Source organism: Vitis riparia, chromosome 6 (assembly GCF_004353265.1).
Source record: "Vitis riparia cultivar Riparia Gloire de Montpellier isolate 1030 chromosome 6, EGFV_Vit.rip_1.0, whole genome shotgun sequence".
NCBI lineage: Eukaryota > Viridiplantae > Streptophyta > Magnoliopsida > Vitales > Vitaceae > Vitis > Vitis riparia.
Window position 1 is genome coordinate 19,048,044 of NC_048436.1, and position 64,126 is coordinate 19,112,169.

At 35.5% G+C, this 64,126-nt stretch overlaps 5 protein-coding genes and 1 long non-coding RNA gene across 13 annotated transcripts; 3 read left to right on the forward strand and 3 right to left on the reverse strand.

Moving 5' to 3' along the window:
• Nucleotides 1-5,422: 5,422 nt before the first annotated feature.
• LOC117915697 (elongation factor 1-alpha) lies at nucleotides 5,423-8,822 on the forward strand. Its single transcript, XM_034831328.1, has 3 exons — nucleotides 5,423-5,527; nucleotides 7,011-7,492; nucleotides 7,596-8,822. The coding sequence occupies exons 2-3, from the start codon at nucleotides 7,031-7,033 to the stop codon at nucleotides 8,475-8,477; spliced, it is 1,344 nt and encodes a 447-aa protein (XP_034687219.1). The 5' UTR covers nucleotides 5,423-5,527; nucleotides 7,011-7,030; the 3' UTR covers nucleotides 8,478-8,822.
• A 1,568-nt stretch (nucleotides 8,823-10,390) lies between these two features.
• Nucleotides 10,391-11,139, reverse strand: LOC117915698. Its single transcript, XM_034831330.1, has 2 exons — nucleotides 10,817-11,139; nucleotides 10,391-10,728 (listed from the first exon to the last, which is right to left on the reverse strand). Exons 1-2 carry the CDS (start codon nucleotides 10,897-10,899, stop codon nucleotides 10,533-10,535), a joined length of 279 nt encoding a protein of 92 aa, XP_034687221.1. The 5' UTR covers nucleotides 10,900-11,139; the 3' UTR covers nucleotides 10,391-10,532.
• A 5,050-nt stretch (nucleotides 11,140-16,189) lies between these two features.
• LOC117916550 lies at nucleotides 16,190-17,366 on the forward strand. The gene is made up of 2 exons (XR_004651576.1): nucleotides 16,190-16,504; nucleotides 16,581-17,366. It is a non-coding gene; the product is annotated as an uncharacterized LOC117916550 (long non-coding RNA).
• Nucleotides 17,367-18,148: 782 nt separating this feature from the next.
• LOC117916549 (proteasome subunit beta type-4) lies at nucleotides 18,149-22,991 on the reverse strand. The gene is made up of 7 exons (XM_034832635.1): nucleotides 22,887-22,991; nucleotides 22,743-22,801; nucleotides 22,512-22,594; nucleotides 20,242-20,371; nucleotides 19,945-20,104; nucleotides 19,658-19,843; nucleotides 18,149-18,524 (listed from the first exon to the last, which is right to left on the reverse strand). The coding sequence occupies exons 1-7, from the start codon at nucleotides 22,890-22,892 to the stop codon at nucleotides 18,411-18,413; spliced, it is 738 nt and encodes a 245-aa protein (XP_034688526.1). The 5' UTR covers nucleotides 22,893-22,991; the 3' UTR covers nucleotides 18,149-18,410.
• A 7,853-nt stretch (nucleotides 22,992-30,844) lies between these two features.
• Nucleotides 30,845-56,769, forward strand: LOC117915927 (E3 SUMO-protein ligase SIZ1). Of its 5 annotated transcripts, XR_004651478.1 has the most exons (18): nucleotides 30,847-31,007; nucleotides 31,252-31,317; nucleotides 33,892-33,972; nucleotides 35,390-35,432; nucleotides 37,842-37,914; nucleotides 38,230-38,389; nucleotides 38,925-39,055; nucleotides 40,137-40,205; nucleotides 42,836-42,923; nucleotides 43,018-43,093; nucleotides 43,503-43,576; nucleotides 43,788-43,895; nucleotides 50,486-50,647; nucleotides 53,988-54,092; nucleotides 54,178-54,258; nucleotides 54,378-55,572; nucleotides 56,001-56,418; nucleotides 56,506-56,769. XR_004651478.1 is itself a non-coding variant. In XM_034831680.1 (17 exons), exons 2-17 carry the CDS (start codon nucleotides 31,294-31,296, stop codon nucleotides 56,100-56,102), a joined length of 2,541 nt encoding a protein of 846 aa, XP_034687571.1. In that variant the 5' UTR covers nucleotides 30,845-31,007; nucleotides 31,252-31,293; the 3' UTR covers nucleotides 56,103-56,769. The 5 variants fall into 5 exon arrangements, 4 of the variants coding, with proteins under 4 accessions (XP_034687571.1, XP_034687573.1, XP_034687570.1 ...); XM_034831680.1 differs by having other exon boundaries at nucleotides 30,845-31,007; nucleotides 56,032-56,769; XM_034831679.1 differs by having other exon boundaries at nucleotides 56,001-56,769.
• Nucleotides 56,770-57,058: 289 nt separating this feature from the next.
• Nucleotides 57,059-63,882, reverse strand: LOC117915928 (general transcription factor IIH subunit 2). Of its 4 annotated transcripts, none has more exons than XR_004651479.1 (6): nucleotides 63,777-63,882; nucleotides 62,547-62,862; nucleotides 61,287-61,748; nucleotides 60,391-60,766; nucleotides 57,881-58,175; nucleotides 57,059-57,417 (listed from the first exon to the last, which is right to left on the reverse strand). XR_004651479.1 is itself a non-coding variant. In XM_034831685.1 (6 exons), the coding sequence occupies exons 3-6, from the start codon at nucleotides 62,859-62,861 to the stop codon at nucleotides 58,027-58,029; spliced, it is 1,302 nt and encodes a 433-aa protein (XP_034687576.1). In that variant the 5' UTR covers nucleotide 62,862; nucleotides 63,532-63,597; nucleotides 63,777-63,861; the 3' UTR covers nucleotides 57,753-58,026. The 4 variants fall into 4 exon arrangements, 3 of the variants coding, with proteins under 3 accessions (XP_034687576.1, XP_034687575.1, XP_034687577.1); XM_034831685.1 differs by lacking the exon at nucleotides 57,059-57,417 and adding an exon at nucleotides 63,532-63,597 and having other exon boundaries at nucleotides 57,753-58,175; nucleotides 63,777-63,861; XM_034831684.1 differs by lacking the exon at nucleotides 57,059-57,417 and having other exon boundaries at nucleotides 57,753-58,175.
• Nucleotides 63,883-64,126: the final 244 nt, after the last annotated feature.

Consider the following 64,126-nt stretch of genomic DNA (forward strand, 5'->3'; position numbering starts at 1 on the left):
TCAATTCCATATCGTGTATCAAAACCTTTTTATTTAGTTCATAGTGATGTTTGGGGTCCGTAAAAAATTACCACTTTATCTAGAAAAAAAATGGTTTGTGACTTTCATGGATGATCATATTTAATTATCTTGGGTATATTTGATGAGGGAAAAATCTGAAGTAAAAATATTATTCAATTTCAAACAAAAATTAGTATATTTCGCATTGATAATGGAACATAATATTTTAATCAATATTTGGATTTTTTATTTTTTTTTAAAGAAGAAGGTATTCAATTATCAATCCACATGTTGTGGTACTCCTTAGCAAAATGGTATTACTAAAAAAAAAAAACTAACACTTACTTGAAGTTGGACAACTATGATGTTTTCTATAAATGTTCCAAAATACTTATGTGGGGATGCCATTTTAGTAGCCTCTTATTTAATTAATAGAACGCCTACCTAAGTTTCAAAGTATACTATACCATTAAAGTGTCTAAAAAATACTTTTCCTAAATCAAGAATAACTTTGGATTTACCATTAAAAGTGTTTGGTAGCACAGTGTTTGTCCACATTCCTAGTCATTTTTATTTTTATTTTATCCAAACTAGATCTCAAAAAAAAAAAAAAAAGTGTGTTTACACTCCAAATTTTTTTTTTTTTTTAAAAAAAGTACAAGTGTTCTAACCCTAAAACTATAAAGGTTCATATTAGTATGGATGTTTCTTTTTTGGAAAATCAACTATATTTGAATCAAAACTATTTATAGGGGGAGAATGAGAGAAAAGAATATCAATTTTGGGAAACATCTATACCTTTGGAAGAAATATCTGTACCTTTGCCTAGTCATTTTTTTTTTTCGAGACAACCAATACTCCAAAAATAATTGTTCTAAATATCAATCTTCCTTTGTTGAGTATAAATGTACCACAAACAAAGGGAGAAATGCTACAAAGTGATTACAATAATCCTACATCTGATATCCTAGTTTATACTAGAAGAAATACTCATCATAAGAGTAAAGATCAATCTACAATCCTAGTTCGGGCTCAATCATAATCCTTAAGATTTGGTTCCTTAAATAATCCAGGTAATCCCTTAGTTTCAGTTTTTTCTAATGTTGTGCTTCCTAATACTGAATCATTAGATCTTAACATTCCGATAGCACTTGGGAAAGGCATCCGAACCCATATTAAGCATCCTACTGTTATATATGTGTCATAGCATATACTTTCCATTAACCATAAGGCATTTACCTTTAAAATATCTCATATGTTTGTTATGAGAACCATTCAAGAAGTTCTAGATCATCTTGATTGGAAGTTAGTAATTCTAGAAGAAATAAATGCTCTTAGAAAAAATAGCACTTGGGAAGCTGTTGATTTATCGAGAAAGAAGAAAATTGTAGGTTGCAAATGAGTGTCTATAGTTAAATGCAATGGTGATGGTAGTATAAAAGTTACAAGGTAAGACTCATGGCAAAAGGGTTTACACAACTTTACTACTCTAATACGACGACCTTCACCATTACTTGATCTCATTTACCGTAGTTATAATTTATGAAGATAAATATATCAATTTGATGATTTAGAATAAGTTTTAAGTTAATTTTATTGAACAACTTTAATACTTAAAGTTATAATTAAGTAATAAGTTTTAAGTCAATAAATTAAGTATAATTTAGCTTAAAGTTAATCTAAGTTACTAAGTAACAAGTATTAAGTTTTACCAAACACCCCCTAAATGACATCTTGACCAAATGTAATCACTCATAATTATATTTGTTTGTTTAAATTGGACTTTAAGTTTTAACAAAACAAAGTTTAAAAAAAGCCAATAGATGCGATAGTGCTTTTGATTAAGGTTCATATAGTGAAAGTTTGACATATGCTATCAAAGTAAAAAGAAACCACCATAGCATTTATTTCATACTGCATATGTTTGAATGTGATAAAATAAGGAAAGTGAGTAATTAATCCCCGCATCCTCAGTGTGAGAAATCTTTTGGACATATTACAATTACAATAGCCCATTAAAGTACTTTTTGTATTTTTGGCCATATTTTAAGGTGATAAATTAATATTGCTACTTAAATTTTTTTTTTTTTTTTTATGGAAATGAAATACTTTATCCTTATGAGGTATATTGGGTAAATTGTTAATTTGAATATAAAAAACATGAGCTCAAAATGAAGATTTTTTTAGGTCATATTGACAAAAATATGCTCACGTTTGATTGATTATATTGCTTTTGTATTTCATATATTTGTTAATACACTTATAATATTGTAAAGTATACAAATTTGAGGGATGGAGTATATGCAATAAAATATAATTAAATAAGTTTGAGGTACAATGAGACATTATTATTGTTATTCACTCTTTTTGTTTTTTAGTTGGACTACTATGTATCCCTAATAGATACTATGAAACCAAGGTTTGGTTAATCTTGATTTTGATGATAGCAAAACAAAGTTTATAACTAATGATCATATTTCAAGTGTGATTAGGTAAGACGACTTCCAAAGTGGCAATCCAAAGACAAATCAAGTCAAGGAGAAATCATGAAGAAGAAGACCACCTCAAAGAGAATAGTTTTTCAAGACCAAAGCTTCTTAAGATCTCTTTGTAAGGTTGTTGGTGCACTAGGACTTTCATGCATTTCATTCTTTATTTGTGCACTAAAATCATCCAAGAGTAATATTGTTTTAAATATCTTAAGAATTGGATGATTTCATGTTTTCAACTAAAACCTTGTGTTAAATGATTTTCAAATTTGTGTTAAAAGGTTTTAAGTTGAAAAAGGTTGAGTGTTGAGCCAAAAAAATGGCTCAACCGGTTCAACCGGTCAACCGGTTGAGGGAGGCCAAAAAATTTCTCTCTCTCCCAATGGCCTTCTCTTTCCGGTCAAGGTTGAACCTCAATCGGTCAAGGTCCGGTTGAGGTCCAATGGTCACTTTTCCTAACGGCTAGTCAACCGATCGACTCTTAGCTTGACCGGTCGAACCCCTAACGACTAGTTTGGATTTTTTCTTCTATAAAAAGGCTCCAAACTTCATTTTTTCATGAGCTTAACCTTCCCAAATCATTCTTGAATATATTTGAGCCTTGGAAGAGTGTTTTTGAGTGCACCATTGTTTCATAACTTGCATATTTTTAGTGCACCATTCAATCCTAGTTTTTCTTGTATCTTTGAGCCTAAAGTTCTATTACTAGGATTTTTGTGAGATCAATCTTTGTATATCTTTGAAAGAAATTTTCTCAAGTGAGGGGTATCACTTGAGAGGTTGTTCAAGAATGGGATAACTCTTGCGAAGTGTGAAGGGTGCTTGAAGCCAAAAGTTCAAGAGGGTGAATTGGAATCATAATCCAATTGTAAAGAGATTGGAAGCTTGGTTGAAACTTCAAGATAGTGGAATCCTTACTCGGTTAGGAGGTTGAGGAGAGTGGACATAGGCAAGGAAGTGTCGAACCACTATAAACTCTCGTGTTTTCACTCTCTCTTCCCTAACTCTTTTAAATTATATGCAATTGTGTTTATTTTGTTTATTATATATTTGCAAATAATTATCTCTTATTTTTGCATAGTTTAAATTTGTGAAAAAGAGACCATCACCCTATTTACCCCCCCCTCTAGGGTGATTACCATAGTTTGGATTCACCTCAAATTCCTAACAGATACATAAGTTTCTAGCTCTTAAATTGTAGGTGTGCTCGCATGGTCATATAACCCATTTGTCTGTATGAATGACCTTCAAATGAGGAACAAGAAGGACTTGAATGTTATTGATCGGGCTATTTCAACTCATCTTATGCTAGTAGGAGATGTTGCAAATGGGTTTGGGTGCCCAATAGATTAACTCAACCTAATCCAATATTTAAAAAAAGAAAAAGAAAAATGGAAAGAGCAATTTATGGGAGTTTTTTTTAACTACATAGAAACCCCTACTAAAATTAAGAAAAATAAAAGATAGCATATATATATATATATATTTAACAAAAAAGAGAAAGAAAAAATAGCATAATTTTATTTTTTTTAAGTTTTCTCCTAAAGGTCTTTTCTTGAAGTTCTTCTATTTTTTCGATCAAAACAATGGTCAAGGTTTTTATAATGTGAAAATCTTGAGTGGTTTTTGTATTTATAGTTTCATTCATGACTATGAGAATAAAACTTGTCAATGAAACAATCAAATTGGGATTTTTATGCGTCTCTGAAAGTAATAAAAAATGTTTTGTTATTAACAAATAATAATCAAATTATAAACACTAAACCAAAATATATCATATCTCTAATCCAAACTAATTGAAAATGGATCATTAATAACTTAATATTAAAATCAACAATTATCCAAAAAAAAATAATAGTAATTCCAAAAATCCTAATCAAGTAAAGAAATCAAAAGCATATTGCCTATTTTAAGCACTTATCCCAAATATCATTTGTACCTAAAATATGAGATAATAGAAAATGGTGAGCTCAAAGACCCATAGAGAAATAATATAATAAAAATATTTTTAAATAATCACTTAATGATTAAGCTTAATAACCAAATTTATTTATTTTTTCATGTAACTCCTTATTAGTAAATAACATAAATTTACTTTTAATTCAAAATAATAATAGTAATAATAATAATAATAATAATAATAATATAATGTCATTTGTATAATTAGTTTACATTATAAAAAAATACATAATACATAAATAAAAATCTTTTACTTTAATATATCGATGATTCCTAAACCATTCGAAGAACACTATTGCATGATTGTTCCATCCGTTTAATTATTTATTTAATCATATCAAAATAATCCAATAATTTATTTATCATCTATTTCACTCGTATAAATTAATTTAATAATCAAAGTGATATTTCATTATAAACATTAAAAATATTTTATAATTAAAACATTGAATAAAATAATAAATAAGCACAAAATTAAAATTTTAATTTAATTTCTATGTTAATAAATATATAATAATTAAAATTAAATAATTAAGATTTAAAATTTAAAAATTAAAAGTTAAAGCACTATTTTAAAAATAATATTTTGTAAATTTAAAATTTAAAATAGGAAAATTAATATACTACCTTTTTTATCATTTATTTAATAAACATTATTATTATTATTTGAAAATTCATTTTCCATATATATTTGAAATCCCATTTTAAATATGAGTTCATACCAATTTTTTTTTAAATAATAATTAAAAGATAAAATGCGATGGAGAAAGAGATAATTTTAAATTGTTCAAAATGGATATTTGTTTGGGTAAAGGGCTTATTTTTAACCTACGCTCTAGAAGTGTGAAACCAAATCGGTACTTTCGGTAGGATGCTTTCTATAACGCCGCCATTGACTCTAGTCAATATAAAGAAAATGAAGGGTATTTGTGTAATCACACGTCTTGCAAAGCCCTAGCCGTCGCCTATAAATACACCCAAAGCCTATCCTGCACCTCTCGTCTCTCCCACATACCCTCTTCTGTTTGCTGTGTTCTCTCGCTGCGGCTAGGGTTTTAGCACGATATCTCCTTCTGAAGGTTCGATTTTTTCTTCTGCTTCTTTTTGCTTTTGATTTGGATTTGATGATTTTGTAGTTCGATTTGTTATTTCTGTGGTGTTTTGATCGGTTTTTCTTTTGTTTTGGTTTCTGTGAGCTGCCTATTGTTGGTTATTGATCTGTTGTTTGTGATTCAGATCTGTTCTGGATACAATTGTTGTGTTTATGTTTTTGTTCTTTTGATTAAAAGATGCAGAAAGAATGGTTTAAGTTTTTGTCTTTTCGAAAACAAAGTTTTTTAATTAAAAAGATCGAATCGATTGAGATCGGGTGTTTGAAAGGCTTTGTTTGTTGAGCTATTCGTTCTTAGTATGTGTATGAACAGTGTTAAGTCTAGATTTGTTGTTAGCAATTGGATTTTGCTGTTGATCTTGTTCGGATCTGTCCTTTGAGTGGTCTGAGTGTTGAGAAAATTTTGTAAAATACGAAATAAAATTTTTTGACTGCAAAAATAGAAGATAAATAAAATATCCTTTGATATTTTGATGGTCCTTTTCGTTTGCTATTTTACACCACCAATATTATATTGCATTTCTTTCCTCATCTTTCTCTGTCCATTAAGGATTGAAATTGTGCACTGAGAATGTTTAGTTTTGAAGGGATGGAAACCTCTGAATTATATTTACGGAACGATGCCTCGGAGATAAGAGTAACACCATCTCAAGGTGTTACCAATGGATTGCAATATAGTAGAGGATTTTTCTTTTTTTTTACCAAAAATTGAAAAATAGCCCTTTAACTCACTGGTAGAGTTAAACCATTTCAAGGTGTATTGCATCGGTTCAAATCTGACAAGGGGCTATAAGTTTCATAATAGAATTGTAATGGCTCTTTTAAGTCTGTGAAAGCGTAGCACCTTTTATAATGAGCTATATCTTTTATTGTGGAACTGCATTGAATCTTTTAAAGGTATCGTGGTTTATGTGGAATTTCTTGTTTTTTGGTTTTTATTCCTTATTAATGGAAGTTTATGCCTTTTAATTAATTTGTTTCCCTTTTTGGTTAAAAAATGGTACTGATGTCCCTGTCCTGGTTTAAGCTTGAGCCATGTTATTGATTTTTCTAGTCTCTGTTTTACAAACATGAAGTCCCTGGTTCAAAAAAAATCTTTTTGCCAATTTCCAAGTTGAGTTGAACATATTTCTTTGTGATTCAAAATTTCAATTGCAATTTATCCTATCAAAATTCTATTTTTTTAGATCTTATATAAAAATTCTTTTTGTTACGTCACATTCTCATTTCATTGTTAAGTAGCTAATTGTCATGTGTTTTGTTTAATAAATTTCTAGTTGTAACATGTGCCTCTTTTTGGACAAAATATATATTGACTGCTGCCCAACATAATCCCCTTCCCATGTCTCACACTGCATGCACATACAAAGGACTTCCTTTCTTTTTGAGAGGGTGTGGTTTCCAGAAATATTTATCTGAAAAAAATAACTCAAGTTTATTTTTCACCACAGCATCTTTTTAGGAATCCACAATGGGTAAAGAGAAGGTTCACATCAACATTGTCGTCATTGGCCATGTCGACTCTGGCAAGTCGACCACCACTGGTCACTTGATCTACAAGCTTGGAGGTATTGACAAGCGTGTTATCGAGAGGTTTGAAAAGGAGGCAGCTGAAATGAACAAGCGGTCCTTCAAGTATGCCTGGGTGTTGGACAAACTGAAGGCTGAGCGTGAACGTGGTATCACCATTGATATTGCCTTGTGGAAGTTTGAAACCACCAGGTACTACTGCACTGTTATTGATGCTCCTGGCCATCGGGACTTCATCAAGAACATGATTACTGGTACCTCACAGGCAGATTGTGCTGTCCTCATTATTGACTCCACCACTGGTGGTTTTGAAGCTGGTATCTCCAAGGATGGACAAACCCGTGAGCATGCGCTACTTGCTTTCACCCTTGGTGTGAAGCAGATGATTTGCTGCTGTAACAAGGTGAAACTTAGTTCTTTTACATTTCTGATATCCCTTTTCCAATTGCACTATTCTATGAATGATCTTCAACTAATATTTTGCATTGTTGTTTTGTAACTAATAGATGGATGCCACAACACCCAAGTACTCCAAGGCAAGGTACGATGAAATCGTGAAGGAAGTTTCTTCCTACCTGAAGAAGGTTGGATACAACCCTGATAAGATTCCATTTGTCCCCATCTCTGGCTTTGAGGGTGACAATATGATAGAGAGGTCTACCAACCTTGACTGGTACAAGGGCCCAACTCTTCTTGAGGCCCTGGACATGATCAATGAGCCCAAGAGGCCCACAGACAAGCCACTGCGACTCCCTCTTCAGGATGTGTACAAGATTGGTGGGATTGGAACTGTCCCAGTGGGACGTGTGGAGACTGGTGTCCTGAAGCCCGGTATGGTGGTGACCTTTGGCCCCTCTGGACTGACAACTGAAGTGAAGTCTGTTGAGATGCACCATGAGTCTCTCCCAGAGGCTTTGCCTGGTGACAATGTTGGCTTCAACGTGAAGAACGTTGCTGTGAAGGATCTCAAGCGTGGGTTTGTTGCCTCCAACTCCAAGGATGACCCTGCCAAGGAGGCAGCCAACTTCACCTCCCAGGTCATCATCATGAACCACCCGGGTCAGATCGGAAATGGCTATGCCCCTGTTCTGGACTGCCACACCTCCCACATTGCTGTTAAGTTTGCTGAGATACTGACCAAGATTGACAGGCGATCTGGCAAGGAGCTTGAGAAGGAGCCCAAGTTCTTGAAGAATGGTGATGCAGGGTTTGTTAAGATGATTCCAACCAAGCCCATGGTGGTGGAGACTTTCTCCGAGTATCCCCCACTTGGTCGTTTTGCTGTTCGTGACATGCGTCAGACTGTTGCTGTTGGAGTCATCAAGAGCGTGGAGAAGAAGGATCCATCTGGAGCCAAGGTCACCAAGTCTGCAGCCAAGAAGAAGTGAAGCGTGCGCAATGGGAGCTCAACAGAGGAAGCCTCCTATCATCAAAATAAAATGATTTGTCGTGAAAACATTTTATCTATTACTACTGTCATAGGTCCTCCGCTTTATTTTGTGCGTCATAGTTTTCTGCCTTCTTCCTTGGGTAGCCTGTCCCAGAACTGGGTTCTTGATAGGCGGTGGCAGATAACTGGTTGAGTCCTTTGCTTTTCCTTTGTCATTGTCATGTTGTGTCGTGTCCTCTTTTGATCGAGGTGCTTTCGGTTTTTCCTTAAGCGGCTCAAGAGTTTTGTTGTGTCTTTTACTCCGGATATTTTGGTTTTTAATCAACTGTTCTTAGTTTATTTATTGGTTTCTGCCTCGTGGAAGATTTAAATCTCTCGTTAGGACATTTAAGTTATTCGGGTTTGGATCCGGTTTCGAAATGAGGCTTTTGATTTGGTTGTCTCGTCCCAACAACCCAACCCCAAGTCAATACTGTCAATGACCATCAACATAAATACATAACACGTCTCCAACTTCCAACCGTTACGGTATGGTGCCTATGTCCGTTTAATTTCTAATTTATTATCATGGTCTTGAATACCTCGTATTTCGAGGTGAAATAAATATAATTAAAAAAGAAGAAAAAATAATAATAAGTGGACGCATTTTGATTCTATATCATAGGATAGGAATCGGCCTTTTTATGATTATTGTTGCTTTGGTAGGTACTAAGATAAAAAAAAGGCCCTTTTCTCTTTCAGTTATTTTTTGTATCTGACTCTTTGTTGGTACAGAAATTTGATATGATTTAAAAAACTTATAAATTAGGATAAGACTTAAAAGAGCAATGAATTTCTTCATGCTTGTCATCTAGGCGTAAAACCTCTCCCCATCATCGCCCTTGTTCCAATTTTTCCACTTTCTGTCATGCCTTGGCAAACATACTGCTCAAGAGGTAGTCTCTGACTCCCTAGTGTCCTTCCACAGGGACAGTACTTGGATAATTCAGATATATTCTATTTTCTTTTGTTGAGCCGCAACCCCATTCATAAATCCAGAAGATTCACACAGTTGGTCTTCTCTTGTTTTGCCAATACCTTTCTTTCACCCCTTCTTCTCCAGCCTGTGGTTAAATGGGTAAGGATTAAAATAAGGTATTTGCATCTGGTTTGGATCCAATTTAGGATTTTAATATATAAGTTGTCAGATTAACGTGGTGGAATATCCTCATCTTGAAACCTTTCTTTAATATTTTCCTCTCAACAGCCCTCATATTTATTGTCACGGCATTAGAATTATCCTTCAAGTTGGTATCCTTTTGGAATTGGAATCTGTACCTGTTCCTCATTTTTCATCAGTGAAGATAAACTAATATAAATATGGGATTTATTTACTGTGCCTTCCTTAAACCAAATCAAATGTCCATAGAATGGCTTGATGGGGAAGACCCGGTGGATATGTTTTGTCTTGTTCTGGTGGCATACCTGTCGACTTCTTTTCAATTGTTGCCATCCCAATTATTTAATGTCACTCTCTTCTCCATTAACTTATTTCATTTTTTGTCTGGTGGGGCAGTTGGATGTTATCTATCCTCATTTTATTTCACTCCACTGTTAACCTTAACCTTACACAGTTACACCTAAAGTTGATCTCTCATCTACCCCTGGAGGTTTCTGAGGGAAGAAGTGCCTTGTAGACTAATACTGCAATTGTCAGCAAAGGAAACCAGTTTCATTGTTTTGGATCTATACATATTTAGCAAGTAGGGTTTTTATGTTTATGATTCTCATGAGTTAAAATTTTAGGGTCTATGACTATGCCATATCCTATGTTTGGAAAGAAAGAAATTATCTCCTCTTGACAATAATGTGCCCTTTGAGGCCCTCAAATCAACTCCCTATGTCTAGAATTTTGGGTTCCGTAAGGAAAACTAGAAGAAGAACACACCAAAACCAAGATCATAGAAATGAAGAGCCCAACAGGGGATGAATCCATACATAAATTGATAAAGAGATGTAACTCAAGGAATCCCAGAAGGGAAGGTCTTGCAACAATTTTGATTCAGGAAGAAAACTATGCAGCTTTAGCTGTGCAAGCCAAACAAGGGCGGTAATGATCATGATCTTCATCAACCTCACCTTCTTTGATCTGTTCAACCTCTCTTCCATAGTTTCTCCCAATACCCATTTCTTGATTTGTGTGCACGCTCTCTCTAGCTTGAGATATTTTCCTTTTCATGGCCTCCCTTCTTCTGTCATGATCTGCCATCCTGCAAAGACAACCCAAAGAAAGACAGGGGAAAAAAAATGAAAAAATGCATTGCATATATAGAGAGAGAGTTGAGGAGAGAAACATACTCATCAGAGACGGTGTGACGATGAGTGATCCCTGAAACACAGAGGGGAAGACCATAGCTTCCATGGAGGTTTAAGGATTGCATTTTCTTTGGCGGAGAAGAGGGAAGAAAGAGCAGAGAAGTATCTTTCTTTCCTTTTTTCTTTTTAACCTTTTTTTTTTCCCTCTTTTTAGGTTTTATGTGGTTTTGGCTTTGGAATTTATGTTAGGAAATGTATTGATATGCTCTAGATAAGCATTTAAATCAAGCAATTTATGTGACTTGGAAGGGGATACCACCTCACTTTTTCTGAGGCATAGAGTGAAGGGCGTGGACTGTGAAAAAGAGAGTATACTGATTCAACTTTGTGGGAAGGAAGGCGCCTCCTCATGGTTAGGCGTGTGGGCTCTCCTTCCTTGCCTGTCTTATTTCACTTTATGCTCATATAAAAGAATCCACTTTTCCTCTTCACATTGGGTTAATTCCCCTCCCGTGGACCATGAATCAAAATCACCACATTTATTGTAGGTGCCTTGTTGTTTAAGTATGATGAAGAGGATTCATGAACCACATGTGGTCCCTCTGTATTATTACAGTGCCCATAAATGTATATGCTAAAGTGTCGGGATCAAGATAGTGGATCTTTACTTTTTTACAGAAGAAGATACCTTGTATTTTTTGAAAAGCTAATTAAGTCATTTTTGTCTAAAATATACCACACAAAAGTAGCTAGATTAGTACATTGGGTATTGTTAGGTTTTGTGGAGTCTAGTTTTGTTTGATCTAGTTTGACGACTTGACCCGAATAGTATTGCATGGCTTTTTAATGGGAGATTTACCAAGACTTGTTGGGCCCGTTTAGCCCATTGTAGAACCACCTTTTGTAATTAGGGTTTTTTAATGTGGTATAGTTGCTGTGTTATATATAGAGATAAAATATTGTAGCCGCTGTAGTTGTACTCTATATTCTTCCCTAATAATAGTGATATCCCTACAACTCCGTGGACGTAGGCAAATTGCCGAACCATGTAAATATTGTCTTATACGTGTGATTGTTTTTTCTTTAACGTGTGTTTTCTCTATTTTTTGTTTCTCACATATTAGGAATTCGGTTTAATTCTCTATAGGGTATTTCATAAGAAATTTTTGTCCAAGGGGATGAAGTAATCTAGGATTTTCGGTTCTTGTAGCATTTTTTTTTTTTTTTTGTTATTCATTCCTAAATCTCCGTGAGAGAGTAGGAGCACTTGGAGGCCGTGGGCCGGGGGGGCTGTTGGTGGCGGTGAAGAAGATTCCACAAATTAAAGTCATGGACCCTAGAAGTAGCAGCAGTGATTGGGAAGACTAATTTAAGCTTATGTGTATATCAGTATCAGTATTAAACCATGAAACAAACTATGTTATACCAAGGACTTCTATATATATTGAATCCATTAAGCTAGTGGAGGATTTACCCTAGATCCCTCCTACAAGGTATGCAGAGTAAAAACAAGGGGGAAAAAGAAAACAAACAAGAAGGGACGTGAAAAGTTTGTCCCTTGGAAAATTTGGCATGTTCCCCAATGGGCTACAGGAGTTAAATTCTGAAAGCTAGGAAGCATGAGAGATAGGCATGGCATCTTCCTTTGATTTTCCTTTTTGTTTGGTTATACAAAAAGATGGTTTCATTAGAGGAAAAAAATGAAGATGGTGTTCAGCCATATGGTAACCCATTATCTATGAACATGAGCTAAAAAATATACAGAGAGATACACCAGATACAACAGGCTGTCTCCCTTAAGCAGCAGCCTTCAGCAAATCATAAAGCCGGTACATTAAATTCATGTACTGAAAATAGGTGGAATGCAGCAAGGTTCAGTCAGCATTTTCTTAGTGGAGTTCATCACCAGAGGGGAACATAGTACATACTTGAAGCCTGCATATTCAACTGTGGGTGACTTATATTATGTAGCTATGTATTAATGCACCACATAAAAAGTATTAATTTTAGTGGCTTGACAAATAGGGCCAGAAATAAGACGGAGGACGGAAGATAAGTTTTGCCGTAGACTATCTTACTAATCAGCTTCAATAATTAGGCATTTGAATTAAAGGTGTCTTGACTGTAAATTTGAATTCAAGGCACCTAACTTCATTTGATTGCAATGGGTTTACTTTTCAAGCCTTGTAATGTTGAGTGTGAGGCCATTACTTTCACCTACATTTCTGATAATCCCTTTAGATCTCTTATGCACCACAAATGTGTCTCAGAAAATAAGGCAGTAATGGTGGGGATGGTGACAAGGCACTGGCGTTATTGCAGTGGCCCGTGGCCTATTTTGATGTTCTTCCTTAGCAAATCTTACAGTCCATACATTATGATTATGTATAAATTTTATAACTAGCCAAATTTCTGTCCACAAAATCCTCATTATGTCCCATGGGAAGAGATTGATATCATTTATAACGTCTCACTTTCAACCATGTAGATATTGTTTATTTTGGGCTAATAGGCCCTCACAGTTTTAAAACGCATCTACAAAGTCAAGAGTTCATGTATATGTAGTGTCAAAAAACTTTTTCCTCATCCAATATCACACCAATGGTCTTATTGTTCCCAAATTCCAAAAGTCTCTGCATTCTGCCTTCTGCAATTCGAAACAATCATGTGTTATCAACGTCAATGTCATCAATAATTTGGCTAAGTAAGCTAATTATTCGTTGTAAGTTTGTAACCTCATCAGCCTCTTTGAATAACAGAAACTTGTAGTATCTACAGAGGCATCGCATTTTTGTACTCTCTCAAGCCTCAACCATTATTCAGAGGTCACTCATCTTGGCTCCACATGAATGGACAGAAGGCCAATTATAAGGGTTGACACTTCTAAATCATAGTATAGTGGATTGGTGAATATAAAGTAAAGCTTTTTGGGTAGTGTTCAAAGAACCTACTAGGAAGCTGTCTCCATCACTACGTTTATTAACATGAAATGGATAGGTTCACAACTTATAGATATCCTGTTGCTTTCCATACCACTTGAAAATCTATATTCCCTGCAGTGAGTATTGATATGAGCCCAGGTTCAATCAATGGATTATCATGGAGAAAGTGAAAATCTGAATCACAAAAATGCTACTGGATTGGTCAGCACTCAACTATTCTAATGCTAATTCGAACCAGCCCCCAACTTGGGATTTAGTTGCATTTCCATAATCTTACCCAGATTTTCTGCATAACTTTTACATAGCCTATTGAAGAAGGAAAAAAGAAGTACAATTTGGACTTCATTCAAGGAAAGTGATGGGCCATGGCATTGAGTAATTGGAGAGTAAGAATTTGAACTTCGGTACAAGAATCTTGGGTGATCAAGCATAATTTAAGCCAGATGTATATGTTATCTACTATCCACATCAAATCTCTTCAAAAAGGTTAGTATCATATACATGCATAAGCAACAGTTTTCATTGAGATGACAACTGAGGTCTACCCATAAGCTGCTAGCAGGGAACCATTTGTCATGGAAAATATGGCCCCAAGTGCCTTCAGCAGCAACTTTGTCTCTGTTGGAAAAAGGTCCTATCCCTTGGAAGCTCTGGTCTGATGGGCTGAGCCTAGACCAGGCAAAAAGCCCCCACATGCCACCCAAGAAATAGGACTAATTCCAAACCATATGAACACAAGAACATATTTCAAAATACCAGTGAAGAACACAATGCGCATGGCTGCCAGTTTCTGGTAGAGAAGGTTGGTGTAAGCAGCAAATATTAGACACCAAAAAGGCTAAAAAAGACTCAAAATTTATAGCAAGATCATTTGATTTAGGAGATTTGAATTCAAGTCATTATAAGAACTCGATCCTAACTATGTTGATATTGTTTACTCTAAACCCAAAAGGTACTCACAACTTTAAAATGCATATACAAGGTTAAAAGTAATTCATACATGTAGTAGGAAAATTTTCCCCTATTTAATGTAGGATATCACAATCACCTTCCATGAAAACACAATTCATTGTGTCTCAAAAGATTGTGAAGCCAAATAGATAGATACACCTTACAAAGTCGAACAAACAAAGGTCTACATCTAGGTCTAGGTAGAGGATTGACTTTAATATCATTTATAACAACTCGCTCATAATTTAATAGATATTATCTGCTTTGAGCTTAAGAGGTCTCACAGCCTTAAAACGCATCTACAATGTTAAAAAAAATTTATTAATAAAGTTAAAACTTTTTTTCCTATCCTATTTGATGTGGGATATCACATAATTAGTATCTAAGCTAAGGCCTAGGAGCATTTATAAAATGATATTTGGAGCACTTTAGATGCGTGTTCAAGCTCACGAGGACTAAGCTCTTTAAGTCAAGAAGAAGGTACACAATATGAGAAAATGTGAACAAATTGGCGAGAACAGGACAAAAGGATCATGTCTTCATCATTATTGGAAAAATAATTGAGAAACATTAGACCATGTGAGCAAAATTCAGTTGAAAGAATGTGGAGAAATTCAATGTTCATTTGGTTATTGATGAATAAATATGGCCTAACAAATTATGATGAAAGATAAGTTCATATGATCCAAGAGGAAAAAAGAGTGGATACTACCCTTTAAGCCATAGCATATGGAAGCAGCTGTTCATGTCAATGGCAATAAAATGAATCATAATTCGAACAGGAAAGAACAGTATGGAAGTGACTGTTGAATACAAGAAGAGAACTTTCTCATCAGTCTCACTTGTTTTATGCATTTTCCCTTCTTTGTTTTACGACAAAACTGTTTGAGAGAATACCCATTTCATTCCATCTGATTTCCACAGTATTTCTAGGCAAACAGTATAAAGTCTGCAATAATTCAGCTGTCTGTCCCTATGCTTACAAGTGGAAACTCAAGACTGCTGAGATAATGGATGATGAAGACCAGCCTCCTAACAAAAGCATCACAACCTATTCCTTTTTTTCTCACCTTAAATGATGATTTGATGATTTGGAGCAAATGCCTTAAGTCAATAATAGCGGCCGAATTTTCCATCCTTGGAAGAAAAAGAGAAGTGGTAAGCACAAAGTGAAGCAGTTTTTTGCTTTCCAATCCATGTGCCACATTCAAAAGATGGTGCTCAAAGTAGAGGAAAAATGCATGTGCTTAACTGTTTAGGAGTGGGCTAACAATGATATTGTCTGTTTTGTTATGAGAACATAGAGACTGCAGCATGATAAGCAATTGTAATGATGAAGGGAACGAAGGCACCCCTTTTGCTTTTGTCTGTCTCGTATGACCCTTCTTTTGTAGAAAAGTAAGACTGCAAATATGTGGAGCAGCCACTGACGTACGGAGGGTGACATCACCTAAAATATGGGAGATAAGTGATCCATCTCTTGGGAGGTTCAAAATCGTAGCCACATAAAAGAACATAAATAGCAGGGAACCCGTCTGTTCAATAATGTGTGCTCGAGGATCAATGATAATTGAGGGCCTTGTAGGCCTGTTTGGTTGGAAATAGTCTGGATAGAAGCAGCATATGTGATCTATAAATAAATGGCCTCTGCAAGATAAAGATTCCAGTGATCCTACCAAAAGATGCAGAGAAAGGTTCTCTTCGCAGGAGAGATGACGCCGTCGCCCATGTCCATTCGAGGGCTAGGCGCCAGCATCATTTCTCCTGCATAGGAAACCTTTCATGTGTAAATAAGTCAACTGGGGAGCTGGGCAGAGGATATATGTAGAGTTTCAAGGTAGGTGTCGTGTTTCTTTTTAAGTTCTTTGTTCTCAGTTTTCTTGGCAAGCTAAGAGAGTATACTCCTCTTGCAGGTAAAGATGGGACTATGGATAGGCTGATCATGTGTTCAGCTTTTGAAGATATGGAATATGCAAAACTTTTGGGGCTGAGGAACATCTTCTCCTACTATTTTAGCATCTCTTGCAGACCAATAAGCCATAAGCCATGGTTTCTTATTTTCTCGGATAGATCTCTCAAGCCCCTACCACTGCAACCTACTCAAATCCAAAATGAGTCTTCACACGCTTCGAGCTTATTGAAGCCTCATTGACTAATGCTGGTAAATTCGGATGAGGAGTAAGGCATTGAACTTCTTAGCGGAACTCATTCAAGGTAAGATCTGTATGTATTTTTGTTTGTTGTGAATGGGCTGAATCTCAAGCAGAACAAGCTAGAAATGATCAAGACTCTGAGCGTTTTATAAGATCTGGATAGCATACAATCATATGATTTTTTTTTCCCCATTTGATGGAATTGGAGCCATCAAATATACCCAATAGTAAAAATGGCGAACTTGCTACTTTCACATTCAAGCAATAATGAATATCTTTTTCATAACAAGGTGCCCACTTGAAGAAGAAAATCTGGCAAAAGGTAGCCAGCTGGAGCTAGGAGTACAGCAGGCTGTCAGCAATGGTTGCGCTCGTAAATGCCTAAAGTTATTCAGTGCACGTCCTCCAAAAAACTGGGCTAGCCCACTGCCCACTAGAATAGCAGGATGGGAAAAGCTTTATTAAACATTGTACTGTAATATATATAAGATACCATTGGAAGATGTTCAAGAATTTTCTTAATGATATTAAGCATGTTTATGAGGAGATGGGTTCACAATAGAATTGCAATATGTAGAAGAGCTGTAATGATTTTCCTTCTCAGTCAACGAGTTTGGAAGTTAAAAGAGTTCAGAAGGGTTGCCTATGATATGCTAGTGTTCGCAATAAGCCCATGCCAGATTTGCTTCTGCCCTCCATTCCCAGCACCTAGATAAGAGCCCTGGTGAGCTCCCTCAGGTGGTCCAAGAGATTTTATCGGGGCATCTCTCTGCTCCAACTCCTACCCATCCAGTCTGCTGTAGTGTCCCTCTCCCAGTTGATGCTGGGTCTCCTAAATCCTTTACGATACCTTGGCTTAGGAAAGGGGCCAGAGTCTCATGTCGCTTAGCATTTTTGGCAAAATATCCTCACCTTCAATCATCAAATACAGCATCTACAGCATGGCTTAGAAAGAGATGGCGATTCAAATGCACACACATCACTCTTTTCAGGCCAAATATTTGTTGTACTTGCAGCTGGCTGGCTACCAAGATCCTTCAGCACCCACAGTTTGATTCTCTGCTTTACAATACAGAATCCAACATTATGTACACAATATTTCTTGACATTGGAGAGAATTCTAAATCCAAACCACTTTTCTGCTCAACCCTCAAACGAAAACCCTTAGCTAAAAGCCCCTATACCAGCCTCAATCCTGATACAATTTTAGCTATGCATTGTTTGACTGAGAAACATCCCTCATTAAAGGATTGAGCATTGAGGATTGAGGATTTGAACTAAAGAAATCAATATCCTCCAAAAATACATTTAACTGATGAATAACACCATTTCAAACAAAAAAGGCCAAATATAATGATAAGCAAAGTTTAATGATTTCAAGGAATCTCTTGTTCTAATAATCCAACAGCCCATCTTCAAAACTATTTAGCAGTAAACATACAGATGAGTTCAACAAACCATAACATTTGCCTTCCAAAACATAAAGACAAATCAACTTTCAAATTTAGCCCATACTTGGCAGCTTCATGTATCTTAACCGACATCTGTTACTGGAAGATCTGAATCTTAAGAAGCTATGCAGCTGGCTGCCTACCAAGATCCTTCAGCACCCACAGTTGGATTCTGGAAAGCAGAGAATCCCCAGAAAGTCTTCAAGGAGTAAGGCTGAGAAATGGTTACACCTTCTTCTGTTATTTTTGCTATCTGAAAGAGAATGATTTACAGGAAAACCATATCAGACAATTATCTTAGTTTATATTAACTCAGTTTCAACACTTTAAGGCAAACAATTGTTCTGATTTAGAAGCAAGTCACCCATGCAGACCACATGTACAATGATGACATACAAATATCTAATTTTTTTCACCCTTTTTAATCCAACAAACATTTAGTGTCTAGGGCATTGAATTTGACAAAACTAAGGAAGTCAACAACATTCTCTTAAATAAACAACCTCCAATAACAACTAAGATTAACATGAAAAACTTAAACTGACACCAATCATGACAAGATAACAATCACATATTCTTAAACATAAGTCAATCTCTTCAAACTCCTAGTAAAATTGGAGAATCCATAAGCACCACCTTTATATTATATTTACTTGCATGGAAGCAAGGGGGAGAATGTGACTCCATAATTGTCATGACCTAGAGTAGTGCTCCTTTTTTGATAGGCACCACAAATACATTGTGCCACAAATATACCCATAATTTGCCTAAAAAAAAAAATGTATCTCGATTCCCCCAAATAAAGTTTGGCTGATTGGTCAAAATGTAGTTTAAAGAGATGATTTTAAACTATCCATTGGCCTTCAAATCAAGTGGTTTAACAAATTGTGGGAGAGAAAGAGAGAGAGGGTTCAAACTTGGTGGGAACAAGGTTCACCAAATAATTCCTTTAAGATTTTGAAGGAAGTTCTGAAAATTTTTTCAAAAAATTACAAAAGGAAAAAAACAAGATGGTAGAGTGATTGAAAATAGAAGAAGCTAGATAGGTATTTCAGACGATGTAGGTAAAGAAATAAGCAAAGAATGATTGGAAGGTTTTCTTGACCCCCATGAACATCCTCTGATATCCAATTAAAATTTCACAAATGAAAATGGCTAACAAAAAACCATGAACACATTGGGAAACATTTATTAAATAAATACGGGTTGCAGTTTGATAAGTCACACAAAAGTAAAAGAACTTAGCCAAACAAACTATCCCTTTGAGAAGTCATTCATGAGAGCAATCTCCAAGCAGATAATTGCAGAACCTAATTAGTCAACTCAGTAAAGGGCACCAAGGACTACATGAACCATGAAGCAAACCACATAAAGATAGAGCCACACCTGAAGCTTGTTGACAGCAGACCTATCTCGATACAGGAGTACACGCATGCACTTCTCCAGTAACTTAACACCATCTTCAAAACTCAAGTCTTCATGCCACTCATCACGAAGAATTGGTCGTGCAAGGTGATTTCCAAATCCAGTTGCCACATGATTGTCCTCAAAATGTACACCAATCATACTAACCTGGATAAGATTCATAATCATAAATACAAGTCATATCCCCCAAATGCTGATAACTTGCCACAGAGCATCATAACAAAGAATGTCAGGGAATTCAAGGTTACCGTGCCAAGATATTTCTGTCCATTTTTTACACCACCAAGGACAAGTGAGTTCCACAGAGGATTGAACTTATTGCGCCTATTGTACATCACCCGAGTTAAGTAGCTGTGCACCTCCTTAGGCCCCAAAGAGTTCCCATCATCCCACATATTGTCATACAAGCTGCAATAGTAAAACATCCAAAACCAGAAATCATAATTAACTTGAAGCTTGTATATTAGCATAGGCCAAAAGTAATAAGAAGGAATAAGGTTTAGCTATTTGTTGCTTTCATGCAAGTAAAAGCAGCTACTGCTTACATAAGTTCATCAAGATAGCGTAAAATCTCCTGGAAATCACTTATTTCTCCACTTGCTCCAAGAAGAGAGTGCTTTCCAATAGGCTTCATTCGCTCCACACTCTTGTAACGAAGGGTAGACCCATAAGAACCTGTAATGTGAGGATAACAAATAAGCAACTTTGTCACGAATTGGGATTCATAGAACCAGTTAGTATTACAATCTGAAAGTGTTATGAAGATTCTAAACCACAAATATTTCAGGGAAACATCAACAATTATGCAAAGGCATTTGCAGAAAAATAGATAGAAGCAATCACTAAGGCAGGTTAAGCGAATTATCATTGAAGAAACACACATTTAACAAATACAACTAAGGAAAACAGAAAAGGGAGAAAAAAAAATGAATGAAAAAAAAAACGGAAAATCATGAAAGATGATCAATTGGCAAATATTTCACACTGGATAATTAAATTATTAGCTGAATCCTCTTCCTGCTTATACAAAAAACACCAATTAGCAAATATCCTCCCTTTTGCTGAAGCTGGTCCACAGTAAGAAACTTCTCCAATCTACTTCCCAAGCAAAGATTTTCTATGAATCAAGATCAGCACCTTATAGTATGATTTCGCAAAGAATCTTCCATCTTTAGCATACTTATAGGCCATCTTATCCTCCAAATCAGCCACTACGTTATTTTGATATAAAATCAAAAGATAGGATTTTCCATTGAAGCCACCTAATTAGATATTTTCCCTTACAAAATGCCATACCATTTTTCTAGAGTTAACAATTTAAAGTCATAAGGTAGATGATCTTATCGGATCGGTTATGGTTTCCTGCTGTGCCTCCTGATTTGTGAGAAGAGACAGGAAAAGGAAACTTGACTGGAACCTCACAAAGCCACTCCGGGGTAACTGTAATAAAATTCAGCTTTCATTTCTTTTCAAATGTGTCCCTAAAAATCAAACAGCACATATAAGAGTTCTTTTAAAACTTTGATTTGATTTTATTTCAGAAACAGTACAAACGATTCAACAGAATCATATTTCTCATAACTAATGATCTACATCGCATCCACAATGTTAATTGTAGCCTGGAAGAACAAGAGGATAGTGCGTGTGATATGCTATGGTCAACATATACAATCCCTGATAAAGCTAATCTTGATCCACAACATGGTGGTTATTTGTAAATTGTCATAGGTTTTAGATAAAATTTTAGTCTATGCATTTTAATCGCTCTATGTAGCAATAGTAAGTTAGTCATTTAGTCTCCCCAATAAAACAGTTAAAGACTCTTAAAAGTAATTGGTGAAAAAAATACAAAGCCTCTCAGGGCCTATTCTAATTACTTCTCTTGCAGCCAATCCTGCCTTTGGGAGTTCCCCTATGATCCAATGTGGGCAAGTTTTTTCCGGGTGAGAAAAATACAAAGCCTTTCAGGGCCAAGGCAAACACAAAATTGAGATTGAAGAAGTTCAGCCCAAAATCCCAACTTGCAGTAGTTCTAGAAACAAGTCAGATTTGCTTTACTCTCTTCCACCACAAGATCAAATATACAATGCCTATATGATGGAACTTTTCTAATAAATTATTGTAATCAAACTTATCAATTTCATCTTGCCTAGACAAATTTAAAGAGATAGTGTTTACTAATTTAACCAGTTCTTAAGCTGGTTGCTAATGGGGCCATATTAATGCTTACTTCCTAGAAATGTCTATAACCACAACCTTATGCATTAATAGGAAAAAAGGAAAAAAAAAAGCATTTTTCATCAAAAACACAAGGCAAGCAGCGATTACAATGCCTACACCACAACCAAGTCTGTATTCAAAAAAAAAAAAAAAAAAACATCAGAACTACCAGTATATAACAGAGGGCTTATTGATAATGCTAGAAACCACTCAACCACAATTCAACGCTCGCAAGCTTGGGATAAGCAGAAGTACTTCCACAGGAGAACATAATCAACTTTGAAACAGAGTGAAATTGAATAGAATTTTCCCATGTATTTACAGTAGAATATATCAAAAGGCCAGAACCCATTTGGTAACAGAGAAAATGAGAGAAAGTAGAAAATAATAATTTTATTTTTCATTGTTTAAGACCCAGTAGAAAAACGATTGGCTCAGTTGATCTGAATCGAGTGTTTAGAAACAGAAAAACTCGTAGTCATGTTTTTCTTCGTTTTCCCTTCATTTTCTCAAAATTGAGAACAACCTAAATTAAAAATAACCCCCCCCCCCCAAAAAAAAATGCAATGTTGCGTTTATGGGTTTAGCAGCCAACCTCCCATATCAGCAGCCATAAGGATTCCATCTTTGTACTTAACGGCAATCACAGATGTTCCAGTAACATACGGGTACAGAGTCCTGTACCAAACCTCAACAAATCATCACCTTCCTCAGCAAAATAAAAATCTTCCCACCAAACAATCAAAACCCTAGAACCACATTTTAAAATCAGAAGAGCCCAAATCCATAAATTTCCAAACGGATCAGAAATGGAACGTACAGAGTCCTCTGGGAGTCTGCTTGAGAGCACAGCGGCATGGGGTTGGAATGAGTCGAATCCATCAACTGCATAGAGAACAAAGGAAGAGCTGCTCAGTAAACGACGTCGTATTAAAAAATCGGAGAGCTGTGATCAGACCCTGCAACTCACGTTCATATATCTTTCCGGGTATTTGAAGATTGAATAAATGGATCTAGGTTTCGACTTCTGTTTCCCTTCCCTCAAGAAACCTCTTTTGCTTTTACGAAGTGGACTGAGTTGGTGAGTCGACTCGGAACCGAATTCATTATTGTTCGTATAGATAATGGGCCGAGTTTTTTTTTTTTTTTATGAAGTCTTCATTATATGGGCCAAACCCGGTTTGCAATATCCACTCACTGGCCCAATTTCAGAATCCATATTCTCCTGCTTTCGTTTCCTAGCAAGTTTTGAATTTAATTTTCAAGGAAATTTTGAAGGAAAATGGGCAACATAGAAGATGAAGGAAAATAGAATGTGGAGAAACAAATTCAAAGAAAATATCTAATTTAATAAAAAAATTCATTTTATTAAAAATTTTGAAAAAAAATATAAACTTTTAAATTATTTTCATTATATTTATTTTTTCTTTATAATTGCTACAATAAACTAAATAAATGAATTTGAATATATTTATTTATTTTTTTCCTTTCTTTGATATTCTCTTGTATCCCAAAAGACCAAAAAGAATTTATAAAATTTAAATCTTAATAAAATTTGTAAAATTTCGTTTTATAATATTTATACTCGAAAGTATTTTAATTAAAAATGTTTTTCTTTTAAAGTGTTTTGAAGACAATCATAAAAATGTTATACAAGAATATAAGTGATTTTTAAAATTATTAAAAATATTTCCTAAACTTTATCAGACACTCAATCCTTCTTCAAAAATATTTTTAAACAAAAAATGATTTTTAAAAACACTGTCAATCATAGTGAAATCATATTTATCTTAATCTTAGAATTAATTCAAATATAATGAATATAAATATATGTGAATAAATATTACAAGGCAATGTGTATACAAAGAATCTAGCAACTTTTTTAAATCTCAAAATTTGTTTTTGAAATTAGAAAATATTTCTAAGATTTGCCCAAGTAAGAGAATAAGTTTGAGTTTAACTATTAATTAGTAAGACTCTCTTTAAGTTTGAGTTTAACTCTTGAATATTAAGATTTAATCAAGTCTAAATTAGGGTAAAGGTGAAGAACTACTTTATTAAGCACTTATGGAGATTGAGAGTGATTAAATGTTGCTAAGAAGATTGTTGAGAGTATACATGGAAAAAATTTATTGAGAAAAAACATATGCATTTTAAATTTTAAACTTTGTATTAATTTGAATATCAATCTGTTTGGGATAGTTTCCACTCTTTGGCGTAAGCCTAGTAACTAAAGTTGAAACCAAAGTAAAAAAATTTTGAAGGACAATATAAGTATTATAAAAGTTTTATTAATCATTAAAAAACTTTTTACATAAGTCAAAATATAATTTTTGTTTTTTTGTAAGAATGAACATTTTCCTTCATAAGTTCTTTAAATAAAATTAACAAAATAGGCATCGAAGTTCTTATTGTGTTTTAAAAAAGGTTTTTAGCTTTTCATAAGTCGATCTCATGACATATTTCAAAGTCGAAAAGGTTGAATTCAAGTGGAGATGATATTAAGTTGCATGTAGAATAGCTTGGTGCGAGCTTTGAGAGTCTTTTGTTAGCAAGAAAATTCACTAACTCTATGTTTGATTCCTAAAAAATTTAAAGGAAATAAAATAAGAAGGAAAATAAAATCGAAGAAAAAAGTTAAAAAATAAAAGAAGATTAAAAATCAATAAATTGTTTTATGTGTTTCTTTAAATTTATTTTACTTTTATTTTTTTATATACAAATATTAAATAATTTGAACAAACACAAGTTTTTAACTAATATTTTTATTTTCTTAATATAAAAAAGTTAAATATAATTCAAATTAACTCGTTCAAATTACATAAACTTTATATAGAAGATGAAAAATAAATTAAAAAAAAAATTAAAATGTGTAAAAATAATTTGTCAACTTCTTTATGTCTTTATATTTTTCTTTTTTTTTTCTTTTTTTTTTCTTATCTCTAATTTTTTGTCTTGCATTTTGTCTTAAATTTCCCAATAACCAATTTAAAGATTTTGAAAAATCTTTAGTGTTGGATCTTAAAGTCATATTTGGAAGGTTGACAAATACGTTGGGATGATTTGGAAGGTTAATAAATAATATGGTTGGGAGAGAAGAAGAAATGGCACCTAAGCTTACATGTGTAGGGCCCAAATTTGTATGGGTTTTCTAAAGTCAAGTTATTCTAACCTAATCCTACACCCAAGATGGGGTTAAATTGGGTATTGAATAATTTTATAAAGATTAAGTACTTTGACGATTAACACTATATATGAATACAATGCAATAATTTAAATAAACAACCATTAAACGATATAGAAAGAAGCAAGTGCAAACAATGAACATCTACAATTCTTAAGAATGTTCAAACAACACTTTAAAACACACTTTCATATTAAGATAACAAAGGCATACTTTAATGATCACAAGAGCTAACACTACATGTTTGAAGTACAATGGAAATAATGCTAGACTCTAATGGTGCAATCAATGATTTTGAAAATGAAGGAATAAATTTACTCCTTTAATTGATGAGACACTTTCACATTGAATGAATGTTGTCGTTGAAAGCTCATAAATTTAAATAGGTGTTTATATTGATCTTGGGCATAAATAAGTTGTTGGTAACAAAATGGTACAATAGATAGTTGTTTGAAAGTTATGTAGCTTGACCTGTTGACTTGAGTGGTTTATGGTGACTCAATCGATCAAGCTTCCAACTCAACTTATGGCTATTACTAATACATGTTTAGATCATTGGTGGCTTGATGTACTTGAGTAATTGAACTAGACCTAATATTGCTTATAAAATAGGTAGATTTAATCAATACACCCAAAGTTCTATCCAGGACAACTGAAAGACTATTCACAAGGTACTTAAGTACATGAAAAGCACCATAAACCATGGTTTGTGCTAAAATGGATCTCTTACTATATTTAATGGGTATAGTGATGCTAACTTTCTTATTCAAATGAAATGAAATCTACAATGGGTATGTATTTATTGGAGGAGAAGCAATTTCTTAGAAGTCTTATAAACAAACTTGAATTACTCGATCCACTATAGAGGCTAAATTTATTACCTTATAAAAGGAAAATTATGAGTTTAAATGGTTTAGAAACCTCTGGGTAGATATTCTCTTTTGGACGAGATCACCATCGTTGTGTCTATGCATTGTAATTGTGAAGTTGCAATTACAGTTGATGAAGGTAAAGAGTTAGATGTTTAATATAAATGATATACACATACACCTGAGGCACACCATTATGTGGCAACTGCTTGAGACAGAGATAATAACATTAGACTTTGTTAGGTTATGGTTAAATTTGGTTGTTCCTCTTACTAAACCACTCAATATAAAACTAATTGAAGAAACATCGAGGAGGATGAAACTCACATCTAACATAAAAGTTAAGAACGATGGTAACCCAAATTACTGAAATGGAAATCCTAGGAAATAGATATGGGTGATTCCAAGTAACATATTGAACATGGGATGCTTTATCAATTAGTTATGTCTAAGAGTTCATCCTCAAAGTACAAATTGAATACATATTGTAGTGATTGAGAATGAGTACTTATTCTTAATAAATACCATATCCCTTATGGGTGTTATTTTTAATTACAAGACATACTTAATAAATTAACTTATATAAAAGTGGAGGTGGAATCACCTCCTCTAAGAACTTAGGCAAACATTCCAGAGTTCTCATGATTAATATTTAGGTAGGACATATGACCTATTCACGCTAACTTGTTATGTATAGTTTTGAGTTGAGGAACCAATGTGGATGATAAGTTCTCTACATATACAAAGAAATTTGGTTCATAGAAAATTTATTTTCAACAAGTTTCTTTAATTCATAACTTACTTCTTGTAAGGTTGATTTGTGGTCTATAGACACTCATTTTGATGCATTAGATTATGGTATTTCTCTATTCATCATCTATTTTTTTACTCAATCATGCACTTTGTGAGGGATTGTTGGAAATGTTTGAATAAAACCCTTAAAAGTAATACATGATGTAACAAAGTCAAATTTGAGTTTCCATTTATTTATCCATAATTTGTATTAATATTAATTTGAACATTTAGGTTTGCATTACTTGTATTATACATGAATTGGGTGCATTGAGAGTTACATGAAATATCCAAGTCATGTGTTTCTCACAAGATTGATGAGTTATTCACAGTAAGTTAATGGACTTAAACAATTCATATAAGATTATAATATACTACTTCCTAATTTGAAGAATTACTAATATTGGTAATTGGAATGAGTTTCTCATGATGAGTGTACTAATGTGAGTAATTACAATTGGATAAGACCAATGGTAAATTATGATATTGACTATCGAGTTGTTATGATTCATCGAACTACTATACTACATGGACTTTTAACTTTAAAATGATATTAAGTTTGTGTTGAAGTCATTAGGAGGCCTTGAACTATGAGCAAGATCTTATAACAATCATATATTCCCTACGGATTATGTCACAATTAATAGAAACTGATGACAATAGATATTCTTGATAAAGATACAATGATACCTTATAGGATCAAGATAATGTGTTATTTTGGATGATCATGAGGATTTGTGATAATGAAATATGTGGTGTCACAATAATTCCTTAAGTGAAATTTGACATTCAATTGATGTACTAAAACTTTATTTGAAAAATGTTCGATCTATAAGTCAAGATAAAATTTTGTTCTTTTAAGATCTTTCATCTCAAATTTATTTTTCAAATAATTTGTTGTTCTTGTGAGCTTTTCGAGAGTCTCAACAAGATTCCAGTCATCAATATACACTTCAATAATTATAAATATCATTTCGGATATGTTAATGAAAATGCATGGACATATAGGGTTATTAACATACCTTTATTTTAGCATCACTAGGGTGATTGTGCCATATGCATTCGAATTACTTTCATTCGTACAAGGATTGTTGTTACTTTACTGAGTATTTGTTACAAGGTTTTATACTATTTGTTTTAAACAAATTAAATTTTTTAGGGATTTTCATGTTTGCATCATTATCTTATATCCATATAAATATATTGTAATTGTAAATAATTTTGGAACACTTTGCTCCTTATTCCAAAATCAAGTTAAGCACATAAAAACTTTTTAGGGTATTTAGATCATAGAAATGGTAGCAAAAATTACATTTTTAAATAACAAGGATCAAATGATTTGGATTTTTCCAAGTCGATTTTGTTTAAAAAATAACAAATCTAAAGTGACTAGATGTTTCGTATGCCTACGATCTTTCGTCTGATTCATCCTTATTCCCTAGCACACAAATGATGGGTTGTTTGGAATAGTGGAGGTGAGAACTCTCTCTTTTTGGATGGTAGGATAAGACAAAAGCTTAAAACCTTAACTGAGATAGTATTTATATGGTTTTTGATTGGGCTTAAGTGATATAAACTCATAATAGACTTTAGTAACCTAAACGCATAATAGACTTTGATCACTAAATTTAGCTCATAAGTGTTCTTAATTGATTAATTAGCCCATGATCATCCATGTATCCTAATGCTAAATATTTTAATCAAAAGACATTTAAAAAAAAATGAAATTTTCAGTAAAATAGACATTATATTTATTCAACTAAAATCTCAAAATTTTAATTAAATCTTTAAATTTAAAATTTAAAAAATCCTCATTTAAAAAATTTTCAAATATTCAAATCTTCAAATTTTAATATAAAAATTCTAGACCTTTTCCATAATGTTTTTGATTGTAGAAGGTTGTTTTGAAGATAAGGAAGCATTCCATTCAATGAGTTAAGAAATTTGCCCTAATATTATTGACAATTATTATTGTTGTGATATTTATATTTATCATAATTATGATTAATAATAATTATACTTTTTTAATCATCAAAATTAATTAATTTATTTTTTTCCCATCACAAGATTATTCCTCTTTTGTGTCAACCTAGTGTGAGAGAATATGAATGACACATGGCAAAGATGATATGTCCTATGTGTCAAACATCACACAACATTATTTCCTTTTTTTGGAACCTTTAACGGTACATGACAACTTTATATCTGTCACAAGTGTTTTATATTATAAAATTTGTGACATGAAATAAATTTTTATTTAATTCTTTAGCACACATGTCAATTCAAGATTGATAATTCATTAACACGTATGATAATCAATACATAAAACAAGAAAAATTAATGTTTATATATATATATATATATATATTCCTTTTTTTTTTTCCGTATATTTTTAAAAATATTTTTCAAGAATAAATATATAAACTTAGTTTTAAATAACGAAATTTATGCAATTGTGTATGTACTCAAGCATATATGTAAAGGAGGAAAGAAGAATATTCCATGGGTAACTTTATAGATAAGCATGTTGAGCAAAAATGGTCATGATGGTACATAAAGTGAATAAACAATAATTAAGTAGTTGTATGACGATAGCCATTTTATATATACACATATTCTATATTTCTATGCATGCACAATGTACAAGTTGTAAAACAAATGGATGGACAAATGGACTACGTACCAAATGACGCATGCATTTAGTGCATGCCAACACCCAATAAACAATGTGAGAGTTGCCTACCTTTTGAAAGCGGCATTTCACTTTTACTTTTTTATTTATTTAAAATTTTATATATTTTATTCATTTTCTATTTTCTCATATTTAATCATTTTATAAAAAATATAAAAATTAAATATAATTAAATTTAATAAAAAATTTATATATTTTCAAAATATTTCATCTTTATATTAAAATTTTGATTTTAAATTAATTAATTAATTAATTAATTATTATTTTTATTATATTTTTGTTCAAAATTTTTAAGAATGAAAAAAAGGCTTAAATTTTATATCTCTAGAAAAAATGGACACATTAGGTTTGTTTAGTAATTGTTAATAACTGCCACGTGGCTGGTGATGAACTTGTAATTTAATGATAATAAAATGTAAATCAACTAAAAAATTTTATATACTACTAGTGAATCACCCATCAATTTATCGTGGGGAACAATAATAGGATTGGAAAGTTTTATAATAAAAATAAAAAGAAGTCTAGATGGTTCCACAAGTGGGTGGGCTACCGTATAGTGACACGTATCAAGTCCCACGGACATTGATTAACATCTAACCGTTAGATCACCTGACTTTGATGGTTTGACCTTTATCAATCATTTCTTGGATGTTTTTGACCATAGGAGAAAGCGAGCTTTTCTATCAACGCGTTATTTTGTGGGCCCACAAAATTTTTGTTTATACATATTTTTTTGTGGGACCCACCAATCACAGCGTCTCTGCCACTCAGCCACAAACAAGAGTGTACGTCTCAATTTTCTCTTCAAACGATCATATCCGATTCCTCTTCCTCCTTCCTCTTCTTTTTTTTTTTTTTTTTTAAAGTGGGTTTTCCATGTAAAATGAGAATTTAAACTAAAATAATCCTCCGATGACACGTATTTAACTTTTTCTTTACTCTTACTGCCATTCTCACGTGCAAAGTTTGACTTTAATTTTTGTGTATAAATAAAAAAATGTATCTATGAAAAAATAATATTTTATTTTTTTAAAATTTAATTTCAAAAAAGAAAAAGAAAAAAAGGGAATTAACGATTTATCACATCACGGTTTACACGAGAAAGCACCAATTCTTTGAAAAAACACTACGTAAATATGCAGGTCATTTAGAAATCAGCCCATGACAAGATCACAGCCGTGCATTTGTTGAACGTGTAACTTTGAACCATCAGATCTGCTCTTTAGGGATTTAAAAACCATCAAAGGCCGTACATACAGTTGATCAGCGAATCCCATGCGCCCACATAAGAAAAAGGTCGCACCAAGATTTACACCGTAACAAAACCCGGACTTGTTCTCGACAACAAACCAGATTGCAAATGGGGCCAACAAGTCCGCAAGATGGTATTGGTGGAAAGGGGGAGGATTGGCTCCGATTTCAGTCTTTTGGGTCAAAAAGAAACGCAGGGCATTGGAGAAGTCGGCGCGATGGTCTGAATCACTGGCAGTTTCATCGATCGTTTTCTCCTTTTGCTCAATCAATTTTCAACTCCTCCATCTTCAATCGATTCACGTACGTATCCACTCAATCGGTTTCTAGGGTTTTGGTTCTTAGTGATTAGGGTTTTGATTCGAGATAGGGTTTTCATTTTGATTAGGCGTGTTTCATTTCACGATGATGTAATTCTTTTGGAATTTGATTGATTTTGTTTGTTTATTTATGGTTTTGATTAATTTGAATAGATCGCTTGTGCTATAGATATCACGTGTTTGTTTCCTTTGCTTGGTTTCTAATTATTGGTTGGTGTGGACTGCAGAATCTGGACCGATTCGGGGTTTAATTTCACTGGGGTGTCGTGATGGATTTAGTGACTTCATGCAAGGTATCAAGTCTCTTTAAGTGTAACTTAATTGGATTTCGTTGCACACGTATGTTTTTGAAAAAATTCTATTTTGTAGTTTTTTCTTCTGGTTCTTAATTTACTGATTTGATCAACTTTTTGTGGCTTGTTGAAAATGAAATGCAATGCTATATTGTAGTTTTTAAAGGAGCTAGATTTATTTATTTTTTCAGTGGTATATAGTAAAGATTAATTTAGTGGTGGGTGTTAGTGAAATTGGTGTAAGCATACTGTTTAGTTTATTGCTATCTTGTAATCAGGTTTTTGTTTTTTGCTGATTGGCAAGTAAGAGTATAATTAACAGTGCCAAAATGGCAATGAGATGGAGAGATTAGCAAAAACACCTCTCTTGCATAAATAAAAGCCAAACCAATCAACAAAACTATATCGTCATCAGCTTATTTCAACAGTTTTGCATCATTAGTTTTGTTAAGAATTGTTAATGACTTGTTGATGTGGTTGGAGAAGCACATAAACTGAAATCACTAAGTTATTTTAAAAAAATTTTACAGCTTCACTTTGCCTATTATTTTTTCCATCAGTTTTTTTTTTTTTAATCAATTCAGAGATGGGTATTGACAACTTTCATCCTTGTAACTTCATATCCAAGCAATGAATTACAATTAGATCGGACAGTACTTCCACCGATGTCATGCACGCCAATATTGATTAGATATATGTTTACTGGGATGTCCATGTTATATTTCTTTTGTTTCCTCCTTTGCCAATTAGCAATACCTTTTTGACCTTGGCTTCAAGATACGATATGTTCTTTAAGAAAGATAATAGGTCAAACTTGTTGATGTCCTTTTGAAACTGCCAAAGAAGCTCATAGTGTGGTAAAGAGGCATGCTATGAGAATTGTTAACCGAAGATTGGTTATTAGTAACACTGCATCTGTCTTAAACTTATTTCTTGTCTTCTGAGTGGTCGTTCATTTGCCTTCAATATTTTTGACTTCTTTACGCATGGGATTGATGATGATAATGGATAACAGGGTTAGAAGGGTCACTGCCAGCATTAATGGTTCTTATAGAAAGAGAAAAAAAATATGGTGGATTTCTAGAGACCAAGTTGTTGTCATCTAGAACCTTATGTTTTTCTCTTAATCATAGGTTTACTAACGTGTTCTTTTTCTTTGATTGCTGCCTTCTATATTTCTTTGATCAACTTATCAAAGAAGATAGAAAATAAGTTTCTATAGAAGATTCGCTCACAAGAGTCACTTGTTCACTGATCATCTTTTTTTTAGATAAAAAAAATTCCACTAAATGATGGAAAAATTGAAATGGGACTATTCTAGTTATCAAATTAGTTCAAATGCTTTCTAATGTCATTAATTTTCTGAAAAATTGATCATATCACATCCACTGGCTCTTAGTGTTTAACAGTATAATTTTTAAAGAATATAATTTTGTGGGAGGGTGATGGTTGGGGGCCCCCCTGAGGGGCCATGGCTCTGTTACTTCTTTGTAATTGTGTTCCATAACTGCATTGATAAGTGAACTTCAAACCTTTTAGATTTCAGCATCCCATCTAATCTCTGAGGATTTATGACTGGAATGAGATGAAGGAAGTGAAAAATTAAAATTGAAGACAGTTGATATACTGGCCTTATTTTCCATCTGCCAATGTCAATATGATCACAGTGATGGAGTGTTGGCACCGCTTCTTCAATATTATATCTGAAAATGCAAAACATTGAGAGACCGAATTAGGAGGAAAATAGTGTGTGCTTTTCAACTTGATTTTTTTTTTCAGTCAGATTGTTTACTTGTATAACAGTCACAAAAAGTTTAGGGGATTTTACTTTTAAGAAATTTACTTTGCAAACAGGATAAGTAAATGGTTTTAGGTTTCTGATTTTATGTTACAATAAGGTGATGAATCGTTAAAAAATTGGGATTGGCAGACTGTGAATCAAAATATATAGAATAATTTGACATTGTTATTCTTGGCCAGCACTATATCCTTGGTGAGTGTCAACTAGTTGTGTGCTCATGCAATGCTGTCCTGTTTCCAGCTATATTATAAAGTTCGTTTATACAAATAACATATCTTCGTGATTGCTGCCAGTTGCTAAACTAGCTTAGATGATGGGTGGTTTAGCTGGTGTTGTGACAGCATGGCAATTATTTTAAGTACACATTGTTGAAATTAGAGTTGAACTCATTATTTTGATAGGCCTGAGTTGGCAAGGGTTTCTTTTTTCCTGTCATTGTGAGCTTCAAGCTGGCCTGCAGCCCAGCCTGCTTGGGTTTCAATTTTAAATGCTTTAGTGAATGCATTTAATGGTTGTGGTTAAAATGATTTGGTTTTAGAAATGCTGTTTATTATGGTTGATCTAATGCTGCAAAAATCCCTCTCCATTAATCAAGAATTCTTTCTTTTAACCATAGAAAATTTCCTGAAGCTACCACTGGAACAGTGCTACTCATCTTATGTTGGGTGGCTTTTGATTCAGTACCATGTATGACCACATTGTTAGGAATGGTGGTGTGATTTTCTCCTTTTCAGTGGGTTTATTGGCAACACTTTTTCATTCTCATACTGTAGGACAAATTGGCATATTTTCGAATAAAGGAGCTCAAGGACGTACTGACTCAACTTGGTCTTTCAAAGCAGGGAAAGAAGCAGGTGTGATATCTGAAATATTGCTTTCGTTGCCTGTGGCTCCATTCATCTTTCTATATATATATATATATTTAAAATCAGAAACAAACTAGTTCATTGATATGGATTTTTAAGTACAAATGAAGGAGAAGACGTGTCTTCATTCATCTGCATTGATGCTAAAACACTCTCTTTATCTTGTCATCGATTTTTGTTCTGGTTGAAGTTTATTTGTGTTAGAAGTTGCATCTTGGCAGAGCACAATGATTCATTCCTCATTTTGGGTTGGCTGTGCGTTTAGTATTGTGCAGAATGATTCATATTCATATTGGTTCTCTGATGGCTGGCTTTGTGTTTAGTATTTTATCTCTGCCTCCCCTCTCCCCTTCCTTGCCTGCCTTGCCTTCTCTCCCTTTTTAGGGCTTCATTTCTGTTCTATGGACTGCGCTCTTTATGCATTTTTCCTGGGTACCTTATATCCAAAATCCAGAAAATCAGTTGTCTCTTTCTTACCCTGATCCTTCTTTCTATTTATCTATTTTAGGATTATCCTTTTAGTCTTTTGGACTATCAGTAAGAGCCTATCAGAAAGGGAAAAAAAGGGAGAAAAATAATATTGTATGCTTTCAATACTAAAAGTTACATTCGGGGGGTTACCATTTTTCTTGGTCATTCATTTTCATTTAATTTTTATTTTAAATGTAGTTTTTGTCTGTCACTATCATTTCCCATATGATATGTTAAATTCAACGTTTTAGTTGGAGGAACCCTGGGTGATCCTGTTTGTGTGATTAGTGGTGGTGAGAGGCAGAGTTGCAAGGGCAGTGGTGGAATGGGGATGGGTGTTGGTGGAAGTAGCTGAGGTGGTGGATTGTGGCTACTATTGGATGATAGCTGGTGGTGGCAATGGAGCTGGTTGTAGAATCAGAATGGTGCATGGTGGTGAGTGGTGTGGTGTTGGTTTTGGAGGTGGTGGAAGTGGGAGCAGAGTAAGGTCCATTGATGGTGAGGACTAAGCTGTACCAATGTTGCACGCATTTTTGAAATAAAAGATTTGAAATTTCTGGTTTCCACAAATTCTTCAGCAAAATAATTTTAAACTGTTTCTGCCAAGATGTTTTTTCGTGATTACCACAATGCCAGTTCGGATGGATGTTTATTTGTCGCATTATGGGGATGCAAATCCATCAATTTTTGAAATGCATGGTGTTGAAATTGCTATTAATTTGTTACAGGCTTAATTTCCATTTCTATCAAATAGGAGATTACAGGCAGGAAGTAAATATAAATAATAGATTTTGGCCTAAATTAGCATGTTTGCATTGTGTCTATTAATTCATTTGTCACTTTATTAAATTACTTCATCAACCTCTTTTGCTGTGTCTTTGTGTTTGACTTGTTACGAAGATTATGTTTCAGTTGTTTGTAATTCATTGTGTAGGATCTTGTTGATCGGATATTGGCCATTCTCTCTGATGAACAAGGTAAATGGTTTTATTCTATATTCTCTTATACAATCAATACACGAATTATTGCCTTCATATTAATTTTCTGGTATGTTCTTTCTTACAAATATCAACTTGGTTTTATCCTACTGCCTGCCTGCCTCCCATGCAATGATGATAGTTTTCCTATAAAAGAAATTGTCTTACAATCTTATATATATATATATATATATATATATATATATCTATGTTTTTTTCCTTATTGTACATGTTCTAAGCTCAGATATTGGAAGTGCTTCTTATTGGGAGGAAGAAGAAAAAAGAAAAGGAAAATGAAAAAGAAAAGACCATGGAAGTGCTACCAATGAATATTATGTTCTCATATCTAATGTACAGTCCAGAGGACATAACATAAACTTATTTATCATGCTAAATAGATGTTATCTTCTGTGGTTTAATATTTAGTTGAAGCATTTGTGAGATGATAATTTTTGTTGTATGTTGAACTCGCTTGTTTTTTGGTATGTTCAAACGTTTTTCCTTATACTCTTGATGTTATGCAGAGTATCCAGTTAAAGCTGTAGTTGCAGGAACTTCTTCCATTAGTAGGCAGTCATGGTTGCATTTTGACATGTCTAACTTAGAAGCTAGTAAGGGGCAAAAGGTGTCCTCCTAGCTATGAAGCCTGATATTACTTGGGGTGCTAGGTGGCACGTAAGGCATTCCTCTGGGCAAAGCAAACACCATATATTTTTCCTTTTGGATGTGACTATTAAATTACAAGATGTTTACAGGTTGTAGCTGGTTTCGAAACTGTCAAAAGCAGAGCATAGTCATTAGTACTTAGTGGCATTAGTCTATGGAAAATTATGCCAATGGAGGCTGATTCTTTTTGTGCGGATGATTAAATGAAATATAGATGTTAAACTTTCCAATAGGCAATAGATGTAAATGGAATTTAAACCATGAATAAGATTTTCACTCTTAAATGCATTTTAAGCATAACAATTTTGATGGAATGTATAATTGATTAAAATCGAATAAAAAGTTCCTAACAATTATGCAGCAGAGTTATATGAAATTTTAAATGAGAGAACAAATTTAAAGAAATATTAAATAATATGAGGGAATTTATAGTTATATAAATAGGAACCTTAGAAAGTAACTGTTCCAAATTCTAGAAGAGTTATAGAAAATAGTGAAGTGTCAAATATTTCCTGTTCCTTTATGAAGGTAAGATTTCATCGGGACAACTCTGTTCCACTGAAACTGCGAGTTTATCTTTTGAAAAAGGGAAAAAAATTAACATTTTTAATGAAATTCCTTTTGCTGGTCACCTTTTGCCTTATATCAGGTGCGAGACTAGGTGCTAAGGTTGCTTTCCTCGTTGAACTTGCTCTGCTAGGGAGGATCTCATTCTTTGAGAACAGAACCTCAATTCTGTTATTATTGAATTATTTCATGAATTAATAATTAACTAGCCTCTTTGAAAATATCAATAAATTAAATTCAAGCCGTAAGTAACAAAACCTGTTATATAACTTTTTATATTTCTACAATTAGTTGTAATGCTTCAATAACACACAAAGTTGAGCTCTCATTAAGTTATAATGTTTTCATTTAAGGAACTCATTTAGGTTTTTAGTATTGGGGAAAAGACAAGTAGGTCGTTCCAACTTTAATCAGCGAGTATATGCAAGACTATCTATATTTTTGATAGGATGCAAGACTATCTATATGCCATGCACAACTATAAAAGGAGAACATCTCTTCTCTAGCCCACCAATGAATTACATTTGTCTTCCTTGAATATTGTGCATGGTAAGAATCAAGTTAATTAAGATTAAAAAGTCATAAAATCAGAGGTTTTAGTTCCTTATTAGGGTCAGATGACTGCCTATATTTAACTAATGTAAGAGTTGGTGTACATGACACGCATGGAAAATATATGTATCCTGTAATGGGCTTGCGGTGTGACTTGAAATCACGAATGATATCATGCTAAGGTCGTCTTACATCCATAGTCAAACCTATTTGCTGCCCGACACTTGCTTTGTACATACATGATTCAGAATGATTTTAAAGAATGCAGCATGTTGCTCTCCCTTTCCCTCTCCTCTTTTTCTTTTTAATGGGTAAATGCAGATTGAATAAAAATTAAAAGTATACATGGCATATACAACACAAACAAAAAGAAAGAAGGTGGGAGCCCTCTCCTCTTCTGTAGCTCCTCTTCCTCTATTAACTGGCCTTCTTAGGTTTTTATTTTGGTTGGGTCCTCTTTTTTTCCCTTTAGGGATTCATGTGCTTGTTATGTGTTTTGTCCGGAGAAGGCTTTAAACTATGTTTTTTGGGGCTATCAACTTGGTCTTATTAATTCCTAAATATGAAGTTTTAATTCAGTGTCTCCACTATGAAAAATCTCAAGTGTTTGGCCTTCCTGCGCAGTTTCCAGGATGTGGGCAAAGAAGAATGCTGTTGGGAAGGAAGAAGTAGCAAAACTAGTTGAGGATACTTACAGGTTTCTGATTGGTTTATTATTAGTTTCCCTTGCATTGATCTCTATTATAACTTATTCTCTCATGATTATGGGGCAGTTCAATTGATTTAAATGTTCATTTGGTCTTTGTTTGCATTGTACATTTTTGTTTAGCTTGTGTTAATACAGATAGTGATTAACACTGGCAGCTGGTTTCCAGATATTTTTTCATCAATATGAAGAGTTTTACAATTATTTCATTTTTAATAATGCCTTTTCTGTTCTAAATATCATGATGTCTAGTTTCAACATCCTCATTTTCCTTTACATGCTCAGACCAATTGTTTGTGTGCCCAGAAAAATGCAGGTATCTGGAGCCACTGACTTAGCATCAAAGGGACAGGTTCTCTCAGATAGCAGTAATGTCAAATTCAAAGAAGAACTTGAGGATTCATATAATGATATGAAGATTCGTTGTCCATGTGGAAGCGCACTGCCAAATGAGACAATGCTTAAGGTTTTACCAAATATATTGTTTTTTTTTTTTCCTTTTGTCCAAGTTGGACTCCCTTTTAGGTGGTTGTATACTTTTGCATATTGGACACATGAGACTGTTGTTTAATGTGAAGCTAGTTTAGCTTATGAACTATATCTTAAGCATGTTTGCATAAGATGAATGCATGCGTTTCATAAGTTCATAATTCCCTGGATTCTCACTTGTATATCCACATATAACTTCTATATGAGGCTGCAATTGTCAAGTTGCATACATGACTCAATTGGTGGAAAAAAAATTATATAGTTGAATTTATGAATCTATGATCTCTTATTAGAAGTAAATGTAGTTGCCATCTGCAGAAAACCTTTTTTCTAATAAAAATCACATTGTTTGTGGTCCAGGTGGAGTACTACAAAACATTTAGTGATATATTTATCTATCTATATATATGGGTTTTGTGTGTTATGTATTTACTCAAATTACTATTCCCTCTTTTTAGCATTAATTTGTTGCTTATGCTTTGGTCCTTCTCCCTTTTCCCTTTTTCTGGCAGTGTGACGATCTAAAATGCCAGACGTGGCAGCATATAGGTTGTGTTATAATTCCAGAAAAAACTATGGAGGGTATTCCACCAACTCCCGACCCATTCTACTGTGAAATTTGTCGACTAAGTCGAGCTGACCCGTATGTAGCTTCTATATTCTTTTTTCCTTATTTAAATTAAAACTGTGTATAAATATTTGGATCTCTCCAAATGATTTATGTGCATGCTGTTATTTTGCTTGTTATATTACCTGTTAAATAAATTGTTTTTTTGTCATTTTGGTACTAAGATTTGTGTTGTTTCTATGGGAAACATATTTATTGATTAGGAGGAGAGTGCAGTGATAAAAGAATGTTTGAGCAAAATGACAATAAATACTTTTCATTCAAGTTTTAAAGTCTTGACTGGTATACTTTATTAACCTCTTTGCCTATTGTCACCTATTTGCACTATATGCCAATTCATTTGAGACTTTGAGCCTGATTGATGACCATATTAAGTCCAATGTTTCACCCAGTCTGCACCTTGTGTAGTGCACAAACTTAATTGTCAGTCAGGTATATACCCAAATGAAATATCTTGCTTTGTGGTCGAGGCTTTAGATTTTAGATGGTTCCACATTTCCAATTTTACCAAAATTCATCTTGTTCAATATTGATTTGTTTAATTTTTTTCAATCATTTTCTTATTCTTAATTTTCCATATCTGCTCCTGATGTCTTCCATTTTTTGGGATTAGCAATTAACCACAATTTTAGATATAGGTTTTTGTCGAATGTGGCAGCATATAGGTTGTGTTATAAATCAGGAAACACCAAGGAACTTATATGTGATATGATTGAACAAAGAGAAAGTGATATGTAATATCTTGCTGGGGGTTTTTGTTTTTGTTTGGCTTGATGTCGAATTGGGTAACCTTCTGAATTTCCCTTCCTAGATCTGCATGGGGTAGACAGTTTGCATTTAATTTAGCAAATTGCTAATTCTGGTTTGGTGGATTTTGGCTTTTATTCTGCTTAGGTTTTTGTTTTAAAAAAATTCTTTGCCTGGTTTGTGGTAAGGACATGATAGCAAATTCTTAATTGAATTCATTTAATCAATGCTTCTTGCCTATTCTCACTTGGTGCATTTTAGATGCTACAGTATAGTGTTATCTTCTTTTTTTCGCACTTGATAGAAATTAGAAAATTTTGTATTTTCTGATGTGTTAGTGCTTATGCAGTTTTTGGGTTACTGTGACACAACCTTTATATCCTGTGAAGCTGACAACAACTAGTATTCCAACTGATGGGTGAGTTTTCTCTCTGCTAATGCACTTCTGTTTCTTGACTCTTATGGTTTATGATCCTTGTTTTTTTATTCATTCTTGGACCTCTGTAGTAATTCTTGATTTGGGATAAACTTGCAAAAAGGTTTTTGTTTTATTGTTTGAATAGAATTACCTTAAGGACTTATATTGAAACTTATACTCACTGCTGATTTAGTTTTTGCGAAAGCCATTATGGTTTAATGTCATATGGAACCTATAAAAAAAGGTCTAATGTCATACGTACTTTGCTGTAAAATCCAATAAATAGGTGATTTATGGCTTTAAAAATTTGTCTGGCTTGCCATTAAAGAAGACGAATCAGTAACCTAAAGTTCTATCAAGAAAGAACCTGGTAGAGAAGTGTGAGTTGAGGATGGAGGATATGGTGATGCTTAGTGTTGGTGGAAGAGAACTCATGAAATTTTCTGTTTTCCTTTTGGGAGGTGAAGTGGAGTTGGTATATTACATTTCAATCTGATTTAGATGAAGGATGTTGAGGTTGTAGTTGCACAAGTAGATTTAGATGCGTTGGCCCAATCTGATTTCTTACGGTGAGATGAGAGCATGGGAAGAAGTTGGTGCTGCCAGGGGTGGAAGAAGTTGTTTTGTGGTGGAGTCCAAATCCTTTTGAGATTTTGGTTGAGGATTTGGGAGGAAAGCTGAAAGGCTGCATTTGGGAGAGAAGCAGAGGTGTCTCCTCTTGGATTAGATTCGGGGAGGCTAGTTTACGTTACTGGATGGAGTAGAAGCTTGTTGTAGAGAGGCTAATAACCGAGTTTGGGTTATTGGTTGGGAGGAGGGGAATAAGAAGTATAGGTTGGAGCGATGTTTAAATGAGGCAGGAAGGTTCATTCTCTGATCAGTCCGTGATATTGAATAAAAAAGATATAGCATTATTTTTCCAGAAGGGAAGGGACAGTCTTTTGGATGGAATTTCTTGGGCGTGGGGTTGAGAGGCCTTGGTTTGGCCCCGACAGGTGGCTTACAGGTAACCAGAGGTCCAGAGGATTTGTTGAGGGCGAAGGGGGGCTTGAAGGTCCTGTGGAGGGAGAAAGGAGTGGAGTTGAAGTCATATGCAGATGCTGTTGAGTCGAGCCCAGGAAGGGTAGGCGAGTCAGTTTGGTTAGAGGTGGGGGAAAGAGAAGTGCGAGGAAGGTTAGATCAGTTGAGACAGTGTCTGGTAGGCTGGTAGGGTATCAATTCAGCTCCTTTTCCTGAGTTGGGTTACGTAAGGAGTTGGGCTCTGCAGCATTGGGCTTTAAAGGGGAATCTGAGGGTTGTTGTGTTAGGTAGAGGTCTCTTGCTGTTTGACTTCGAGTTGCCAAGTGAGGCTGAGCGTGTTCTAGCCAGAGGCTTAAGAAATATAAAGGAAAATTTTATTATTATGGATAAATGGAACCCTGAGGTGGGGTGCCTTTGCAAGGACTTCATTGCTAATGAGGTTTGGGTAAGGGTGGTCGGGCTCCCGCTTCATTTGTGGAGTACGGAGGTGTTTAAAAGAATTGGTGATGGGTGTGGAGATGAAGACACGGTTTCTTCGTCTGAGTTGCAGTGGGCTCGGATCCTTGTGAAGCGCGCAGACAGGGAGTTTCCCACCATTCAAATTAGTGAAATCTTGTGAGATCTACTATTGAAAGGTTTTTTGAAGAAGCCTAAATAAAAGTTACAATTTAATTAAAAAAAATTTATACTGGGTGCTTTCTTTGGTTTGTTTGACACAGTAGAGAGGAAAAAGAAATATGGGCCCTTCCTGTCTGGCTTGTATCTTGTGTAAAATATATATATATTTTTTTTGTACTGAATTCCCTTATCTAGACCACCTCACTTTTGAGATAATGGTTTGGTGGCCATGGAGGTAAAGTTCTCTCTAATAACATCCCACTTTCTGCTTATCTCATTTATAAACATCCCACTTTAATTCTCTCTTTCAGTGAACCAGAGTGACTGATAATTTCCAAGAGAAAATGTAATGATTTTTAGGTTGTAAGTTAAATGCAATTGTTTTCAGGGACAATGTGGATAACTTAAGGAATTTTGTTAACATATTTGTCTCTTCATTTTGGTAGTGTTATTTGCAAGGGGTGACAGATTTTGTATTCCAACCTGTATTTGGTGGGTTAAGTGGAAGCTTGCTTCAAATTGGATGGATATAATCAGTTTGTTTCATTCTGCTTGTGCTGGATGTTAATTGAGGCATTTAGCAGAGCCAATTATGTAGATTTTTGTAGTCTTTTCTATTAAAGTGGACAGAAAAATGTGTTCTTATTCTTTTGATTTTGTGAGTGGTATTTCTTGTATTCATTCTGTTCTTTTATTATTATTTATGCTGTTGGTTTGTGCTGCACATGGCTGGGTTGGATTGGGTGTGTGGTTTAATAGAAGGCCTTTCTGTTGTAGGTCCTGAGTCCTAATTAAACAGTTTTCCAATGTGTCTTGAAGAAACGATATAACTGGTTTTGCTACTTCTCCTAGGACTTTTAGTTTCCATCCTTAGAGTTTTGGTGTATGTAACTTCTATTGGATGCCTAATATGTCCTTTATGTGCTGTGTGTTCTTTTGCCTCCATAGTCTTCCCCTTTTTATATTGATTCTTTTATTTACAAAATTTCCAGTACAAACCCAGTGCAGAGTGTTGAGAAAACATTTCATCTCACAAGGGCTGACAGAGACATGGTATCGAAACCTGAGTATGATGTTCAGGTTGGTTAGTGCCTTAAATGATGTTGGTGAATTTATGATCTGTATTGAGTTATAGATGTTCTGATTGTTTCTTTATATTGAAATTATTTTTTAGGCTTGGTGTATTCTCCTTAATGACAAGGTTTCATTTAGGATGCAGTGGCCACAATATGCAGACCTACAAGTCAATGGTATGCCAACTGATCTTTGATTCCACTCATTAAGTGATACATCACTACAGATAAATAGCTGAAATTGCTTTTTATTTTTTATTTTTTCTTATTATAGTTCTCTTTTGTGAGTTTGAGAGTTTTAAGCATTTGAAAGACATATCAACTTATGGTATCACTAGAATATTTATGTTCTTATCAATATTACAAGGCGTTGCATGTGCCCTCAAGTGGTAAAGGGTTGGAGAGGGTTTGTGGGAGGTTCTAGGTTCAAGTCCCAAATGGGGATAATAATTTACCTAAATAAAATAAAACCAAGGCTCTGCATGCCTACCATTTATGTGGTTTCATGTTATTTATTTTTTATTTGTTGAGCCACATACTCTTAAGCTAATTCCTTTATTACATTTTATCGTGTTTTAACTTTCAGGTATGGCAGTTCGTGCTATCAATAGACCTGGCTCACAGTTGCTAGGTGCTAATGGACGTGATGACGGACCTGTTGTGAGTGTTGGCTCCATACAAGGAGAAGTGTTCCCATTTATTTTGTAGATTGTCATGTTTTATATTTGTTTCATGTACTAACCATTTTTATGAATTGCTATACATGGGCACCGATACATGTGTTTTACATATTCTACTCTCCTCTCTTTTACTTTACTATAGGTGATGAACATGCTTACATTTTTAATTGGTTTTGGTTTGGTGTAATCAGATCACACCATGTACCAAAGATGGAGTTAATAAGATTTCCTTAACGGGATGCGATGCTCGTATTTTCTGTTTAGGGGTTAGAATTGTAAAGCGGCGAACTGTTCAACAGGTATTTCCAATTCTTTGAATGAACATTTTTTGTTTATAGGCCAGATTTTTTTCTTTAATTCTTATATTTTTTTTAAATTGTCCTTATTCGGACTCAAACTTGGAACCTCTCACATCTTCACTCCAACCCCTTGTCAAAATATTGTGTGAATGACCGAATACCTTGGCCTTGAGTTTTGTATATTATATATAGACTTTACAAGGATGCTTTACATGGAAAGCAAATAAAAAACAAATAAATTACAGCATGATTCTAGCCCTATACATGTAAACTATAATCTATCAAATAATATATGCTAACTGTACAGAATAATCAATGGAGAAATAAGGAAACATTGTGGGCTAAAATAAGGAAAGTAGGGTGGACTAAATTAAGGAAGGTGTGGACAGCAAGTGTGGGCTAAAATATGGAAGGTGTGGAGGGCTAAAATAAGGAAGGTGTGAAGGGCTAAAATAAGGAAGATGTGGACAACAAGTGTGGGCTAAAATATGGAAGGTGTGGAGGGCTAAAATAAGGAAGGTGTGGACAGCAAGGCTGTCCTTTGACAGCCCCCCTCAAATTGATGCAGGTTGATCAACAAGCATCAATTTGCTACTTAGCAAGCAATGTCGATGACGAGGGAGAGCCTTGGTGAAGATATCAGCTATTTGTAAGTCGGTGGAAATATGTGGAAGAGTGATAACACGAGCTTCAAAGGCTTCACGGATAGAGTGACAGTCCACTTCAATATGCTTTGTGCGCTCATGATAGACAGGATTGGCCGTGATCTGAATAGCGCTTGTATTATCGACATGTAGAGGTGTAGGATCGGTCTCAGAAAAATCTAACTCCGCAAGCAAACCTCGAAGCCAAATGATTTCAGAACAAGCAAGAGACATCGCCCGGTACTCAGATTCTGTAGATGACTTAGAGACTCTGTCTTGCTTCTTACTTTTCCAAGATATCAATGCATCACCTAAGAACACACACCAACCAGTGATGGAGCGACGGGTATCCGCACAACCAGCCCAATCAGCATCACTATAAGCAGCAAGGCGAGTAGAATTGCCTGCAGGGAAGAACAAGCCACGAGTAGAAGTGCCTTGAACATAGCGTATGATCCTACGAACGGCAGCCAAATGAAGATGACGAGGAGTCTGAAGGAACTGGCTGACTTGCTGTACAGCAAAAGAAATGTCTGGTCTAGTAATGGTGAGATAAACAAGGCTACCCACCAACTTCCTGTATAAACTGGGATCAGCAAGTAAGTCGCCCTCCTCTTTGCGAAGCTTGACATTTAATTCCATGGGAGTATCAACAGAAGTAGCCCCTTGTAGACCAGCTGTAGCTACCAAGTCACTCGCATACTTATGTTGATTGAGGGAAATACCAGAGGGACTATGATGCACCTCAAGACCAAGAAAATATGTGAGAGACCCAAGATCTTTCATATGAAAGGACTCGGAGAGATGAGTTTTGAGCTGACCAAGTAAAGCAGAATCGGAACCAGTGATCACAATATCATCAACATAAACCAAAAGAACAACAATACCCATGTCTGATTTCCGAAGAAACAAGGAAGTGTCATACTTGCTCTGCCTGAATGAAAATTGTAATAAAGTGGTGCGGAATTTATCAAACCAGGCTCTCGGAGCCTGTTTGAGACCATAAAGAGAGCGACGAAGCTTACACACATGTGAAGTCGGAGAGGGAAACAATCCCGGGGGTGGCTTCATATAAATACACTCTTTAAGATCCCCATGAAGAAAAGCATTTTTTACATCCATCTGATGTAGTGGCCAATCACTGGAAGCAGCAAGAGCTAGAATCGTACGAACAGTAGTCATTTTAGCCACAGGAGCAAAGGTCTCTTCATAATTGACACCATATTCCTGATTATTCCCAAGTGCAACAAGCCGAGCTTTGTAACGATCCAAACTTCCATCAGATCGGACCTTGACTGAGTAAACCCATTTGCAACCCAGAGGAACAATAGTGGGAGGACAGGGCTCAATGTCCCAAGTGTGATTGGCCTCTAGAGCGGCAATTTCTTCCTGCATAGCTTGTCGCCAACAATCATGCTTAGCAGCATGTGAGTAGCATGTGGGAATATCAAATTTGGACAATGCAGCAGTAAGGGCTAAAACAGAATTGCCAGAACTGGAAGAGGGAAATCCATACCTATTCGGAGGTACAGACACTCGAGAAGAGCGACGTACTGAAGGTGCTGCAACTGACTGCATCTGGAGCGTGGTAGGATCAGATATCGGGTGAGCCACTGAAAGAGACTGTGGGCGGGAGCGTCTCGTATACACAATACCTGGTTGAAAGCGAGAACTGACTGGATGAAGATCTGAGAACTGTTGCTCAAAGGAGGGAAGGACCACAATAGAAGAGGATGACACAGTAGAAGAGGATATAGGAAAGAAATGTTGATTTTCAAAGAAAATAACATTCCTAGAAATACGTGTACGATGTAATGTAGGATCATAGCAAACAAATCCCTTTTGACACATATTATATCCCAAGAAAGCACATCGAACAGATTGAGCAGATAATTTATGTCGCTCATGAGGAGGTAAATGAACAAAGCATACACAACCAAAAATACGAAGGTGATCATAACTAGGTTGCTTAGCAAATAAGCGGAAATAGGGAGACTCCATATGTAGGACTTGAGAAGGTAAACGATTAATCAAGTGAGTAGCAGTTTTTAGAGCCTCTACCCAAAACATGGATGGAACAGAAGATTCTAACAAGAGAGTACGTACCACATCTAAAAGATGACGATTTTTGCGTTCGGCAACTCCATTTTGTTGAGGAGTAGAGGGACATGAACGTTGATGAATAATACCCTTAGAAGCCAAGAATGCTTGAAACTCAGTAGACAAATACTCACCACCGGAATCTGTGCGTAATGTCTTAATAGAAGTAGAAAATTGATTGTCAACATACGCTAAAAACTCAGTGAAAGTACGAAAGACCTCAGATTTAGAGCGAAGAAAGTAGACCCAAGTAAATCTGCTATGATCATCAATGAAAGTCACATAATATTTAAATTTCTCATGTGAACTAACCGGGGAAGGTCCCCAAACATCACTATGGATAAGATCAAAGCAATGAGATGCTCTACTTGCATGCAAAGGGAAGGGAAGAGTTTTACTTTTACCAAGTTTGCAAGAATCACACTCAAGAGATAAAGAATAACGATCCTTATTACCAGGTAAATCAGAGTTCAATACATGAGATAAGATTTGAGTATTGGGATGGCCTAAACGACGATGCCACACCATACTAAGATCTGAAACATTATTACAAGCAAAAGACTTAATAGAAGAAAGTGGAGAAAAATCTGGAACAGGTAAAAATAGTGGAAACAAGCGCCCCACTTTAGGTCCCTTTGCGATCGGCTTCCCCGTTACCTGGTCCTGCACAACACAACCATTACCAGAAAAATTAACAGCACAATTGTTATCAACTAATTGGCCAACAGAAATAAGATTCGTGGAAAGCTGAGGAGCAAGAAACACGTCAGTGAACTTAGAGGAGGCATCGCCGATAGCAGCTATGGGCAAAGAGCTGCCATTGGCAGTCTGAATGGAAGATTGACCAGCGTAGGGCCGAACATGACACAAAGCGGTGGGATTATTAGTCATGTGATTAGAGGCCCCCGAGTCCACGTACCAGAGTTTAGTAGAATTGTTACCTTGAAACCCCATTGCTGATAATGCTGAAATTAACATCTGTTGCACCATTTCTGGGGTGCAGTAATCTGGTGCAGGAGGTGCAGGAATAGAGCACGCAGCTGAAGGAGAGTCGTGTGTTGCAGAAGTTGCTACAGGAGGGATAATAACCGAAGTCTGAAATGCGTGGGCCTGACGATTCTGGGGGCGAATACGACATTCTTTGATAATGTGACCCTTCTTCTTGCAATAAGAACAAAACTTCTTAGGGCAAGTGGCAGCAATATGCCCATATTCCTTGCAGTAAAAACACTGCAAGTTTTTAGAATGCATAGGTGGTCCGCGGCCTTGGGCAGCATAAGCTACAGTTGTCGTCCCGGAACTGCCATGAGATTGCTCCAAAATAGCTTGAGTACTAAGGCGTTGCTCTTCGCGAAGTAACTCACCAAAACAAATATCAAGAGAGGGAACAGGAGATCTATTCAGTAAAGAGGAGCGGACAGATTCATATTCCGGACGTAGTTTCATAAGAAACTGATCACGCCGGGTAGTCGCGTGAATAGTCTGAATAGTTGAAAGAGCAGCAATAGGAACATCCGCTGTGACCAAATCAGCATATTCATGCCAAAGAGTCAGAAATGCTGAGTAGTAGTCCTGGATGGAAAGACTACCATGTTGAAACGTGGCAATCGCATGTTCTAATTGAAAGCGACGAGCATCGTTATCCTGATGATAAACTTTCTTCAAATAAGCCCACATAGATTGAGCAGAGCGATGGGGCCGCAAGTGGGTGACAATATGAGGCTCCACTGAACCAAGAAGCCAAGACATGATGCGTGCATCAAGCACAGCCCATGAAGGAGAAGACCCAACATCCTGAGATTTGTCAAAAGTTGATGGTTTTTCAACATCCGTGCCATCAATATGACCCCAAAGGTCTTTTCCCTTGAGAAAAAATTCAAATTGAAATGCCCAGGTAGAATAATTTATGCCTGTAAACTTAACACACAGAGGTGCGGAATCCATAGAAAATAAATAGACTTGACCGAAAAAAATAGAACCCGAGACAAAAGGATGGACCAAAAAAAAATCCCAGAAGAAAACTGAACAACCACAGAAATACTGAGAAAAATGGTTGTGGTTGGGTGCAGCACGGATCAACACAGACTTGACCGAAAGATACGAGAGGCACCTCCGAACCCGAAAAGACAGAAAAGAATTTGAGGGAAGAAAAATTAGCAACCTTGCTCTGATACCATGTCAAAATATTGTGTGAATGACCGAATACCTTGGCCTTGAGTTTTGTATATTATATATAGACTTTACAAGGATGCTTTACATGGAAAGCAAATAAAAAACAAATAAATTACAGCATGATTCTAGCCCTATACATGTAAACTATAATCTATCAAATAATATATGCTAACTGTACAGAATAATCAATGGAGAAATAAGGAAACATTGTGGGCTAAAATATGGAAGGTGTGGAGGGCTAAAATAAGGAAGGTGTGAAGGGCTAAAATAAGGAAGATGTGGACAACAAGTGTGGGCTAAAATATGGAAGGTGTGGAGGGCTAAAATAAGGAAGGTGTGGACAGCAAGGCTGTCCTTTGACACCCCTTACCACTTGAGTCCTAACTTAAGGTCCTTTTTGAATGAATATATTTTTTGAGGCTTTCATCTTTCCCATTTCTTGTACTAGTTTCTTCAATTATGGCTTGTGGTAACTGGAGGAGTAATCATAGAGATATTTTATAACAATTTTATACCTATCAAAAAAAGAAAATAGAGATATTTTATAAAAATTTTATCTTGTAATTGGTCTGAAAGAGTCCAATGTTTTGTTAATGATCTATAGGTCATTTTTCATTGATTTCTTATTCAAATTGGTTTGGTAATAGATTAGCAAACATTTGTGTAAGTGCAGTGCAGGTTAGACATCATTTAATTTTTTCATGAATGTATTTTAGGGAAGGGGCAAAATGTGAAGGTTTGGACTAATTTTTGGCATCCTGGGTTGGGGAAAGTAGAGGGAGCAGATTGTTGACATGAGGAGTCCTTGTGTTCTACATTGAGGATTTTGGTGGGTTCTTGAGGAAAGGAACTGTCTTTGATCATGAGTCCTGTTTATGGATCTTGTTTTTCTATATCTCTGGTCTCCCATAAACTGTGTTTACCTTCCTCTCTCGATAAAAGAGATACTGTCAAGTTGGATTGAAAAGTTCAAGCAAAAGTGCAAGCCAAAAGTGAGGCAGGTGGCCCCTGTTAAGTATCTTCTGTGTTTATGGAAAAAGCATAGTTAAGGAATTTTGAAGGTGTAGAGCAGTCACTTTTATTCTTAAAGATGCATTGGTGATCTTTGCTGAAATGGTCAAAGGTCTCATTGTTGGATGCCTTCATGGATGGAATATTTGTTAGATTTAATTGATTAGTTGCAGTTCGGTGACTTGGGTTGAGCTGTTACTGGGAAGCAGTGTGCATTTTTTTTACTGTTCATGTTTGTGCTCTGTGCACTTTTTGTGTCCCTGTGTTGTGCCTCACTGTCGGGCCCCTGTTTGATCGCCTATCAATAATAATAATAATAATAGGTAGCAATTGAGGAAATCTATATTTTGTGGGTCACATTAGGTGGTCATATCTAATATCAGTTATCCATTACATTCGTATTTCACAAAGTTCATGTGCCCTGATGAGTGATCAAGCATGTAAAATTTAAATGATTGTTTAAATTGTATATATATATATTTTTTTACTATGCGTCAATTAAATGACTTATTGACATTATTGCATTTTCTAGAATTAAATCTTCAGGTTTAGGCTGTTATTACATGAATTTCTGCTTTACTTTTGCATCAAGATGTGAGTCTTTTTTTTTTTTTTTATTTCCTTGTTATATGTGATCATGTTAGTTCTTTACATCTTTTGTAGATTTTAAGCTTGATTCCTAAAGAATCAGATGGTGAGCGTTTTGAAGATGCGCTGGCTCGTGTTCGTCGTTGCATTGGTGGTGGAGGTGCAACTGATAATGCTGATAGTGACAGTGACCTGGAAGTGGTTGCAGATTTCTTTACTGTCAATCTACGATGTCCTGTAAGTAATGCTGTGTGGGTGAAAAACAACCATGCATTATCTTTATATATTCAAATATGCTGAGCAATCAAGCTATGCACTGTCCCAAAGGAAATATCACTCATTTATCTTATGTGATATTCTCCTCGTACTGCACTCCTAGCTCAATAAATTCTTGAAGAGTCCACTGTCTATCTAGAGGATGTCAGTAGAAACAGTATCTATAATAAGCTTCCTGGAGGTTTCCTTCTGTTGTTGATCTGAGGAATTTCCTGCTGGTGTATCAAAGGCTGATTATATGAGGTTGCATAATTCGATGATGTGCAACTGTCAATACCTTATCAAAGTTATGTTTGGAGGGAACACTGGTGCTTTCATTTTCCTTATCAATAATATTCAATTTTCAGCAATCATGTGGTTGCCTCTTTGCAATTGTGGCTTCAACTGACAAAGGATAATTTGTCATTTCCATCATTATGGTGTGATTTGCCATGTTACTGTTGATTTCTTGGTGTATTTTAAGCTTCTCAATTCATTAGTTTAGTTAGGGGTTAGGAAGACTCTCCCACACTAATATCTCTCAACTTTCAGTTATTGAATTTTCTTTTTGGTTAATGAAGGTAACCACCATTATACATGTGTTTTAATTCATCAATTTAACGCGTTTAGAAAAACCTTTGTGGCAGACTTTATCTTTGCTAAGTGAAGCCCATCTGGATTGATGAGTTAGTGGTTGCCACATGATATTCTTTATCAGTTATCAGACTAGTCGTAATGACTACATTTAGCCTTTTCAATTGGTTCATGAGCCATTACAATGTGATGGATGGAATGAAGCCTTTAGTATCACCCATCATGCTCCTCTCAGGTGTAATTTGATATTTTCAACTGCCTTTGTCCTTGTGCTCAATCATGTGATTTTCATTTCTGAATTCTTTTATGCTAAAAAAATTTATATATTATATATGTAATTAGCCGCACACGGTTATTACACCCAATTACCAATCGGTGGTTGTTTATGTGAAATTTTTGTGTTGGCGCTTCAATGCTTCCATGAAACCATATACATCTCATGGGGAGCTTTTGTTGGGGCAGGCGAATTTTGGATGTAGTTTTGATTGCTAGTGAATTAGTGGATGAGAAAAGGTGATCGATAAGGGATGGGGTAGTCTTTAAAATAGATTTTGAGAAGACAAATGACTATGTGGATTAGGCTTTTTTGGACCACTTACTTGAGGGAAAAGGGTTTAGTACAAGATGGTGGTCTTGGATGATGGGTTGCTTGTCCTCAACAAGTTTTGAGGTTTTGGTCAACGAAAATTCCAAAGGATGGGTCAAGACATCCAAATTGTTAAGACAAGGAGATCCTCTTTCCTATTCCCTTTTACTATAGCAGCTGATGTTTTAAGCAGGATGATGCTGAGAGTGGAGCAGAATGGTCTATTAGAGCACTCTATCGAGTATCAAAATAAGTCTAGATTGGATCATGTTGGCTTTGGCGTTTGAATGCAAAATTTCAAGTTGGCATTTAACTTACTTGGGTCTTCCATTAAGGGGGAATTTGAAGACAAGTGTGTTTTGGGATCTAGTGATTGACAAGGTTTCGAGCAAATTGGATGGAAAAAAAGCCTTTTTGTCTCTAAGGGTAGAATAACTCTAATTATGTCATACTTGTCCCACATCCCTTACTATTTCTTATCTCTTTTCAAAATTCCAGTGTTAGTAGCATTTGAGATTGAGAAATTGCAAAGGGATTTTCTTTGATCAGGAGTTGGGAGGGTAAAAAAGATCATCTAATTGATTGGGACCTAGTGTATGAGCCTAAGGAGTCTAGAGGTTTGGGATTCAGGTTGATCTCTTTGAGGAATCATGTTTTCTTAGGAACATGGCTTTGAAGGTTCTGTAAGGAAAGTTTTGCCCTTTGGCATTAGATTATTATGCGCTTTTATGGGACATATCCTCATGGATGAGACACCAACATTGTAGTCAAATGGTCACATCAATGCCCCTTCTAGTCACACTCGCTTTATGGGGGTGAATGGATGAAAATTCGTTTTGGGGAGGGTTTGTAATGGGGGGACCAGCTTTTGTATTCACAATTTTCAAGTCCTTATAGAGAGTTGTTACTGTTAAAAATCCCACCATTTCAGCTATTCTTGATCACTTCTTTCCATCGCACCCTTACGAACATGGAGATTAAGAACCTTGAAAGACCTATGTCATCCCTCACTTGTGTGCACTTGTCTTCATGCACCCTAGATGCGAGAGCATGGTCATTAACCTCTTCAAGGTTATTCTCGATTAAATTATTCTTCTTGGATTTGTCCAATACATGAAATATAGTTACTTTCTCTCTAGTTGAATTTATATGGAAATCTAAATCCTCATGTAAGGTTAAGGCCTTTGCTTGGTTAGTGACACATAAGAAGATAAATACCAACAACATGTTACAGTTGAGAAGACCTTTCAAATCCCTTAATCCTGAATGGTGCCTTTCATATAAGGGGAGTGGGGAGGTGATTGACCATCTCTTTCTGCATTGTTCGATAACTTTGGGACTTTAAATGTCCATTTCGACAAGTTAGGATTGATTGGGTACCCCCTAGGAGCATATGCAATATGATGGTCATTTCATATAGGGGTTTGAGAGCTTCACAAGACTCTTTGGTAAATTGCTTGTCTCATATTGCTTTGGATTGCATGATGAGAAAGAAATGCTATAATTTTTTAGGATAAGTGGAGGACAGCAGAAAGGTGGTGTGATTTCCTTCACTTCTATTGCTCTTTTTGGACCTCATGTATTGAGGCTTTTAAACACATTCCTCTCAATGTTGTTCAACTCAATTGATGTTGGTGTGTAGATGAAAAGTGTGTGGACACCATTGAAAGGAGCTTATTCAAGATTTGAGGAGATGACAGCTTTGTATTTTATGTTGTAGTCTAAACACTTTGTTTAGACTCCTTGTGTAGTGGAGGAGTTCAATCATATTTTGTAATTGTGGGGAGGACTCCTCATCCTTCTCCTATTCCTTTTAATCTTAATAAATACATCTTCTGCTTTTAATTCCCCCCCCCCCCCCCCCCCAAAAAAAAAAAAAGGCTTATGGTTGCAAGGATGGATGCAAACACATACCATTCAAGTTGCCCTTTGTTTTTTTTACCTGTCCTGTGGCCTGGGTAAAAATTCTTTAATTTGATAAAGTTTTTTTCACTTAATCTCACTTGCATATGTAGGTCGGGGAATGGGGGTTAAACAGCATTGTTTTTGGTGCAGAAAACCCAATAACTTTTGTTGCAATGCTTTTATGTAACCTGATTACTTTTGGAATCATATATTTTTACTCATACATGTAAATTACAGATGAGTGGTTCAAGAATGAAGGTTGCTGGAAGATTCAAACCTTGTGCTCACATGGGCTGTTTTGATCTTGAAATTTTTGTGGAAATGAACCAACGTTCTAGGAAGGCAAGTGACAGATTGCCAGATTTGTTTCTTTTATTTTCTTCTAGCAATTTTGTGTTTCTGACCAAGCATTGTACTTTGTTTACAGTGGCAATGTCCCATTTGTCTCAAGAACTATTCTCTAGAGAATGTTATCATTGATCCATATTTCAATCGCATCACATCCTCGGTAATGTTCTTCTTTGTGGAGCTACTGAGTTTGACTAGTTTCCTCTGGAGTTAATTGAACAGGTAGGTATTGAAGATCTTTATTTATTTATTTTCTTTTTCCTTGTTTCTGTGGGACAGATGCAGTCTTGTGGAGAAGATGTAACTGAGATACAAGTGAAGCCTGATGGTTGTTGGCGTGTAAAGCCTGAGAATGAACGTGGGATTCTAGCACAGTGGCACAATGCTGATGGTACTCTCTGTCCCCTTGCTGAGGGAGAATTTAAACCAAAAATGGATGTGTTGAAGCAAATCAAACAGGAAGGAATTTCAGAATGTCATTCCAGTTTGAAACTTCAAATTAAGAATCGCAATGGGGTTTGGGAAGTCAGCAAACCTGATGAAATGAATACCCTCACTTGTAATAGACTACAAGAAAAGTTTGAAGACCCTGGTCAGCAAGTTATCCCAATGAGCAGCAGTGCCACTGGAAGTGGTAGGGATGGTGAGGATCCGAGTGTGAATCAGGATGGTGGTGGGAATTATGATTTTTCCACCAACCCCGGGATTGAGCTTGATTCCATTTCCCTAAACATAGACAACAATGCCTATGCATTTCCAGAGCGAAATACTCCTGCACCAATGGGGGATACAGAGCTTATTGTTCTCAGTGATTCAGAAGAAGAGAATGACACTTTGATGTCTTCTGGAACCCTTTACAACAACAGTAGAGCTGATGCTGGTGGGATTAATTTCTCGATTCCTACTGGTATTCCGGATTCATATGCAGAAGATCCCACTGCTGGGCCTGGCTTGGGTCTTTTTAGTACCGCCGATGATGATTTTGGGATGTCTGGATCCCTCTGGCCATTACCTCCTGGTACTCAACCAGGCCCTGGTTTCCAATTTTTTGCTACAGATGTCTCAGATGCTTTAGCTGATTTGCAGCATAATCCCATCAACTCTCCCACATCAATGAATGGCTACACATTGGGTCCGGAGGCTGTCATGGGATCTGCTGCTCTAGTTCCTGATCCTTCCATTGGTCGTACTGATACCGACATGAATGATGGCTTGGTTGATAATCCGTTGGCCTTTGGTGGGGATGACCCATCTCTTCAAATATTTCTTCCTACAAGGCCCTCCGATGCATCAGTGCCTACTGATCTGAGAAATCAAGCTGATGTGTCAAATGGTAGCCGAGCTGATGATTGGATTTCTCTGAGGCTTGGGGGTAGCAGTGGGGGTCATGTTGAATCTCCAGCTGCAAATGGATTGAATACCAGACAGCAATTACCATCCACAGATGGTGACATGGATTCTTTGGCTGACACTGGTTTGTTCCCTTTTTACTTGCAAATACTATATGCATATATTTGGTCTTAAGAAAACACATCATGAGCTATGAAACATGGATGCTTCATGATTGGTGCATGCCCACATCTCTTGAGTTAAAGAACAAGGTGATTGGTGTCACCAGTGGAGTTTTGTCTCCCAGTGTTATAAACCATTTTACCCAGCACATGTTTTTTACCAAGGGATTCCAGACCAATAAATCTAGGGTGGGATGTGTGTCTTTCTAGCCATCTTACTGGTCTGGGAGATAGAGATATAACATTATAATTTGAATTTTCAGAATGCTACATTAATGTGTTTACAAACAAGTAGGTTACTCTGCAGGCAGTGAAAGGGGCAATCCTCTCTTTTGCATATTTTTTTTTCATGTTCTTCTAAATGTGGTGAGGCTGATTTTTTCTCATGCAGCTTCTTTGCTTCTTGGTATGAATGATGGTAGATCTGACAAGACAAGTAGCAGGCAACGATCAGGTAGCCCTTTTTCGTTCCCTCGCCAGCGACGCTCTGTGAGGCCAAGGCTGTATCTTTCGATTGACTCAGACTCTGAGTAGAGTTGTTTGCTGAGCATTACCGTAGCCCTCTTGAAAATTATTGGAGATGCTACCGGATATAACCCCTCCCCTTGTGAAGAGGACATTTCCTGGAGTGATATGTTGACCCATCTCTTATTATCAACTCGGTTTATATTTAGAAGAAAGCTTTGAAGGTTTTCATCATCAAGAAGTGCCAGGCCTGAATACGGGTGCTAGGCATGCACAGGACACTAAGAAACGTGGACGCTTTTAAAGAACAAAAGTGCCGGCACCTGCGGAATTTCTTGCTATTGGTGAGGCATAATCCCCCAAAATTATTTTCAACCTTGCGTGTAGATGGTTGATGCAAGCCATGTTTCTAATAGCATTTGTTGTAACAGGGCTGCTACAAATTCTTTTGCCCTTTTTGTCAATGAAGATCTGCAGGTCCAGTGCTGGAAAATTGTACATTAGTCATTTGACTGGAAACCGAAAAGTGAATCCATTGGGTAAACCTTTGGGTGTAGAAGGGTAGTCCCTTTCAGTAACACAAGATATAATGCCCTTTTTGTCTGTTTTATCATCACAGCACATTAGATTGTAAAAATGTCTTCACCATCTCAGATTCAGATATTTATAGAGAAACATTTATTTTTCATGCTCAACTTTTCTTTATCCGCAGTGCCCTTACTCGATAAAATCTTATTTTTGCATATGAATGGTTGTGCCCTCAAAAGATTAGAGAAGTTTAATTGAATCCTTAAGCCTGATTATTGATATTGGCATAGGGCATATGGTCATAGCATGGATGGATGATTCTATTTGTGCCATTAAGAGGCGTCCTACCAGACGTAAATCGCAGAAGTTGGCTTTTTCCTTGGCAGAGTCATTCCCTGATGGCAAAAGAAATTAAAACATAATGTCCGTGTATGAAACCAAAAAAACCACCCACCCTCAAACAACTAAGTTATTTCATAAAAGGGAGAACCTTCCAGTACCCACCAACATCAACTGAAAATGAGGTTCCTTATGTTATATGTAAAATGCAATATTGCTTAATTCCCCTCCCTCCCTCCTAGTTAGGCATGTAAAAGAAATTGGTTTACCTGCATATCATATGCCTATGTTGCAAGATTGTTTTCTATTTGCCCTAGGGAAATGTAAGTGGGAGTCATCCACTAAAAATGTAAATTGGTAGCTTCCACTTGGTGCTTCTCTTGCACATAAAAATTGCACCTCTGCTGCTTGTGCCAATGTTGGCAAGCTGGTCCCTGCTGGCTCTATCTTTTTGCACCCTAAATTGAGGGTTTTTCCTGTTCAGACCAAATAGACGTTGATTTGAGACCACACAATATCAAGTAATAATCCTGAATTTGTAAGACAATTCTCATGGCTCTAAGAAAGTGAATACTCCCAATGATCATTAAGCCCTAACAAGCTGCACTAGAGTGTTTCTAAGTGCCTATGACTGATCAATACCTCATTTTTCACTAGATCAAATCCTAACCTTGACAACCAAAGATTGCCCATTGTAATTTCTCGTTTGGAAGCAATAAGACCAGTGCAAATTCCTAGTTCCCTTTTTTTTCTTCCCATGGTATACAATAAAAAAAAATCGTCATAGTGAAACACCCTAGAGAATGCAAAGTGGAAAAAAAACCTCAATTTATTCTAAATAAAGCAATCACAATTACAAATGAAAATTCATATTCACCATCTATTAAAGTGTCAATCTAAAGGCAACAAAATTTTGCCCAAAGCTGGTTTACAACTTACGGGTATATTGCGGTGGGTATAGCAGCTTTTCCCTGAATGCTGTGGATTGTGTTACATTGAGGCCAGTAGCTTGTATGCATATCATGAGCTTATGCTTGACTTAGGCCCAGAGAAACAAATTATAAAAAATATGCTGCAGTAATCTGTCATTCCTCAGTAACACTTACTATCTTAGAATGCCTGAAGCTCTCACAACCCGGACAGTTGTGTAGGCTCTCGTGAATATAAATGTCACAATCAAGGCAGAAGTGCTGTTTGCATTTTGGGCAAGCAACACAAAGAGTAGGTTTGTTTCCTGTGTCAAAACCAGTAAAAACATGTGAGCAAGAAATGTCGTGCTATATCATTTTCTTGGTAAGAAAATAGGATTCCACCAAAGCAAGTGCATGAAGTGGACTTGACCCATGTGCACAACACACACAAGTATTAAGGTTGATTTGAGGATGAAAGGAAAAACTGCATTACTAAGAACAATATGTCACATTATATGATGACTAGATGTGAATAACTTTTCTATGATTAGCACAACTCATACCCCATATATTATCATTAGGTAACTAGCCAGTTAGAATTTCAGTAAAGCTTTCACTGCTGTTTTTTTCACATCACCTGCGATTAGGGCAACATATATCATACATGCAATCACAAGTCCTCAACTTGCAAAGGCTAAAAACCCTGAAACTCTTGCCAAATAAGATCATCAACTACCTCTCTTGCTTATATATTCATAAAAAATAACATATAGACTGGTGGTCCAGTTCCTGGCAGGAGAACATGTCTGGGTTACATCATTAATGTTTAAAAACTGACCTTGACAGTGAGTGAAGGGTGACCTTTACATTGACGATGAATACAGCAAGACCAGAATTATTGATGCTCATATGTCAACTTGTAACCATTGTTCTTACCGATCATCACAATAGGTCAATGGCCAGTTTGGGCCTGCCTTATAAGTTAAAACAACTCAACTGAGCTTCAACTATCATTTGGTATTACTATTACTACTATTATCATTATTATTATTTTCTATTTTGAAAAAAAAAAAAGAAAACAAATTTTGATGTTTCCGTGGCAGGGAGTGATTATTTTACAAAACCATGTTAACTCTTAGGAGGCTTCTAATTAGATGTATTTACTGTCTCACTACTCACCAACTGAAATGCATGTTTTGCTACAAAAATGGTTGAACCTTTGAGTTCACATGCCATGGTAAACATTCATTCATTTGAGGTATGACTATAGTCAAGATTCTCTTAGTTCCATTTTTTATGGACTCTTCGATAATTTATTAGGTGTTTCTTAAGATTGCAACTGCAATTCTGCTGATTGCAGTATAAAAACATGCCTATTAATGGTGTGAGTTCAATTAAAAATTTTAAAGAAAATTGCAAAATTGGAATTAAAAAACATGCATACTAGTAAACTTTCAGGTGTCTATAGCTTTCACGAGATAATCACTCATATCCAGATGGCCTTTATGTTCCACACATGTGACTTTTCGGCTGGATTTCACAATCACAAAAAGTACAACCTAAGATGGCAAGAAAGATCCTACACTTGGATAAGAGATCCTTGCTATCTGATGGATCAATTAAGTGGCATCCTAGAAATTTCATACCATATATGATTGCAGCCCCACTATTACTCAAGTAAAGCAAAATAACATCAATAAACCACAGGATATGGTAAATAAAAAGGTATAAGTAGGAAATATTTTCAAAATTGTCCTACTACTTACTAGAGGAAAAAAAAAAGTATTATATTCAACTCAGAACATAGATAGTTGCCTCACTAGTCTGGACCAGCTGCTGCCAGACCTCAGGCAGGAAACTTGGCAGCCATGCATACTTGGGCAAGGCCTAAGCAACAAAGCACTGGGTGCTGAGGTGATCATCTTGTTCTGATACTGGTCCTTGCATTCCATTGGCAATTTGGGACATGCATCACATGTATAATAAGTTTAGGCTAACAGGTTTAGTTTTCCATGTGTCAATATAAACAACTTATTTTTACTTATTAGGCATCCTATAAATAGAAATATATTGGTACTTTAACTGAACATTTTAAAAAGAGTGTTTACTGAAGCATCAATTAGACAATTAGAGAAGATTTCCATTGTCTAGCCTGCACCTCTCCTAAGTCCTAACAGCTTCAAGTCATCTACAACATATCTAGAAACATTGATTGGACTAGATTATTGTTATGTTATTTAAAATAATCTATTCCTTTGTTGTCTATGGTAATCAGATTTCTAGAATATAACTTGGTCCGCCAGCCACAACCTCTTCCCCAAAAAAGCTTATCTTGTACAACACTTTTCTTCAGTAATAAATTAATAAAAACAACAACATTATGAGATGAAAGGAAACACGATTCAGCTACATCTATACAATACATCCATTAGTAATTTTAGTACTAAACAACACAATCAATCAAATGGCAGGCAATAGAAATGCTATAATCAAACTCATTGCAAAATATTAACATTTTTTTTCCATCAGAGTACTTACCAGGGATCAGAAGACTTTCTTGGCAACCAAAACAAGCTCTAGAAGACCTTTGATGCGGATTATTTAAAAGTGAGAGAGACACCTCATCAAAAGGTGGTATTGGGAAGAGATGGTGATATGACCTTGCCAAATGAGGAGAAGAAACTAGTGTCAGCCCACAAATACGACATTCTGTAGGCAGGTCACACACACGTGCTTTGCATCTTGGACAAGTGTAGCCCCCACCAACTTTAGCCTCTTTATGGCATGAACATATTGAAATAACACCCTCTGCTGCTCTTTGAGGGAAACCCATCTTGATCAAATTAGCAATTGCAAATTCTGCTATTGCTGGTGGCGGGGGTGCATGCTCTAGTAGCAACTCTTTAAAGTGGGACTGCAGGAGAAGATATAACACAGATATATTTGTGATAAAGCAATATTAAATAAGCAAAAATGCAAATGAAAGCATTTGGAAGAATTTGAACACACTACTCTATAGCCTGACTAGGAATAAGATCCATTTCTATTCCTTCCCTTTGGGCTTCTTGTTCTGTCACTTTTAAGGAGTTCCACTTAATGTTATTCAACTAAGTTGGCTTTCAGTTTGTAACACATAGGGGGTGGATAACATTGTGAGGAGTTGTTCTCAGTTTTCTGTTATTTTGTGTTGTTCTCCTTGTATAGTGGAGTATACTCTACTTTTATCAGGTATTGTATGTTTGTGAGAAGGACCCCTCATCCTTCTCTCTTTCTTGTATCAATAAAATTTATCTTCGTTTCTGAACCTAACCCCCCCCCCCCAAAATTGACTTTTAACATGACCAAATTTAGATAGCAGAGCTTGCAGAAAAATGCTATGAAAACTCAATTTAAATAATTTGAATTCCATGTGGGTTTCAATTAGTTGAATTCACCTCATCCAATGCAACAGAGTATGATCCACCAGTCTCTTGGCAGAGATGTCTACATATAAAAATTTCTGCAGAAAGGCCGATAACTGAACAACGTATTTTAGATTTCTTGCATTCCTGGATGGTCTCCATTATATCTCCTGGGTCGCAAGTACTGAGAGCTGAATATAAGATCAGAACTTCACGATGACCATATGATGGGATTTGATTTAGATACCCATGAACCAGATCTAGGGCATTCTGTAGGGAGGAATCACCAGAGCACTCCAACTTACCCATCAAAGCTTTAACATGGGAATCAGGACTACCACCAAGATCTGTTAAGCACTGAGCCAACCCATCCTTTATGGTCACCAGGCCAATTTGACTAAGTGGATTCTGGTCAAAGAACTCCCTAATGAAAGCCTCAATATGTTTTGCAACTACAGCCATTCGGCTAGGTTTAAAATCCATCTCTGAAGCTGCCTAAACATGTTTAAAGAAACCCAATGAGCAACAAATAAATCAAATAAAGAACATGGAGAAATTCCATAACTTTTAAACTCACAAATGCACTATCTAGCCTTTCCATAGGAAGATAATTCCTGAGCCATAAACCAGGAAAATAAAAGAGAATGACAGATCTGAATACAAATGAAGTTGATGGAACTACCAGTACATCATTCTGGGTGATAACCTGTGAGTACAAGCATGCAAGATGGTATTTACGACTCATGCAATCCACCCAGCAGATCGATAATAACATGTTATACTTATTAGGCTGCTTTTGATAATTTAATCCTACTAACACTTACCTCAATTTTCTCTCAAAATGTCCTTGTAAAAAACCAATCAAATGAAGTGCAAAAAACACACAAAGACACAACATCAAGTTTCCATGTAAAGCACACATAGATTAGAAAAACCAATCAAATGAAATGCAAAAAACATACAACGACACAACATCAAGTTTCCATGTAAAGCACACATAGATTAGGCCACTAACTTCTGTGGTTTAAACACAACAATCAGACTTTGACAAACTACATCAATCAGCACGATACATGTTCAGTACTACTCACTCATATTATCTTCGCAGTGAAGGCAAGTTCCTTTGCAACTTATTATTCATCATTTGTTTACTAGAACAATCCAATACATATATAATTCCTTTTCCTTTGTGTCAATCCACTAAGTACCAAGTGACCCATCAAGAAGCAAATTCATTGCAGCATACAATTACATTCTGTAGTTCAAAAGGTGTTCAAGTGATGAATCAAATACCCTGGAGAGATCAACAACAATGTAGAGATAGCGAATGAGACCCTTTTGAATTCGAGCAGTGGTTGTGGAGGAATATAGGGAGCGAATGCGCCTTCGATACTGAGCGTGGTAAATGGTTTTGTTGTCAATGGGGCGAAGAAGTCCAGACTCATCCTCTTGCAGAGACTCCCATGATCTCTCATCAGCATAAGCTCTCTCCCATGCATCAAGGCCTCTTCCATTTCCCTCGTCTTCATCTTCTTCCTCCTCCTCTTCTTCTCCATCCAATCTTCTTCCTTTTCCATCGTTGGTCTTCCGGTGTTCCATGTCATTCATGCTTTCCAACAACAAAAGATGCAATTAAAGGGAGCTGGAACAATATGGTTCTGTTAAGGGACTATACATGTGAAACAAGAGAATAAAATTTCTTCATTTATTGGGAAGTATAGATCATTACAATGATATGCCCACTAATTGTTTGATGAGGCCACCAATGAACAAGTAGGTGGATAGACTACCCAATTATAGCTGGAAACTTGAAATATTCAATTTTCTTCTCAGCCTTTGGATTTTTGTACAATTAGGAACATTTCACCATGATTAATTAGATAATCATTATGATGTATCTGGATGATGTATTCGGATTTGGAACCAATAGATCTGAAATTCAACTATTTCAATTGGTTATGTAAACTGAATAATATCAAATTCAACATAGCCAGGGTTGTTCATCAAACAAGTTGTTGGTTTATCATTCACCAAAAGCTTGCATTCATCATCAAACAATAAAGTTGCAAGGGTTTTCATTGAACCGCCGGTATAAATCATCCAGGACTTAAACTATTGAAGATCCGGTCCAACAAATTAGGAAAAACAAAAAGCAATGATTTGATTACAAATATCAAAAGAAAATAAAATGATACTGTACACAGTTGAAAATGCTTTGTGTGTAAAGCTAAAGAAAGAGAAGGAGATTAAGACACTGTCGAGGATCCAGAATACACACCATACTCAACCATGGATTTCAGCAATAATGCCTACATTAACGCCGAAGTGAAAAATCCACCAATGCCTTAAAAAGAAAAACTCTGGATTATTTCACTAACTCACGGACAAAAAACTATCGTAGAGACTTTGCATTTCAATTTGGATGTGAATTTTATATTACTTTTTCTACATTTTCTAAGCAACCAAACGCTTTAAGCCAAGTTGAAAAGCGAAGGGAAATATAGAGAAGAGAGAAGATTATACCTGGTGTAGATGAAAAGTGAAAACCCTAGAATGGAATGGATGAATGCGTAGGGTTTAGGCCGAGGCTTCACTTCTAAAACGCCTAATCACCTCAAATCTAGTTTTATTATTATGCTTTTATAAATTTATAATATAATCATTTTACCTTCTCCTCTCTCTTTGGGCCTGTTTGTGCCTTATACATTTGAAAATATTATTTAATTTTTTTAATAAAATTATTTTTTATACAAATTATTCTAAAAATAGGGTACATATACTTTACCCTTTACCCTTTAACATATTTTAGGTTTTACTCTCTTATATTTAAAACCCAATACTTTGCTTTCCGAATTTATTAAAGACCGATATTT

Coding starts and splice junctions, on each gene's coding strand:
- LOC117915698 (XM_034831330.1), bottom strand. CDS start 10,899: ATGCAATCCTTAAACCTCCATGGAAGCTATGGTCTTCCCCTCTGTGTT. Junction 10,729..10,816: donor CGTCACACCGTCTCTGATGA/GTATGTTTCTCT, acceptor TTGTCTTTGCAG/GATGGCAGATCATGACAGAA.
- LOC117916549 (XM_034832635.1), bottom strand. Junction 20,372..22,511: donor TATGGCTGCTGATATGGGAG/GTTGGCTGCTAA, acceptor CTCACATTACAG/GTTCTTATGGGTCTACCCTT. Junction 19,844..19,944: donor GACAGAAATATCTTGGCACG/GTAACCTTGAAT, acceptor AATCTTATCCAG/GTTAGTATGATTGGTGTACA.
- LOC117915928 (XM_034831684.1), bottom strand. CDS start 62,861: ATGAATGACATGGAACACCGGAAGACCAACGATGGAAAAGGAAGAAGA. Junction 61,749..62,546: donor TTGTTGTTGATCTCTCCAGG/GTATTTGATTCA, acceptor AAACATGTTTAG/GCAGCTTCAGAGATGGATTT. Junction 60,767..61,286: donor ACTCTGTTGCATTGGATGAG/GTGAATTCAACT, acceptor CTTCTCCTGCAG/TCCCACTTTAAAGAGTTGCT.
- LOC117915697 (XM_034831328.1), top strand. CDS start 7,031: ATGGGTAAAGAGAAGGTTCACATCAACATTGTCGTCATTGGCCATGTC. Junction 7,493..7,595: donor TGATTTGCTGCTGTAACAAG/GTGAAACTTAGT, acceptor TGTAACTAATAG/ATGGATGCCACAACACCCAA.
- LOC117915927 (XM_034831679.1), top strand. CDS start 31,294: ATGGATTTAGTGACTTCATGCAAG. Junction 31,318..33,891: donor ATTTAGTGACTTCATGCAAG/GTATCAAGTCTC, acceptor CTCATACTGTAG/GACAAATTGGCATATTTTCG. Junction 38,390..38,924: donor CAAATGAGACAATGCTTAAG/GTTTTACCAAAT, acceptor TTTTTCTGGCAG/TGTGACGATCTAAAATGCCA.